Consider the following 72,089-nt stretch of genomic DNA (forward strand, 5'->3'; position numbering starts at 1 on the left):
ATGGGCTTTTGTAATTATCTGTCACTATTCAGCGGGTCAAGTCAACCAAGACCTTTCTGTGTAAATGAAAAAAAAAAATGGATATTGTGATATAGAAGATTTTGACCTCTAATCGCTTAAGAGGGTGCAAATATCTCGAAATATTGCCCATTCTTGGAATATAGATCTTCAGAAAGTAAGAGTTCCGTGGTAGTTGTGTAGGGTATCATATGGTCGTCCCCGCCCGACTATACTGCTCCGCTCACTGGTTTTGTGTGTATTTTCGAGTCGATTTATAGGTGAAGGGAATCTGGATAAGTAATTAGGAGGGCTGTACTGAATATTGGGAATATTCGGAAAATATGTCAGTGTAAGAAAGAGGTACTGTTGATCTCTAATCGGCCAAAAGAGTGCAAATATCTCGAAATATTGCACAGGCTCGAAATAAACACCCGCAGAAAGATGGAGTTCCGTGGTAGTTGTGTAGGGTATCGTATGGTCGGCCCCGTCCGAATATATTACTGCACTCACTGGTTTTTTATGTTTTTAGGGTCGATCGATCACAACACAACCCACGGTGAAGAGGATCTGTACAAATAATTAGAAGGCCTGTACTGAATATTAGTAATATTTTTTGGCCTCTAGTCGATCAAAAGGGTGCAAATATCACGAAATATTGCCCAAGCTCACAAAATTGAACAACAGAAAGTTAGATGTTCATGGAAGTTATGTAGGGTATCATATGATCGGCCCCGTCCGATTATACTGCCCCGCTCACTGGTTTAATTAAATCTTCAATGAAGACTTGAGAGCTTGGAATTTGTTTTTTAGACATTTTTTGAAGTTGAATTCAAGTTGTGGATTTTTTTTAAATTATTTTTTTTTTGATTCTTTTTAAAATTGAATTAAGGACTTCGATTTTTTAAACTCTTTAAATTTGAATTATTTTAATGTCATGATATTTGAAACTGTATATTTTGAATAGAAAAACGTTAACGATTTAAAAAAAATAATTTTGAAGAGCAAAAGCGTAAATCCACAAAAATATATTTTTACGAAGGATTTATCATTTAAAATTTTAAAGAATTTTCTCTTTGAATTAATATTTTTATTCTATTATTTGCCTATATAATTTGAAAAACGTACAGAGAATTTTTTTTTTAAAGGAACCCTCCCCATTCTCGATTTTTTATTTTTATGATTTTAAATGGGCTGGTAAATTAATACCGATGCTTGTTAAGGTTTGTAACTTTGCACATATATATTTGAAGATTTAAAAAGGAAAAAAAAAAATAATTGACAAAAAATTTTTGTTGTTTTTTTGTTGTTGTTTTTTGTGATCAAAGAAAAGTCCTTATTTTTGATGACGGACATGATAACTCCTCACTGGAACATCGGAATCCGAAAATTCCAACTGTGTTAGAAAGAGTACATGTCTGGCTCTCGTATGAACTAGGATTATTGACTTCGCACAACAATTAACAAAATGGCGGAAATTTGATTTTTTTGGAAAATCACCACAAACTGAGTTAAAAAAAAATAAGGCAGATTTTCACCGATTGGCCTTATCCTAGTTCATACGATAGCTACACACTCACAGAGAAACGTCCCAAAATTTTAAATCGATTGGGTTATTAGTTTTTGAGTTATCGTGCCCGCCATTCGCAAAAACGCTGTTTGGAGAAAAACGCGTTTAAAGCCCTCTTGCGGTCACTTGATGCTGACACAATATTTCGGCTATATCTTTACAAATTGTTGAAATTTTCACTTGAAAAATTATAGGGACATTCTTGAATTAGTGAGGTTCGAATTAAATCAAAATATAAAAATTAAATTTTTTGACACCGAGAATGGGGGGTCCCCTTAAAAGAAGCCAAGTCTTCAACACTAAAAACCACACCATATTTGTCTATGTCACCTATGTCAATTGCAATTTATATATTTACATGTATGCACACTGTATGGAGTTCGACCACTTGTGTTGATCACCCCACAAATTTTGCCGATAGTAAACCGTACAAAAATTTAATTCTTTAAAATACAATAAATTATTTTATAAAATTAAAAAGAAACGTTTTGAATTCTATATATTTGTTTTACATTAGGCATTTTAATATTTGTTCTATATTAAGTTAATTTGCTATTTTTATTTTTTGTACTCATTATTATTTTTTTTATAAAAAAATTTCACTTTTCCATTCACTTTTACACCTTCTTCAATTTATTTCCCCTCTTTTGCTTTCATTTCAATATTTTTCAATTTATAAAGAAAATAAAATATCCACTCTTCACTTCCCGCCAAAGAAATAATTTCAATTAATTTATACACTCTACGAAGTTCAGCTCCCGCTCGCTGGCCCCACTTACTTGTTGTGAAAACAGCTAAAAACGTTCTGAATTCAAATCGTATTTTTTCCACTTATAAATATAACGCTTTTTTCGGAACGCTTCGTCTTCGCTGTTCGCCTAAGCTACCGGCATTTACTATATCCATACGATTTGTTATTGTAGTTTTTTTTTGTTGTGGTTGTTGTTCGTACAAATGCGTCGCAGTCGTACGATCATTGCATGTGTTCGTGTGTGTGTGTTTGTGCAAGTTCGGCAGACTTTAGTTTCGATGATCGATGTCGTTATATTTGCACATTCAGAAAAGAAGAGCTTTTTCTGTTGAAGTGTATTTCAGTGATGGGAAATTGTGGAGAAGAGTACTAAATATTGGAGGGGTACTAAAAACTGTACCGTAGGAATGGAATTTATGTAATTTCAGATTAAAACGATTAAGGGCCTCGATTTTTAAATACATTATTTGAGGTAAAGAAAAGCCTAGTATTTTTGGATGGATTTTTGGTCCATCTAAAATGATTTAAAAAAAATCTAAGACTAAACATAGGTGTGTTTTTTTAAAAAAATATGTTTCAAGGTCGAAATATAGGAGTGGATTTTTTAAAAATATGTTTTTCTAAGCCAAAGAAAAGCGTGGATTTTTATACCCTACACAACTATGTTGCCAGGATATTATAGCTTTGTGCAGCCCCAAGAGTTTGTAACGTCGCGAAATATTGGTCCTAGACCCAACATTAAGTATACCGATCGTCATATATCGACTAGCTGAGTCGATCTATACACGTGTGTCCGTCCGTCTGTCCATTCAAATTTGTAAACACGATACAGGCCACAATTATGGACCAATATTCACGAAATTTTGCCTGTAGGATGGGTTCTGGCCAATAAGTATACCGATCGTCATATCTCGACTAGCTAAGTCGATCTAGACATGTGTGTCGGTCCGTCTCTCCATTATAATTTGTAAACACGATACAGGTCACAGTTATGGACCAAATTTCACGAAATTTTGCATGTAGGATGGGTTCTGGCCAATGAAGACCCCTATTGGACCCCGATTGGTTAATATTTAGGGGGTGAAATGGACCATATACATAGTTTTTGTCGGTTTTTCTGGTCGCTCCAGAGGCCGCAATTATGACCCAAACATCGCGATTTTTAACTTGGAGAAAAAACCAGTCACATGTTAAAAACCAGTAAGGAAAGTAGTAAAGTCGGACGGGGCCGACTATATGATACCCTTCACCACTTTGGGTACATTCAACAGATGGAATCCTAACAGACGTCACATTTTGGAACGACCATTAACAAAAAATTAAACATGTCATTCTGCAACCTATACCAAATTTTAGTCAGTTGAGTTGCTTCTGACAATGGGACAAATTTATGGAAATAAATTTAAAGCAAAATATCGAAATCTAAATTTATTTCATCGAATCTTGTCACATGTTAGGTTACACTTACTTCAGTATGTTTTGTGCATTCGGACACATTTTGAGTTCTTCATATACTTATAAATCCAAATTTCGTGCATATCGAAGGATACATAGGGACATTGGTGCATCATTTACATAAAATCAGACGAAAATATATATGGGAGCTATATTTAAATTTGAACCGATTTTCATTAGCACACATTATCATATACGTAATTCAGTACGCTATGCTAAATTTCGTGCAAATCGAAAGATATATAGGGAAATTGGTGCACCATTTACATAAAATCGGACAAATATATATATATATATATATATATATGGGAGCTATATTTAAGTTCGAACCGATTTTCATGAAATTTAACACACATTTTTCAAGACTTAATTCAGTACTCTATGCCAATTTTCGTGCAAATCGAATGATATATAGGGACTTTGGTGCACCATTTACATAAAATCGGTCGAAAATATGTATGGGAGCTATATCTAAATCTCAACCAATTTTTACGAAATTTAACACACATCGTTCCAGACTAAATTCAGTACGCTGTGCCAAATTTCGTGCAAATCGCAGGATATATAGCGACTTCGGTGCACTATTTACCTAAAGTCGGACGGAAATATATATGGGAGCTATATCTAAATCTGAACCGATTTTCACGAAATTTAACACACATCATTCTAGACTTAATCCAGTACGCTGTGCCAAATTTCGTGCAAATCGAAGGATATATAGCGACTTCAGTGCACTATTTACCTAAAGTCGGAGAATATATATATGGGAGCTATATCTAAATCTGAACCGATTTTTACGAAATTTAACACACATCGTTCCAGACTAAATTCAGTGCGCTGTGCCAAATTTTGTGCAAATCGAAGTATATATAGGGACTTTAATGCACCACTTACATAAAATCGGACGAAAATATATATGGAAGCTATATCTAAATCTGAACCGATTTTTCCCAATTTCAATAGGGTTCGTCCTTGGGCCAAATAAGTGAGCTACATCAAATTTCATCCAAATCGGATCATAAATGCGACCCGTACTTTGTTCACAAAAATACATGGACAGACAGACAGACGGACATGCGATCGACTCAGGAAGACGGACATGCGATCGACTCAGGAAGTGATTCTATGCATATTCTCAAAAGGAAGCAAGTTTCTATCTCGTTTCCTTTTGCCTGTTACAAACATGGCGTGGATTTTTTAAGGTCCTAGACAAAGGCGTGGAATTTTTAAAGTCCTAGACAAAAGCATGGATTTTTTAAGGTCCTAGACAAAGGCGTGAATTTTTTGAGATCCTAGACATAGGCGTAATTTTTTTAAAAATATTTTTTAAGGTCTAGAGTAAAGCGTGGTTTAAAAAAATAGTGTCTAGAAGTTTTTTAAATATTTCTTAAGGTCTAAACATAGGCGTGCATTCTTTAAAAATATTTTGTCAATGTTCTTTGTAATGATGTGGTTGATTTTAAAATTCAGAAATTCGTGAATTTTGTTAAACAATATTTTTCAAAATAAGTACATTTTAGTACAATTTCCCAATAATTGTGTACCCTAACTGTCTAACTCTCTCATCCCGCTGCAATGCAGGCTGAGTAGAGCTTTCATTTTGTCGCTGATTGGTAATGACAGCGATTACACATTTGTTGTGTCGTCTGCTACCAGGTCCGCACATCAACGAGGTGATACATTTCGTAGCAATTGTGCGAAACCGCACGAAATAAGTCTCCATGCACGTTCGACGATCAGTGATCGCGTATAATCTAAGATTTGTTTGAGTTTAAAGTTCACAACGCTATGATGGGGGGAAATTTTGATTTAGTACGTTTGTGAATTGTCAATAAATCAATATTTGTTGCAATGCCTCGAACCGCTTGACCGCTTGTGCTGCAATCTTTGTAGCGGCTGCTTTCCGAATCTATTGATTGTAGCTATTAGATATAGAGTGTGATAATTATTGTTGCTGTTTTGTTGTGTGTGTTTTTATTGGAAATTTTTTATTTGATTGAGTTATTCTAATAATTCTGAGGAGGAAATTTTGAGATTTGTAGTTTTTTTTTTAACAGAAAGGTATTGAGATAATCGAATAAATTTGTTAGGAGATTATTGCTAGTAAAATGAAATAATCCCAAAATGGATTAAACAAATTTCGAATTGAAATCGCTTGCAACAGAATCAAAGATAGCACTTTAAAAAAAAAAAAAAAATAGAGAGTCCTATTTATACCCTACACAACTATGTTGTCAGGGTATTGTGCAGCACCAAAAGTTTGTAACGCCGCGAAATATTGGACCTAGATCCACCTTTAAGTATACCGAACATCATATCTTGACTAGCTGAGTCGATCTAGACATGTGTGTTCTATACAGGCCACAGTTATGGACCAATCTTCACGAAATTTTGCATGCAGGATGGGTTCTGGCCAATGAAGACCCCTATTGTTTTTGGTAAAGATCGGTTAATATTTAGGGGATGAAATGGACCAAAAAACATTGCAAATTTTTACAAGGACAAGGGGATTTGATGTTTTGTTTTGATAAACATCGGTCAATATTTAGCGGTTCAAATGGACCCTTACTTTTGTGTAAAAAAAATACAAAATTTGTATTCTATGGCATATATATTTACTCCTGAAGGATATAGACCAGAGAAGTTGATAGTATATCCAAGAGGAGTGGTTGAACTTTTAATTGATACCAAGTATATTGTCGTATATACTCGGATGCGGGACTTACACTTAAATATTTATAGGTACTTACGTATTCATATATTATTTAGTACCCCCACACTAGAGGGCGGAAATATTGCGCTGATCGCTTTGAAATTTTTCATGCGGACCCAGGTATGGTCAAGGACGACGTCTATAATTTTCGGTGATGATCAGATAACAATATTGGGATAAAGTGGAACGATAACTAATTTTTTATTTTTTTTCGAGTCGACTGAAAGCCGAACATCACAACACAACTCACGGTAAAGGGAATCTGGACAAGTAATTAAAAGGGTTGTACTGAATATTAGTAATATTTGTTGACCTCTAGTCGGTCAAGAGGGTGCAAATATCGCGAAATATTGCCCATGCGCAGAATATAGAACCACAGAAAGTTAGATTTTCGTAGAAGTTGTGTAGGATATCACATGATCGGAACCGTCCAATTATACTACTTCGCCCAATGGTTTTAACTTTTGTTTAATTAAAAATATATTCAGTAAATATGATATTGACACCTCTACGAGTTGTGGATGCCGTTAGGCGCCCAGGGGCTACGGAGTGATATAAAGGCTTTTATCATGGTATATATAATGCGGATGACCTACCAAGTATTATTAGTGAGGAGACTCGAGAGTTACCGACAATTTACAGGATAGGGTAGATGCAGGGGACGTATTGATAAAGGATAACTCTAGGGGGTTACTAATGGGTAAATTACGAGAGGAGGCATATTATGGAGGAGGTAGACAGCCTAGGTACCCAAAGGGTTGCGTGCAACTCGATGGAGTGAGAGTGAGTTGTTGACATCTTGCGAGAGCTCCTAGCGAGTTAATAGCGTTGAGAATCACTAGTTACGGACACATCACAGAATCTAAAAATCCCGATGTGCCAAGGGGTCCCAATGGTTGTGAATTTTCAAAGGTTATAAATATTGCGGTCTATACTGAAGTCCTGTTAATACATGTTTCATATTCATAAGGTATTTTTAATTTATTTCCTTACAGAATTTTATAAGACTCCAAAAATGCAATAATCTTATCTTATCACCCTGCCTGCCTGCCTTACAGACTGACTGACTGACCGAGTACTTGAGTTCCTAACCCCCTATCCATCACCAACCATCGTGTGTGTTCAATTTACCAACTTTATCTTGCGATGAAAAACTTTCGAAGGCTATAAACATAAGTTAGTTATATTTTCAATACGAATACGATAATCCATTTCAGATAGAACTAAAAATCGGACAAAGTATAAGTGGAACACTTATAAATCAAACATTGAACAGTATCAATGTTTTTTTTTTCAGTTTTATTTCATTAATATTTTATTTAACAATCGGAATCAGTAGGTGTTAAACTATATTAAGTGGGGAAGATTAGGGGGCATTTTTGCATATGATTTTGTTTTAAAATTTAACCCATTAAGGGATGTATTTAAAAAAAAAAATACACGCCTGTTTAGAGGACCAAGTTTTGTTATAGCCCCCATATAATCGGAAGATACGGTTATATAAGGGTTATATAAAAACATGGACCCAGGGACCCCATTTTCCATACCAGAATTTGTATTGATATAAAAACCATCTGAGCCAAATTTTGACCGCTTTAGTCTAGTGGTTCGCCAGTTAATGAGTTTATACCCAATTTTTGGGTAAATACTCAAAATAGGGGTACCTTTGTATGGGGGCTACCAGTAAACGTGGACCTACATACATAATTTGGTACCCAAAAAGAACACTCTGTGCAAAATTACAGCCAATTTGGTTGTAAAACGTGTCTAATAGAAAAAAATTCCTTAAATCGGGAGATACGGTTATATGGGGTATGTATCAAGGCTTGGACCCAGGGACCCCATTTTGGATTTGACATTAAAAACATAAATGCAAAATTTGGGCCGCCTATGCCAAGTGGTTCGACAGTTAATAAGTTTATGTCTAATTTTTGGGTAAAAACTCGGGTATTTACCCAAGTATTTACCCACGTCATTAAAGTATCGTAAAACTATCCATTCTAAATCGATTTGATAACAGAAACTCGGAAATAGGGTGTAAGATGTTGTATCACCAATTCAATATAGTAAATACCCAAATAAATACCCGCAAATGGGTATTTACCCACCACTTGGGTATTTACCCGGTAAATACGCGGTAAATACCATCTCTACTTATTCTTTGGCCCGATCCCCTTCTTCATGAAAAGATTATCGGTGTTTATGCCATAATTGGGGCCTCTGGAGCGACCAGAAAATCAGACAAAAATAAAGTTTTTGGTCCATTTCATACCCTTTAAATATTAAGCGACCTTTACCAAAAACAATAGGGGTCTTCATTGGCCAGAATCCATGCTACATGCAAAATTTCGCGAAGATTGGTCCATAACTGTGGCCTGTATCGTGTTTAGAAATTATAATGGACAGACGGACGGACGGACACACATGTCTAAATCGACTCAGCTAGTCGAGATATGACGATCGGTATACTTAACGGTGGGTCTAGGACCAATATTTCGCGGTGTTACAAACTCTTGGGTCTGCACAAAGCTATAATACCCTCACAACATAGTTGTGTAGGGTATAAAAATCCACGCCTGCTAAGAGGACCCTTAAAATATTTTTAAACCAGTGAGCGGAGCAGTAAAGTCGGACGGGGCCGACCATACAATACCCTACACAACTACCACGGAAATCTAACTTTCTGCGGATATTTATTTATTCTTATTCTTTGGCCCGATCCCCTTCTCCATAAAAAATTTCGCGAGATTAGGGTCATAATTGTGGCCTCTAACGCGACCAGTAAAAAATGACAAAAACAAAGGTCCATTTCATCTCCTAAATATTAGCCGATCTTTACCAAAAACAATAGGGATCCTCATTGGCCAGAACCCATCCTACATGCAAAATTTCGGGAAGTTTGGTCCATAACTGTGGTCTGTATCGTGTTTACAAACTATAATGGACAAACGGACGGACGGACACACATGTCCAGATCGACTCAGCTAGTCGAGATATGACGATCGGTATACTTAAAGGTGAGTCTACAAAATCTTGGGGCTGCACAAAGCTATAATACCCCGACAACATAGTTGTGTAGGGTATAAAAATCCACGCCTGCTAAGATTACCCTTAAAATATTTTTAAACCAGTGAGCGGAGCAGTAAAGTCGGACGGGGCCGACCATACAATACCCTACACAACTACCACGGAAATCTAACTTTCTGCGGATATTTATTTATTCTTATTCTTTGGCCCGATCCCCTTCTCCATAAAAAATTTCGCGAGATTAGGGTCATAATTTTGGCCTCTAGGGCGACCAGTAAAAAATGAGAAAAACAATGGCCCATTTCATCTCCTAAATATTAGCCGATCTGTACCAAAAACAATAGGGATCCTCATTGGCCAGAACCCATCTTACATGCAAAATTTCGGGAAGTTTGGTCCATAACTGTGGCCTGTATCGTGTTTACAAACTATAATGGACAAACGGACGGACGGACACACATGTCCAGATCTACTCAGCTAGTCGAGATATGACGATCGGTATACTTAAAGGTGAGTCTACAAACTCTTGGGGCTGCACAAAGCTATAATACCCCGACAACATAGTTGTGTAGGGTATAAAAATCCACATCTGTTTAGAGGACCACAAAAAATATTTTTAAAAGATCCGAGCCTTTGTGAAGGGCCTTATAATTTTGTTGTTTCTTGAAAAAACTATTTTTAAAACCAAGTGTTCTTTGTTTATGTACCTTTTGCCATTTATTATTAATATTTTACTCAAATTGTTTATAATATAAATTGTTATAGCTATGGAACCCCTACTACCAATTAAATAACATTTTTTTTTTATTTAAAGACCAACTCTCTCTGTGTGTGTTTGGTGGTGATTTTTGTCGGTTTGCTTAGGCATATTTGGGAGCATACTTCTCGTAGACCTTGACATAGGCTTCCTTGGCAGCTTCTTGGCTCATACCCTTGTGAGAGTTCCAGGCTTCCCACATGGCTTTCTTTTTCAAATCCAAGGCACCGGGCTTGTCGATGTTGACATCACCGACGGTGGCTTGCTTGAAGAGACCGTAGAATTCCAAGAATTCGGAATCGCTGGGCTTCTTGGAGAAGTTTTTGGCCAATTCACAAGCTTCTTCGAACTGAAAGAGAAAGATTTAATTTCAATAAAAAATTTTCTGTAAATATTTTTTTTTCAATTTTCAAATACTTACGGATACCATTTTGCTGAGTATTAGGGATTTTTTGTTGAAGTTATTACTTGGATAACCGAAAAACAAATGATATCTTAGCCTATAACTAAATTTGCTTTTATAGTGATTTAGGGTTTAAGAGAAAATACTTTATCAGTTATCTCCAATACTGAGATATAATTTAATTATTTTTATTTTTTTATCAATTTCTTTCATTAGATATTCAAAATGGTTTTAGGAAAATTTTTAGGGGGTAGCTTTATTATCTATTGAGCTGCCTTATCTCTATTAGAACATAATTGATATTATTTAACAATGGGACAGTTGGTCGCCATATATCTTTTATTTTTTGCATGGGCTAAAATGAGAGATTTCATATAAAAATATTTGAAAATAAATTTGTAAAATCTATACCACAGTTGATTGTTGAAAACATATTTAAAAAAATCCAACATTTTGATGTATTTGGAAAAAAAGTTTGTAAAATTCACGTATGTTGGTTGTTATAAAATATGTTTATACCTTCACCACACTGTGGTACAGGGTATTATGTCTTTGTGCATATGTTTGTAACAGGCAAAAGGAGACGAGATAGACACATGGTTCCTTTTGAGAATATGCATAGAATCACATTTTAAGTCGATTTATGCATGTCCGTCCGTCCGCCCGTCCGACCTGTCCATGTTAAATTGTAAACAAAGTACAGGTCGCAATCATGATCCGATTTGGATGAAATTTGGCACAGGTCACTTAATTGGTCCAAGGACGAACCCTATTGAAATTGGGAAAAATCGGTTCATATTTAGATATAGCTCCCATATATATCTTCGTCCGATTTAAGGTAAATGGTGTACCAAAGTCCCCATACATCTTTTGATTTGCCTGAAAGTTGGCATAGCGAAATGGATATGGTCTAGAATGATGTGTGTTAAGTTTCCTGAAAATCGGTTCAGATTTAGATATAGCTCCCATATATAGTTTCGTCCGATTTAAGGTAAATGGTGCACCAAAGTCCTTATATATCTTTTGATTTGCACGAAATTTGGCATAGCGTAATGAATTAGTTCTGAAATGATGTGTGTTAAGTTTCCTGAAAATCGGTTCAGATTTAGATATAGCTCCCATACATATATTCGTCCGATTTAAGGTAAATGGTGTACCAAAGTCCCCATATATCTTTTGATTTGCCTGAAAATTGGCATAGTGAAATGGATTAGGTCTAGAGTGTTGTGTGTTAAGTTTTCTGAAAATCGGTTGAGATTTAGATATAGCTCACATATATTTTTTCGTCCGATTTCAGGTAAATAGTCCACTAAAGTCCCTTGAAATCTTTTGATTTGCACGAATTTTGGCGTAGCGTACTGAATTAAGTCTAGAATGATTTGTGCAAAGTTTCGTGAAAATCGGTTCAGATTTAGATATAGCTCCCATATATATTTTCCTCCGATTTAGAGTAATTGGTGCACCAAAGACCCTATATATTTTTCGATTTGCACGAATTTTGCCATAGCGTACTGAATTAAGTTTAGAATGATGATGTAGCTCCCATATATATTTTAGTCCGATTTTATGTAATTGGTGGAATATATCAGGGTATCATATAGTCCGTCCAGTCCAACTTTACTACTTTCCTTACTGGTTTTAATTATGCCTGTCATGCAGCAAATTAGCGATATGGTCTCTGTTTATTAAATCATTTCGTTTTATTACTAATAATTCAAAGCATACTTTTAGGCATTATACATTAAAACTACATTAGATGGGTTATCAACTTTTTTTAATTAAAACTAAATTTAACACACACGAACCAATTTTTTTGTTATCAATTTTATTTATTTTTTTCCCCAATATTCAATTTTGAAATTGTTACCAACGGCGATGATTAATTTTTAAAATTATTATGATTAGTTATTTTTCTGGTTGCAATTTTTCCAATGAATTGCATAATTTATACATTTCTTAGTCATAAAATGACACATACAGAATGTGAGTCAAAATCAGCTGAACGGGGTGAATCATATTATACCCTACACAACTACCACGAAAATATATCTTTCGGCGGTTAAATATTCTGAGCCTTGGAAATATTTCAGTTCTACTTTCTAACCCTGGCATTTTTTCCAAATTTTGCTTTCCCGAGGTGCATATTTAGGACATAAAATAACAATTTGGTCACTTCAGGTTTTGGTTAATTTGACCCTCGGAATATTGACCAATCATCACCTAAACAGCCGTTCAAATTTTGTAAATCATACATAAGTCTGGGTCCTTTTGATCCGCTAAATGTTGACGGATCTTCATCAAAACAGCTATTTGAAACAAAAAAAGATAAAATATTTTCGAAATTCACATTAATCATTTTTTTACCAAAATCGTAATGCTAATTATTCGATCCGTATGAATTGTACTAAAATCCATAGAATTTCCATATAACCATTACGTATAAGTGCTGGCACAACTCATACGCCACATGATGACTGGGACAGGTTTAGTCTAACACAAATAATTTTTAAGATATTTATTAGAGTATTAAAATAATGTTCTGAGTTATTTTTCGTATATACCCAGTAGAAAGTGTATTGCAGACAACATTAACGTATCGTGTAAGACAATCGTAAAGACAACGATGTGAGATCTTTGCCGAAGTTTTCACACACGTGTCGCAGTATTCATGCAAGACAACTTGGGCGACAGGGTAAGTAATACTGTCGTTGACGACAACTTCGGCGACTAGAATCCCTATCTTTCGTTAACGACTGATTCACTTACCCGGTCGTTTGAACAGTCGTTGATGACTAAATACCTGTTGTCATCAATTTTTTCATCAATCGTACCCCATTTAAAATTCAAATAAAAATATACATTTTTTTACCCTACGCAACTATGTTGTCAGGGTATTATAGCTTTGTGCAGACCCAAGAGTTTGTAACGCCGCGAAGTATTGGTCCTAGCCCCACCTTTAAGTATATCGACCATCATATCTCGACTAGCTGAGTCGATCAAGATCATGTGTGCCCGCCCGTCCGTCTGTCTATTATAATTTGTAAACACGATACAGGCCACAGTTATGGACCAATCTTAATGAAACTTTGCATGTAGGATTGTTTCTACCGAATGAAGACACCTATTTTGGTAATGATAGGTTAATATTTAGGGGATGAAATGGACCAAATACGCAATTTTTGTCAGTTTTTCTGGTCGCTCCAGAGGCAGCAATTATGGGGCAAACATCTTTTTAATATAAAGAAGGGGATTGGGCCAAAGAATAAGCATGACTGTTTTAATAAAGATCCGTCAATATTTAGCGGGTCAAATGGACCCTGACTTTTATGTGAAAAATGACAATTTGTATTCTATAGCTTAAATATTTACTCCTGAAGGACTTAGAACCGAGAAGTTGATAGTATATCCAAGAGAAGTGGTTGACCTTTAAATTGATACTTATGTACTCGGGTGTGGGAGTTACATTTAAATATCTACAGGTGCTTACGTACTCAGATATTATTTAGTAACACATTACCACACTAGAGGCGGAAATACAGCGCGGATTGCTTTGAAATTTTGCATGAGGATCCAGGTATGGTCAAGGATAACGCCTATAATTTTCGGTGATGATCAGATAATAATATTGGGATGAGGTGGACCGAAAACTTAATTTTTTTGTGTTTTTTCTAGTCAATATATAGGCCACAATTGAAAGTCGAACATCATAACACAACCCAAGGTGAAGGGAATCTGGACAAGTAATTAGAAGGGATTTACTGAATATTAGTAATATTTGTTGACCTCCAGTCGGTCAAGAGGGTACAAATATTACGAAATATTGCCCAAGCTCAGAATGTAGTACCACTGAAAGTTAGATTTTCATGGAAGTTGTGTAGGGTATCATATGGTCGGCCCCGTCCGACTATACTGCTCCGCTCACCGGTTTTGTTTTGTTATTATATTGCGAGAATAACGACATTTTCGACGACATATCGTGTTTAGTTATTAGGACAATTCCATCAATTTCGTTCACGAAATTGTCAAGCATGAGAGTATTTTCTACTGGGTATATACTAAGATCCACATACATTTTTCAATATGATTTTTCGACAGATCACATGTGATTCTTGTCATGCTTTTTATGGCTTAATTTGTATATAAAAACTAAATTGCCGTATTTTGGACGAAGAACTTATGCGGTTCATGAAAACACAAAAAATAAGTTTTCGGTCCACTACATCCCAAAATTATTATCTGATCATCACCGAAAATTATAGGCGTTGTCCTTGACCATAACTGGAACCTCATGGAATATTTCAAAGCGATCAGCACTATATTTCCGTCCTCCAGTATGGTAATGGGTTACTAAATGATTTCTGAACACGGAAGAACTTTTCAATATTTGCGTGTAACTCCCACATCCGAGTACATACGAATATATAATTGGTATCAATTTAAAGGTCAACCACTTGGATCAGGAGTAAATATATACGCTATAGATTACAAATGTTGTCAATTTTCAAAAAATAAAATAGTTGAAAATATGCACCGCTATTATATTTTGTTTTCCGTCACGGAAAAAATCGTCACTTTTTATTTTGAATCATTGCGTATACGAGCTGTCGACACTTGTATGTACATTGGACACTTAATTTACATTTCCATAGACAAAAAATCAACGGAATAAAAATAATTAAGGAATTTATGTTTGCCACCATTCCCATGGACAAAATCATGTGAACTGAGATTTTCAAAAAAAAAAAAAAAAAAAAAAAAAAAAAAAAAAAAAAAAATCCTGAGTTATTGTAAATCAGTTTTATAATCGACGAATCGAAGGAATATAGAAACCATTGGACCTTTGATTAATTATCCATTTTTTATGAAAACTCTAAAATTATAGCATTTAATGTTACATTCCTTCTTTGTTTTTCTCAAAACCACACCTGAATTGTGAATCATTATCATTGGGCGTACGTGCTACAAATTTCATGGAATCAATGTAGAGTTCAGGTTTCTAAAAAATCAAACGCAAAATAGACAACAGATACCCTATACAACGACTACTGAACTCTAACTTTCTGTGGATCTATATCAGTGGTGGGCCTAATTATATTGAGAGTAAGTGTGGGTGAGCTTAATTGAAAATTCATTATTAAAAACGACTGATAAAAACAGAGAAAATAGAATGTTTGTTTAAGCGTCCTCGCTCAGTTACGGTATCGTGTATGACTGAGCATGGCTGATTTATATTCTGTTTCTGTCCATTTATATTATAATATATATATATATATATATATAATATTATTATTTACCCCCATCCGAGAATGTACAAAAATATAATTGGTACCAATTTAAATGCCACTCATCTTGGTAATAGTGTCAACTTCGCAGGTCTATGAAAGTCGGAAGAAAGTTCATCCGCAATAGAATGCAAATGTTGTCATTATTCACACAGAAGTCGGTGTCCATTTGACCCGCTAAATATTGACAGATTATCATGAAAATCATCCCATTCTTCGTTTAATATTTCGAGATATTCGCTCTTTTAGAGCGACAAGCAGAAACAACCAAAGTAAAACAATAGGGGTATTCTTTAGGCCGAACCGAATCTACATGCAAAATTTCTTGACGATAACTGCGTTTTCAAATTATATTGGACAGACAAACGGAAACACGTTGAAATATGACGATGGGATTACCAAAAGGTCTAGAATATTTTTTTAACGGCATTAAAAACTCTTGAAGCCATACAAAGCGTTTTTTTATGCTTTTGAATAGAATCCAATTATTTACACTCAAAGTTTAAATACGTTTTTAATGAATTTTGCAGATCATTCCACCCATATAATTTATATTTCGTAATTACGTATACGTGCTGTTGTAACTCATACGTCACATATGTATAGAATATTTCTCAAAGGGGTAACGTCTGATTTTGACTACATAAATATTTTCAGGAGTATTTATTTTTTTATAGAAAAATATGTCTGTCTGTATTGACAGATTTTTATTTATAAGATTATTTTTATAAAATACGTGAATAACATTTTCAATAGACTAATCTGAGGAGTGTTTATTAAAAAATGTATTAAACACTTCATAATTCAATCCATTCATCATTGCGTATAAAGAAATCCTCAAAATTGTTCATTTATAAAAATCCTTTTCTAAAGTAAGGAGTCCTTAACACTTTCTCCCGACATTGTTTACTTTAATGAAATGTCACTTTAGATCAAAAGTTTCATTTCAGCTTAGTGTATACCTGCTGTCAAAACTCATACGTCCCAAAGTTTTCTAGGGCCAATACATTATTTTCTATTAATTTCTATTATATTTATATTTCATACTTTTTCTAAAAGACATTTGAAATCGGCAGTCAGATTTCTATCGAAAAAATACTCCTGGATTTCTGAGGACTAAGTTTTCTATGTAAAACTAGCACACCCAGTAAACTTTTTGTCGCCATTCGATGACAGTCAACACTTACCATCATTGCGTATACGTACTGTCATCAATTATGCAGTCGTTTCTGCAAATTTGTCTTGATTTCTTATATAAATAAAGGAGACAGTGAGGTCGGATTCCTATCTACAAATGTTTATAAAAAATAAATATTCATATATTTAAATTTGTTCTATACAAAACCAATCTGAATACAAATTTTTATATTAAAAATTTCATGTTATAATATGTTATAAACATGATGTTCTTAATCTTTGGATATTGGTCACTAAATATAATTGTTTTAAATAAAACTTAATTTTTTTCCTTCAGTTTTTCATTGTTTTATTGATGAACACACAAAAAAACATATTTTTAACTATCCAAGAGAAACAAAAAATAAATTAATAAAGAACAACCTAAGATGAAACCCTATCTATCTACGCCAAACCCACGATTTATTCGTATTTGGGAGCATATTTGTGATAGACTTCAATGTATTTAGCCTTGGCATCTTCGGCGCTCATGCCAGCTTTTTCCTTCCAGGAGTTCCACATGGCCTTGCGGACGGCATCTTCGGGTTCATCGGTGTTGCAATCGCCAACGGTGGCTTGCTTGTAGTAACCGTAGAATTCCAAGAAATCTTCTTGGGTTGGCTTTTTGGTGAAGGCCTTGGCTTTTTCAACGATTTCTTCGAACTGCAATGGAGGGAAAATATCAAAAATTATTATTTTTGATTTAATTTTTATATTTTAGTTTATTGAAACTTACGGTCAACATGTTGTTTAGGTTTTGCTTGTTTACTGTTTACTGATTTAGCAACAAATAATACTGTTCCAAACTAAATCACCGATTTATATATGAATTTGATTAGACATGGGTTTGTTGTTGTTTCGATTATTTGTGCATTTGCGAAAAAAAAATGTTTATCATTTAAGGCAAATCTTATCTCACTGCACTTAGAAAGTTAGATAGTGTTTCACGGTTGGGTGAGAAGTTACCAAAGGCCAAGGGAGGGGGTTTTACTTTCCAATAAACATAATATTAGTAATACATCATGTTATCTATTTCGGTGGCAGTTTACGTTATTGTTGTTGTTGCTATGTAGGCATTACTCAGTAATTCACCTGAAATAATAAAAATATATATTGAATATATTTTTGCTGTGTGATTTCCCCCACGAATTAAACCAAATATGGTTTGATTATGGCAAAGGTTTGATAGTTTAGTCATTCTATGGTATAATGTTAATACGAAAATTGTGGCCTAAAAGAAATAGTTTTATGTGATAGTTTAAAATAATTCGTTTTTAAATACTTAATATTATTTTTGTTAATATATTAAATATTTAATAAAAATATATATGGCGTATAAGTTATGACAGAACGTATACGCTCTGAACATTACGAAAACTAATAATACATTTCAAAATTCTTGAATCTGGCTTAAATTAATATTTTCATTTCATTATTTATATCAATAAAATTGAAAGTTATACATCCAAAGTTACTGAATTCCAGTATGCCGTATAAGTGCTGTCAAAACGCACACGCCTCCCGTTTACTTTGGTCAGTGGAGTATTTTCTACTATTTTTTTAATTTTTATATTTTTTCATATATATAATTTTTTTTTTTTGATTTTTTAATGGATTTGAAATCATATTTCTATTGATAAAAATTAATCAACAACAAATTATTCAGAAGCAGACATTTGATTCTTGTTTATAGTGATCCTGCGTAACATTCTATAATGCAAGGACTGATTCGGAAGGATTATTGTTTATTAATCGTCGAATTGATTTTTGTTTGTGGAAAAAGTAATGAGTCCTTAACACTTTTTCCCGAAAGTGTTTACTTCAATGAAGCAGGCAATTCTAGACCAAAAGTTTCATTCCGCCATTGCGTATACGTGCTGTCAAAACTCATACGTCTCACTGATTTCTAGGGCAAATACATTATTTTCTATTAATTATACCCTACACAACTATGTTGTCAGGGTATTATAGCTTTGTGCAGCCCCAAAGTTTGTAACGCCGCGAAATGTTGGTCCTAGACTCTTAGACCTTTAAGTATACCGATCGTCATATTTCGACTAGCTGAGTCGATCTACACATGTGTGTCCATCCTTCCGTCCGTCTGTCCATTATAATTTGTAAACACGATACAGGCCACAGTTATGGACCAATCTTCACGAAATTTTGCATGAAGGATGGGATCTGGCCAATGAAGACCCCCATTGTAGAGATCGGTTAGTATTTAGGGCATGAAATGGACCAAAAACTTTTTTGTCTGATTTTCTGGTCGCTACAGAGGCCTCAATTATGAACCAAACATCGCGAATTTTTACATGAAGAAGGGGATCGGGCCAAAGAATAAGCATGCCTGTTTTGATAAAAATCGGTCAATATTTCGAGGGTCAAATAAGCCCTGACTTTTGTGTGGAAAATTACAAAATTTGTATTCTATGGCGTATTTATTTACTCCTGAAGGACATAGATCCGAGAAGTTGATAGTACATGCAAAAGGAGCTGTTGACCTTTAAATTAATACCAATTATATTGTCGTATGTATTCGGATGTAGGAGTTGCACTTAAATATTTACAGGTGCTTACGTATTCATATATATTATTTAGTAAGCCATTAACATTAGAGGGCTGAAATGTAGTGCTGATCACGTTGAAAAGTGTTTAAGAGGTTCCAGTTATGGTCAAGGACAACATCTATAATTTTCGGTGATGATCAAATAATAATTTTAGAATTAAATGGATCGAATACTATATTTTTTGTGTTTTTTCGAGTCGGCCTGTAGGCCACAATTATAAGCCAAGCATCACAACATAAACCACGGTGAAGGGAATCCGGAAAAGTAATTAAAATGTGTGTACTGAATATTGGGAATATTCGGAAAATATGTCAGTGAAAGGAAGAGGTGCTGTTGATCTCTAATCGGTCTCTAATCACGAAATATTGCCCAGGCTCGAAATAAACATCCGCAGAAAGTTAGAGTTCCGTGGTAATTGTGTAGGGTATCGTATGGTCGATCTCTTCTCTCTATAGAAGAGATCCTGCGTTCAATGTTTCTTTATAAAAAAATTGTGTATCACAAGGACAGGTTGGTAAGGACTGATTTTCACTTTAGCAATGGTAGTATTTTCTACTATTTTTATTAGTATGGATTAATTTTTTTTTCAAATTCTAACTTAAATGCTTAAGATGAATCACTATTTTACGTACGTATACGTGCTGTCGTAAGTCATACGCACCACTGTTTTCTAGGGCAAATACGTTATTTATTTATTATTTTTTTTCTAAAAGAAATTTGTAATCTGGAGACAGGTTTTTATCGAAAAAAATGCTCGGAATAAAATTACTGAGAATTTATTGGATTTTGTTAATAAGAAATAAATTTTGAGTACTAATTTGATCGATTATTCATATTAAGCTAATACGAGAAATATTAAAACGGAACTTCAGAGTTAAGGAAAAATGCTGAACAATCCGGAACTGAATCCTGAGGACTAAATATTGGTTATAAAAATCCTTACCGAAATGCTTATGATGAATCACTTCTTATTTCAATTCCTTGTTATTCCACACCTAAGAATGGGAAATCCATTAGTGCGTACACTTGCTATCGTTAGTCATACGTTCTACTATTTTCACGAGAAAAAAGGGTGATTGCTACAAATTTTTGTACAATTTGTCATTCTGTTTGCAAGAACTCGAAATATTCGTCGGAGAACCCATGATGATCAAGATGTTCTTGATCAGAATAAAATTGCCGATTTAGCCATGTTCCCCATTCCTTTTACTGATATATCGATAGAGATTGCAATATGTAAGTTAAAGCTTTGAAATTTTGTGCAAAAAGTGCCACTACTTCTAGGATGTTTCATATTACAAATGGGATAGATCGGTACACGTTTTTTGTATAGCGTCTATAAAAAGGTTACGCTCTGTTTTCGATATTAGTAAGTTTTAGCCATATTTCTTCACTGATGCGGCTATAATTTGGTTCTTAGAGGATGAAACACATGTTTGTAGAAATGTTCCGCTATAGGTAATTATACTCTACACAACTATGTTGTCAGGGTATTATAGCTTTGTGCAGCCCCAAGAGTTTGTAACGCCGCGAAATATTGGTGCTAGACCCACCTTTAAGTATACCGATCGTCATATCTCGAATAGCTGAGTCGATCTAGACATGTATGTCCGTCCGTCCATTATTATTTGTAAACACGATACAGGCCACAATTATGGACCAATCTTCACCAAATTTTGCATGGAGCATAGGTTCGGCCCAATGAAAGCCCATATTGTTTTTGGTAAAGATCGGTTAATATTTAAGAGATGAAATGGACCAAATACTTAATTTTTGTCGCTTTTTCTGGTCGCTCCAGAGGCCGCATTTATGGTCCGAACATCGTGAAATTTTACATGGAGAAGAGGATCGTGCCAAAGAATAAGCATGCCTGTTTTGATAAAGATCGGTCAATATGTAGCGGGTCAAATGGATCCTGACTTTTGTATGAAAAATTGGGGCGTATATACTTGCTCCGGAAGGACATATATCCGAGAAGTTGATAGTATAGCCAAGAGGAGTTGTTGACCTTCAAATTGATTTCAAACTTAAGGCTTCATGTACTCTGATGTGGGAGTTATACGTAATTAGGTAAAGGTGACTATGCGCATAATATTACTATTACTCCATTGGAGGACGGAAATGTCGCGCTGATAGCTTTGAAATTGTACATAAACTTCCGATTATGGTCAAGGACGACGCCTATAGTTTTCGGTGAAGTTGAGATTTCATTCAGGGGATGCAATGAACCAAAATCTTTTATTTTGTCAGATTTTCTAGTCGCTCTAGAGGCAATTATTATATGCAGAACATCACATATTTTACGAGGTGAAGGTGATTTGACCAAATACTTAGAGCGGATGTTTAGATGATGATCGGTCAATATTACGAGGGTAAAATCAACCAAAACCTAAAGTGACAATTTTTTTAAGGCGTAAAAATTCACTTCAAGAAAAAAAAATTGGAAAATATGCCATGGTTAGAAAGTGGAACTGTTGACCTAAAATCGGTCAAGAGGGTGCAAATATTTCGAAATATAGCCCAGGCTCAGAATATAGAACCGCAGAAAGTTTTATTTTTGTGGTAGTTGTGTAGGGCATCATATGGTCGGCCCCGTCCTACTATACTGCTCCGCTCACTGGTTTCAACATAATTTACTGTAATTTTGAGAGCGATAAAAATGTTTCAAAAAAAGTATAAGTCCTTGTTTTGAAAGTAGTAGTAGAGAAATTTCAATTGAATTATCTGTTCCATAAAATTACGAAGAGTATGAGTTATGACAATACGTATACGCAATGATGGCACAGTAATTCTGAATAGAGAAGTCAATTTAAATTTAAAATTATTTTGATCGGCATATATATTTTGTACAGAAAATAATTTGAAAACGTATAAAGGCCCCTTTATAAATTTAAAAATATATACATACGTACCTGCCTTAGCCAGCAATGGGTCATTAAATATATAATTTAAGTTATATTTTTGTTGTTGTCGCCAATGCGATAAACAGCAATACCAATTTATTTATATATTATATATTCACTGTATTAAAATATACATAGGCATTCTGATAATATTCGAACATTGTCATAACTGCCACTGATTAATTTTTGCAATGTTTTTGCAAAATGTCCCTCCCCGTGATTGTTTATCAGAGCATTTCAAACGTCCGTCCGTCCGTCTGTCCATTATAATTTGTAAACACGATACAGGCCACAGTTATGAACCAATCTTCACGAAATTTTGCATGTAGGATGGGTTCGGCCCAATGAAAACCCATATTGTTTTTGGTAAAGATCGCTTAATATTTAGGGGATGAAATGGCCAAATACTTAATTTTCGTCGGCTTTTTTGCTCCCTCCAGAGGCCGCAATTATGGCCCAAACATCTCAAATTTTTACACGGAGAAGGGGATTGGGCCAAAGAATAAACATGCCTGTTTTGACAAAGATCCGTCAATATTTAGTGGGTCACATGGACCCTGACTTGTGTGTGAAAAATTATAAAATTTGTATTCTATGGCGAATAAATTTACTCCTGCAGGACATAGAGTCGAGAAGTTGAAAATATATCCAAGAAGAGTGGTTTGCCTTTCAATTCATAACAATTATATTGCCGCAAGTACTCGGATGTGGGAGTTACACGTAAATATTTACTGGTGCTTACGTATTCAGATATTATTTAATAAACCACTACAACACTAGACGACGGAAATAAAGTGCTGATCGCTTTAAAAATTTCCATGAGATTCCAGTTGTGATCAAGGACAACGCCGTTAAATTTTCCCTGATGATCAGGTAATAATTTTGGGATAAAGTGGACACGGTGAAGGGAACCTGGACAAGTAATTAGAAGGGCTGTACGGAATATTAGTAATATTCGGAATATATGTCAGTGTAACGAGGAGGTGCTGTTGACCTCTAATTGGGCAAGAAGGTGCAAATATCACGAAATATTGCCCAGGCTTGGAATAAACATCCGCAGAAAGTTAGAGTTCCGTGATAGTTGTGTAGGGTATCGTATGGTCGGTCCCTTCTGACTATACTGCTCCGCTCATTGGTTGAATATATGTTTGTCAATTGAAAAATATTTTTCAAAAATCCACACTTGATTGGAACATTGAAAAAACATTTTTAAACCAGTAAGGAAAGTAGTAAAATCGGACCGGATTTTCCTTCCTTCACCACGTTGGGTATATTCTACATACGTATCCTAACAGATGTCACCTCTTCGAAAAAACATTGTCTTGGAATTGAACAAACTTTGGTGCACCATTTCTACTAAATCGAACGAAAATAGAATGAAAGTACTCTCCATTAGCTTTCCATAGGTACCCATGTTGTCCCGGCAGAATTGTCCTGGAAGGAGCAGTGGACAAAATAATTATCCTTGCCCCAGGACTCCGCCAGTTTTTGTTAAATACCCCCAACTCTGGCGGAATTTTTTAATAATTTTATTAGCCAGAAAGAAAGTACTCTCAATTAGCTTTCCGATGATACCCATGTTGCCCCGGCAGAATTGTCCTGGAAGGAGCAGTGGGCAAAATAATTATCCTTGCCCCAGGACTTCGCCAGTTTTTGTTAAATACCCCCAACTCGGGCGGAATTTTTTAATAATTTTATTAGCTAGGATAAAAGTACTGTCCATTAGCTTTCCGATGATACCCAAGTTGTCCCTGCAGAATTGTCCTGGAAGGAGCAGTGCAAATCGAAAGATATATAGGGACTTTGGTTCACCATTTACATTAAATCGGACACAAATTTATATGTGGGAGCTATATTTAAATCTGGAGCGATTTTCACGAAACTTATTACTTATTACTTGTATTTTAGCTCAATTCAGTTCCAAATTTCGTGCATATCGAATGATATTTAGAGAATTTGGCACACCATTTACCTTAAATCGAACAAAAATATATATGGGAGCTATATGTAAATCTGAACCGATTTTCACGAAACTTGACACACATCATTCTAGACCTAATTCAGTACGCCATGCCAAATTTCGTGCAAATCGAAAGGTATATGGGGACTTTGAAGCACCATTTACCTTAAATCGGAGGAAATTATATATGGGAGCTATATCTAAATCTGAGCCGATTTTTCTCAATTTCAATAGGATTCGTCCTTGGGCCAAATAAACTTGATTGAAACCTTGAAAAAATATTTTTTAAAAGATCCACGCCTTTTAAATGGACCTTGAAAAAATATTTTTAAAAGATCCACGCCTTTTTAATGGACCTTGAAAAAATATTTTTAAAAATCCGCGCCTTTTTTAAGAATCTTGGAAAAATAATTTTTTTTTTTAAAATTCAAATTCACGTTCTTTTAGTAACTTTTTTTTCTTCAAAATTACTAATTTATTTTCTCGAATAAACGGATTTGCATAAGCACTACCCTTATCTAAAGAAATACAATTTTGAATTAATTTATTTTTTTATCTCCCAGATTTCATTGAGGGCCTTATCGGAACTATTGAACTGTTATCTTTCGAACACACGTGAGTAGTTGCAATAAGAAAATAAATCCGCCATCAACTATCTCACACACTTTTCAATAGAGCACCAATTATAGTGACGAAATTTTTTCGTTATCAGTTTGATTTTTAATTAAATAAAATGTTTTTCTTAAGCAAGTGTGGCAGGCAGGCGTAACAATTGGTCAAGAGAAGCAATTAACTATAAATAGTTTATGGCCACTTGAGAAAATTATCATTTCGCTTTCACCCTTACAACAGAGCAAGGTAATAAATTAAACACTTCAGAATCCGAAGATTTAGAAATCCACAATTTAAAATTTTTTAATTTGTATTCCCTAGAACCCCAAACCCCTTTACTCAATCAACATGGTTAGTTTCGAAGAAGCCTGTGAATTGGCCAAAAACTTCTCCAAGAAGCCCAGCGATTCCGAATTCTTGGAATTCTACGGTCTCTTCAAGCAAGCCACCGTCGGCGATGTCAACATCGACAAGCCCGGTGCCTTGGATTTGAAAAAGAAAGCCATGTGGGAAGCCTGGAACTCTCACAAGGGTATGAGCCAAGAAGCTGCCAAGGAAGCCTATGTCAAGGTCTACGAGAAGTATGCTCCCAAATATGCCTAAGAAGGGCAACTAAACAAAAAATTAAACAGTCACAGCAGTCGCATAAGAATCATGGTTAAGGAATTACTCATTTAAGCGGATGACCATAAAGAAATAGAATAAACCAATATTTAATTTTATTAACAACAAATTTTACAAAGGGTTTTTATTTATTTTTCGTTGAGTGTTTCATATTATTTTTGTGCGCCTTAATGTATGCTTTAGAAATTGGCTTCTGATTGGGGCATTGCAATGACGGCCGCTATCAAAGGTTTGGTCTGCTGCGTTTTGGTTATCATTACTCGTATGTGTGAGTTCTCAGGTGTCAATGTGTGTGGTGGTAATTTATCATTTGGATCCAAAACGGCCACGATTTCAAAATCGATTTTGAGTGGGACACCGGGTAAAATGCTGGGGAGCTGGAATCAAGAAGAGAAAGGAGAAGAGGCAATAAATTTTAAATTTAAAAAAAAAATTTTTTCAAGGTGGATCAAGCTGTGGATTTTTTTAAATATTAATTTCAAAGGCTATCAAAGACCTGGATTTTTTTAAATACTATCCAAGGCCTGGATTTTTATAACCTTCATCACTCTGTGGTACAGGGTATTATGTCTTTGTGCATATGTTTGTAACAGACAAATGGAATCGAGATAGACACATGGTTCATTTTGAGAATATGCATAAAATCACTTTCTAAGTCGATTTATATATGTCCGTCCGTCTGTCTGTCCATGTTAAATTGTAAACAAAGTACAGGTCGCGAATTGGACGAAAATTGGCATAGGTCACTTATTTGGCCCAAAGACACTTTTGAAATTGGGAAAAATCGCTTCAGATTTAGACATAGCTCCCATATATATATGCGGCAAAAAAACTTCAAATACCGGGGCATATAAAAACTTGAACCGATATAGAAAATACTCTGCCCAAATGGGTTTTAAATCTACAGAACCCCAAATGCAAAATTATAACCACTTTGGTGAAGAAATCCGGCTTAAACTTCCAAAATGCCGAAAATGAAGCGGGTTTGTATACCCATCATCACACTGTGGTACAGGGTATTATGTCTTTGTACATATGTTTGTAACATGCAAAAATAATAGAGATAGACCCATGGTTTCTTTTGAGAATAGGCATCTCATATATATATTTATGCATGTCCGATGTTAATGTAAATTGTAAACAAAGTATAGGTCGCATTTATGATCCGAATTGGACGAAAATTGGCATAGGTCACTTATTTGGCCCAAGAACGAATCCTATTGAAATTGCAAAAAAATCGGTTCAGATTTAAATATAGCTCCCATATATATTTTCGTCCGATTTAATGTAAATGTTGCACCAAAGTCCCTACATATCATTCGATTTGCACAAAATTTTGCATTAGGTCTAGAATGATGTGTGTTAAGTTTCCCGAAAATCGGTTCAGATTTAGATATAGATCCCATACATATTTTCGTCCGATTTAAAGTAAATGTTGCACCAAAGTCCCTATATACCATTCGATTTGCACGAAATTTTGCATAGCGTAGTAAATGAAGTCTAGAATGATGTGTGTTAAGTTTCGTGAAAATCGGTTCAGATTTAGATATAGCTCCCATATATATTTTCGTCCGATTTAATGTAAATGGTGTACCAAAGTCCCTATATATCTTCCGATTTGCACGAAATTTGGCATTGCGTAAGGAATTAGTTCTAGAATGATGTGTGTTAAGTTTCCCGAAAATCGGTTCAGATTTAGATATAGCTGCCATATATATTTTCGTCCGATTTTATGTAAATGGTGTATCAGAGTCCCTATATATCTTTCGATTTGCACGAAATTTGGCATAGCGTACTGAATGAAGTCTAGAATGATGTGTGTTAAGTTTCGTGAAAATCGGTTCAGATTTAGATATAGCTCTCATATATATATTTTCGTCCGATTTAATGTAAATGGTGTATCAGAGTCCCTATAACTTTCGATTTGCACGAAATTTGGCACAGCATCCTAAGTTGAGTCTAGAATGATGAGTGGTAAGTTTCCTGAAAATCGGTTCAGATTTAGATATAGCTCCCATATATATGTTCGACCGATTTAATGTAAATGGTGTATCAAAGTCCCTATATATCCTTCGATTTGCACGAAATTTTGCACAGCCTAATGATGTAGGTCTAGAATGATGTGTGTTAAGTTTCGTGAAAATCGGTTCAGATTTAGATATACCTCTCATATATATATATTCGTCCGATTTAATGTAAATGATGTACCAAAGTCCCTATATATCTTTAGATTTGCATGAAATTTTGCATAGCGTACCTAATTTAGTCTATATATATATTTTCCTTCGATTTTATGTAAATTGTGCGCTAAAGACCCAAAGTTTGTGCGATTGCCACACAATTTTGTACAATGAACTGTAGTTAATATAAATTTATTTCTGGCAAGTCTCGTTGAAATCGGTTCATATTTAGATATAGCTTATACATATATATTTTCATCCGATTTTACACAAAATTTTGCACAACGTACTGAAGTTAGTATAACCTAGAAGTTAGATGTAATTCGGCTCCACACTCCCCAGGTGGGTCCAATTGACACAACATATTGCACAACGTACTGAAGTTACTATAACATAACGTGTGGCAAGATTTGTTAAAATCGGTTCAGATTTAGATATAGCTCCTATATATAGTTTCGTCCGAATTTAAATAAATGGTGCACAAAAGACCCAAAGTTAGGCCGTTTTATACAAAAGTTTGCACAGCGTAGTGAAATCAATATTGCCTAACATTTGTCACGTTTTGTAGGAATCGGTCCTTTCCATACTGGGTTTAATATTTTTTCAAGGTGGATATAAGGCGTGGATTTTATTAAAATATTTTTTTAAAGTTCAAATTTTTTGTCGTGGATTTTTTAAAAAAATATTTCAAGGGTATATTCAAGGTCCTCCATAAAGGCGTGGAATTTATAAAAATATTTTTTAAGGTCCTCCATAAAGGCGTGGATTTTGTAAAAATATTTTTAAAGGTCCTCCATAAAGGCATGGATTTTGTAAAAATATTTTTTAAGGTCCTCCATAAAGGCGTGTATTTTGTAAAAATATTTCTAAGGTCCTCCATAAAGGCGTGGATTTTGTAAAAAATATTTTTTTTCATAAAGGGTGGTAAAAATATAAGGTCCAAGGCGTGGATTTTTTTAAAATATTTTTTTAAAGTTCAAAATTTTTGTCGTGGATTTTTTATAAAAAATATTTCAAGGGTATATTCAAGGTCCTCCATAAAGGCGTGGATTTTGTAAAAATATTTTTTAAGGTCCTCCATAAAGGCGTGGATTTTGTAAAAATATTTTTTAAGGTCCTCCATAAAGGCGTGGATTTTGTAAAAATATTTTTTAAGGTCCTCCATAAAGGCGTGGATTTTGTAAAAATATTTTTTAAGGTCCTCCATAAAGGCGTGGATTTTGTAAAAATAGTTTTTTTGTAATTTCAATTCGATAGATGCTTACCTTTGCCACCGATTTTTGTATGGTATAATGCCTGCGATTCGCATGCAGCAGCACCATTAAATTCGAGGCCATTTTATAGGTGGACAAATTCTGTATGGTCAAGTATAAACGAAAAACGGGACCAACACCACACACCTCAGCCGATAATTTGACAGGAGCATGAGTAATATCTCCAGAAATGGTGCGTTCCGAAGAATTCAAAGCATCCACTGTGGCTCGGGCTGCTGTATGCCTCAAACGCCATAATTCCACCTGGAAACTGCCATAGGTTGCTGGAAAATTAAAAAAAATGACAATAAAATGTATGTATAGGTATTAATATGTCGATTTTTTACCCTTTGCATTCTGTTTCTCTCTGGCCACCTGTTCCACAAAAATCGAGCTCTTTTTGGGTTTTTCCAAAACCGAAGAATGCACCATATCGTTGGCGTTGAGAAATCCCCGCCCAGCCACATTTTGACTGGGTTCAAAGGTGGCTGTCCTTTTCAGAATTTTGATAATCAAATCTCCCTCCAGGGTGGTCAAACACAAAACATGTTCCTCCAAACCCAAATACCCGAAGACCATCGAACTGACGGTGCCTTCAATTTGAAATTCATCCACCAGATATTTTTGCATATAGAATTGCACCAGACCCCCTTCGAGGGCCACACAGATTAGCGACAATCCCAAATGATTTAAATTTATCATTGTCATGCATATGGGCTGTTCCGCCAACGGCACCATATACAGCTGCTTGCCTTTTTTCGAATAACAAACCAATTTCTTATCCATTGATGAGACAACAATTGTTTGATCTATGGGGAGAAGGACTAGGCCGGTTAGGGGATAACTTAGCTTAAAGATTTCTTGACCCTCAGTGGCTGTTTTGCGTAGCAAATAAACGGAGCCATAACGGGTGGCAATGGCAATGCAGAAATCCGTTTCAAAGCAACCGTTCACAGCCAACATACTTGGGGTAATGTCAGGACATGCCATAACCCGATACAAGACACCAAAACTTTGCGGCTCCACAATAATAATTTCACCCATATCTGTGGCAATGACCAAATGCGAGGGTGGCTGGGAATCTCCGCTTGAGACTCGGGCCAAACATTTGAGTGCCACAACATTGGAATAGCGTATGAGTGAACCTTCGGCTTGTTGGCGTATGAAGTCCTATGGAGAAAGAAAGAGGGAAGAGGAATGGAATTATGGAATCTTAAAAAGCTCACAAAATTATTTTTTATTGTTTATTTTAATTAATAAATAGTATTATACATATAGTCCATTATTTATTTATTTTTATTTATTTTATATTATTTATTTTCTGAACCGTTTTACTCGAAACTTAGCACACACCTTTCTAGGCTTAATTCAGTAGGTATATATGTACTTTGGTGCACCATTTACCTTAAATCGGACGGAAATATATGTGGGAGCTATATCTAAATCGGAACCGATTTCTACGAAACTTAACACACATCAATCTAGACTTAATTTAGTACGCTATGCCAAATTTCGTGCAAATCGAAAGTTATATAGGTACTTTGGTGCACCATTTACCTTAAATCGGACGAAAATACATATGGGACCTATATCTAAATCTGAAGCGATTTTCACGAAACTTAACACACATCACTATAGACTTAATCTAGTACCCTATGCCAAATTTCGAGCAAATCGACATTGGTGCATTATTCACCTAAAATCGGACGAAAATATATATGGGAGCTATATCTAAATCTGAACCAATTTATACGAAACTTAACACACATCACTCTAGACTTAATTTAGTACCCCATGCAAAATTTCGAGAAAATCGAAGGATATATAGGGACGTTGGTGCCCTATTTGCCTAAAATCGGCCGAAAATATATATGGGTGCTATATCTAAATCAGAACCAATTTTCATCAAATTTAGCACACATCGTTCTAGACTTTATTCAGTACGCTATGCAAAATTTCGTGCAAATTGATGGATACATAGGGTCTTTCGTGCATTATTCACTTTAAATCGGACGAAAATATATATAGGAGTATATATCTGTATCTCAACCGATTTTCCCGAAACTCACTATTAATCATTCTATGTTCAATTCAGTACGCTATGCCAATTTTCGTGCAAATCGAAGAATATATAGGGACTTTGGTGCACCATTTACGTAAAATCGGACGAAAATATATATAGGAGCTATATCTGTATCTCAACCGATTTTCCCGAAACTCACTATTAATCATTCTATGTCCAATTCAGTACGCTATGCCAATTTTCGTGCAAATCGAAGAATATATAGGGATTTTGGTGCACCATTTACGTAAAATCGGACGAAAATATATATGGGAGCTATATCCAAATCTGAACCGATTTTCAAGAAATTTAACTTACATATTTCTAGATTTAATTCAGTACGCTATGCCAATTTTTGTGCAAATCGAAGAATATATAGGGACTTTGGTGCTCTATTTACCTAAAATCGGTCGAAAATATATATGGGAGCTATATCTAAATCTGAATAAATTTTTCCCAATTTCAATAGGGTCCGACCTTGGGCCAAATAAATGAGCTGTGCTAAATTGCATTCAATTCGGATCATAAATGCGACCAGTACTTTGTTTACAATTTAACATGGACAGACATACGGGCGGACATGCATAAATCGGCTTAAAAAGTAATTCTATGCATATTCTCAAAAGGAACCCTGTGTCTATCTCGTTTCCTTTTTCCTGAAGGTTATGAAAATATTTCAAAAAAAAAAAAATCCCTCGAAATAAAAATATATTTTTTTAATTCTACTCACATTCATTTCCGGTGGCAGAAGATTCAACAAATGCTGAGACTTCCTTGTCAACTTGGGACGCTCCAAGGTCTTCAATTGTTCAATAAGAGCCTCCTGTTCATCCACTCCCACCAAATTGAGTTTACGCCATATGTCCCTCTCTTCGTCCAATACCGGCAGCTCAGGCAGGGTATATTTGAAATAGGGTTTAATGTGACGATAAAATAATACCGCTTCGGCAATGGCCACAGCAACAACTAAAACCAGATTTTTTTGTCATAAAAAAATCTCAATTTATTAAAAATTCATTCCCCACTTACTTGGCGTTTTGGGTTCCGAATCATCGATGTACAAACTAACAATAGCCGATGGTATACCCTTCAGTTCATGTTCCGATTCCAAATCTATGCCACGGAATACTTTCAGTGTGGCCCTTGGTGGTTCTTCATCAATGGCTATGTCGGTGGCAATAAGACGAACATAATTATCGGATTTTATGTCACTCACGGTGACACAGGATGGTAGGGTATTTAATTTTGGTTGCTCATTGTCGACAACCTGGAGCCAATTTCCCGGGGAAACCATTTTTTGGCAGGTTTTTGCTTTTTTGTTCGTATTGTTTTTGCCTTTCCTTTGCTGAGCTATTCCTTGTGTACAATAAACACTGTTTTACTACCGCCTTGGGAAAATGTTGTTGCCAAGGCAACATGTTGTCGGGTGGGCATTAGGGTTGTCCTTAAATGAAGGCAGGGTTGTATTTTTTGGAAAAAAAAAATAATAATAATAAAATATAAATAAAAAATATAGACAAGTAAACAAGTATTTAAAAAAAATTCCACGCCAATGTCAGACCCTGAATGTCTGAAAAAATATTTTAAAAAGATCCGCGCTTATATTTTTTAAAAATCTATCCCTACCACTATGAGCGAAAAAAAAAATAAAAATCTATACCTACGTCTATATCTCAAAAAATATTTTTTTTTAAATCCCCGCCTATGTCTAACTTTTAAAAAATATTTTTTTTTTAATCAGGGCAATGCTTTTCCTTTTGCGCTTGCCTACTATGTCTGACCCTTAAAAAAATATTAAAAAACCAGTGAGCGGAGCAGTATAGTCGGACGGGGCCGACCATATGATACCCTACACAACTACCACGAAAAGCACACTTTCGGCGGTTCTATATTCTGAGCCTGGGCAATATTTCGTGATATTTGCACCCTTTTTACCGATTATAGATCAACAACTCCTCTTTCTAAGTCTTGCATATTTTCCAAACTATTTTTCTTAAAGTCAATTTTTACGCTATAAAATAAAAAATTGGTCACTTTAGGTTTTGGTTGATTTGACCCTCGGAAAATTGGCCGATTATCATATAAACAGCCACTCTAAGTATTTGGTCAGATCCCCTTCACCTTGTAAAATATGTGATGTTCTGCATATAATAATTGCCTCTAGAGCGACTAGAAAATTTGACATAATTAAAGTTTTCGGTTCACTGCACCCCCTGAATGAAATCTCAACTTCACCGAAAACTATAGGCGTCATCCTTGACCATAATCGGAAATTCATGTACAATTTCAAAGCTATCAGCGCGACATTTCCGTCCTGTAATGGAGTAATAGTAATAATATGCACATAGTCACCTTTACTTAATTACGTATAACTCCCGCATCGGAGTGCATACAGCCATATAATTTGTATCAATTTGAAGGTCAATAACTCATCTTGGACATACTATCAACATCTCGAGTATATGTCCTTCAGGAGCAAGTATATACGCCCCAGAATAAAAATGTTGTAATTTTTCACACAAAAGTCAGGGACCATTTGACCCGCTAAATATTGACCGATCTTTATCAAAACAGGCATGCTTATTCTTAGGCCCGATCCCCTTCTCCATGTAAAATTTCACGATGTTCGGACCATAACTGCGGCCTCTGGAGCCACCAGAAAAACCGACAAAAATTTAATATTTGGTCCATTTCATCCCCTAAATATTAACCGATCTTTACAATAGGGGTCTTCATTGGTCATAACCCATCTTACATGCAAAATTTCGTGAAGTTTGGTCCATAACTGTGGCCTGTGTCGTCTTTACAAATTATAATGGACAGACGGACGGACGGACGGACACACATGTCTAGATCGACTCAGCTATTTGGGATATGACGATCGGTATACTTAAAGGTGGGTCTAGGACCAATATTTCGCGGCGTTACAAACTTTTGGGGCTGCACAAAGCTATAATACCCTGACAACATAGTTGTGTAGGGTATAATGACAACATAGTTGTGTAGGGTATAAAAATCACATCTATATTCTTCGATTTTTTTAATTAACGTGGAAAATTAAAAAAATTGTCTGATACTGTTTTGGTATTCCCTTCGCATTTATTTAATTTTAGAAATGTACAGATATCCACTGACCCTTCGCCGGTAATTAACATATTTTCAAAAACCAATAAAACCCAAATAATCAAAAAATCGATTCTCTTGATTAACTAAAAGAAAAAAACTTATCCATAACCAATATTGCCGGATGGTATATTTTGCTAGCCAAACATTACAAATTGCCTTAAACTACAAGTGAAATACCAACAAATTCCGGTTAAGTGAAAGCTAAGCTATTTCATCTCCACTAACAACGGGGAGTTAAATTCACCGATCAAACAACGGCAGCATCACCGGCAAGAATCATGGATCTCTCTCACTCGCCAAACTCTAGCCATAATCATAAATGTAAATATTTGCAAGCAATAGCAACAACAACAACAACAGGTCCATAGCCGAACCCAGCTAGCAGCACACTTGTTCCATACACACAAATCTGTAAACAAAAACAAAAAAAATAATATTAATTTTCAGCCTCAGCCATACCGAAAAATCTAGGTTAGCTATTAGCTTGGCCGACTCACAACATTGCCAATTTGCCTAGGAAGTTAAGTCGATTGTTGTTGTTTTTGGGCTTTTGGCAAGTAATTGCAAATAATTAAATGTAAATATTTTGAAAACAATATGTATGTATGTAAATATCATAGGGGTTTTCATTATTTTATTCCAAAAATATTTTGGCGTGGATTTTTCAAATATTTCGCCATATTTGCACCCTATTGACCGACTAGAGGTCAACAAATATTACTAATATTCAGTACAACCCTTCTAATTATTTGTCCAGATTCCTTCACCGTGGGTTATGTTGTGATGTTCGACTTTCGACTCGAAAAAAAAAATACAAAAAATTAAGTTTTCGTTCCACCAATATCCCAATATTATTATCTGATCATCGTCGAAAATTATAGGCGTGGTCCTTGACGATACGTGGGTCCTTATGGAAAATTTCAAAGCGATTAGAGCTATATTTCTGCCCTCTAGTGTGGTAATGGGTTACTAAATAATATACGAATACGTATGCACCTGTAAATATTTAAGTGTCTCTCCCACATCAGAGTAGTGGGTGACCTTTAAATTGATAATTAGTATCAATTTAAAAGTCAACCACTACTCCCGGATATACTATCAACTTCTCGGAACTATGTCCTTGAGGGGCAAATATATACGCCATAGAATACAACTTTTGCAATTTTTCATACAAAAGTCAGGGTCCATTTGACCAGCTAAATATTGATCGATCTTTCCTTGGCCCGATCCCCTTCACGATGTTCGGGCCCTTAATGCGGTCTCTGGAGCAACCAGAAAAACGTACAAAAATTAAGTATTTGGTCCATTTCATCCCCTAAATATTAACCGACCTTTACAGAAAACAATAGGGCTCTTCATTGAGCAGAACCCATTCTACGTGCAAAATTTCGTGAAGATTGGTCCATAACTGTGGCCTGTATCGGGTTTACAAATTATAATGGACAGACGGACGGACGGATGGCCGGACATATATGTCTAGATTGACTCAGCTAGTCTAGATGTGACGATCGGTGTACTTAAAGTTGGGTCTAGGACCAATATTTCGCGGCGTTACAAACTCTTGGGCCTGCACAAAGCTATAATACTCTGACAACATAGTTGTGTAGGGTATACAAATCCACGCCTATAGGTAGACCATAAAAAATAATTTAAAATCAGTTAGGAAAGTAGTAAAGTCCGACGGGGCAGACTATACGATACCTTTCACCACTTTGGGTATATTCAACAGATGAATCCTTACAGACGTCATATTTTTAAAGGACCAGTAAAATGAAATTTGATCCATAAACATGTCATTCTGCAACCGATACTAAATTTTTCATTTGGTTAGATATAGAAGCTATATCTAAATCTGAACCGATTTTCGGGAAACTCAACACACATCATTCTAGGCCTAATTCAGTACGCTATGCAAAATTTTCGTGCAAATCGGATGATATATAGGGACTTTGGTATACCATTTACATTAAATCGGACGAAAATATATATCGGAGCTATATCTAAATCCGAATTGATTTTCAGGAAACTTAACTCACAAGATTCTAGAACTAATTCATTACGCTATGCCAAATTTCGGGCAAATCAAAAGATATATAGGGTCTTCGGTACACCCTACATGCCACATTTCGTGCAAATCGAAAGATATTAATGGACTTTGGTGCACCATTTACATTAAATCGGACGAAAATATATATGGGAGCTATATCTAAATCTGAACCGATTTTTCCCAATTTCCTTAGGCCAAACAAATGAGCTGTACCAAATTTCAACCAATTCGAACCATAAATGCGACCTGTAATTTGTTTACAATTTAACATGGACCGACAGACGGACGGACATGCATGAATCGACTTAAAAAATTGATTCCATGCATATTCTCAAAAGGAACCATGTGTCTATACCGTCTCCTTTCGCCTGTTACAAACATATGCACAAAGACATAATACCCTGTACCACAGAAAATCGCGATGTTTGGACCATAATTGCGGTCTCTGGAGCGACCAGAAAAATTTACAAAAATTTAATATTTGGTCCATTTCATCCCCTAAATATCATTCGATCTTTACCAGAAACAATGGAGGTCTTCATTGGCCAGAACCCATCCTACATGCAAAATTTCGTGAAGATTGGTCCATAACTGTGGCCTGTATCGTGTTTACAAATTATAATGGACAGACGGACACACATGTCTAGATCGAATCAGCTGGTCGATATATGACGATCGGTATACTTAAAGGCGTTACAAACTCTTGGGGCTGCACAAAGCTATAATACCCTGACAACATAGTTGTGTAGGGTATACAAATAATTTTTTTTTTTTTTTTGTAAAAACTATAATAATAATAATTTTTGTTAAATTTAATTTTTTTAATTAACATCAATCCAAACGTGTATTTTTTTTTAAGCTTATGTCAATAACCTGTGAAGTGACCCAGTTATCTCCCACACTACAAAAACCTTAAATTCATCTCTCTCTCTCTCTGCGTTAAACAATAAAAATCCAAAACATATTGCCCAGAGAGTTTCTTAAACGATTTGTTCGGACTGACTGACTCACAATTGAAATGTGCTAAAAATGTGCTGATCAAATATTTTCATCACGTTTGAATTGACAGTGAATTATCACGGAATATCTTGAATTACCTTAACTGGGCCATTTACATACAAGAGTTTCAGTATTTTTTTACCACACCTAATAAAACTTCCTCCATGGCCTGGAATTGACGGACGAATTGGCGCTGCTGAGTCTAGACACGCAACTTAACCTACAAACAAAATTCAATAATAATTGGTATTGTTGTTATTTCCGCACTCTTACCAAAAAACCACACTTGCACACACACTCCAGGAAGGCGGTAGCCTTATGACCACCATCAACAACAATTATTACTGTGTGCAAAATTTTTTGGTCAAAACAAAGAAATTCATTGAACAAAAAACAAAACCCAAACCGAAATTGAACAGATAGTTCAGTTCAACTGATCTGCAAAAATTATTGAACGGGTTTAATTGTCTTTAAGCCAAACATAGCAATTGGGTTATTTGCAATATTCAGAGGGGGAAGGGAAGCAGTACCACAATTCATTTCAATTTGATCACATTTTTGTGGTTGGTGTTGCTCTGTGGCGAACTTGTAAACTGCTCGCCATGAGTCACCATCTTTGGTATGCCTTTGGTTTGGTTTCTCGTCACTGACCATCGACCGGTTTTATTCGCTGAAAATGATTAGTCAAGTGACTAAAAAAAATGAAAATGTCTTGTTTTTGGTTTTCTTCCTCAAGATGATGGGGGATATCATTACAACAAATTGCAGAGAATTTCCCCCAGGGCAATCTTGGCATCGCCATCATCACACTTACCATTTTTATGGCCAACAACCTGTTCTTAGCCATGGATGGCCGGTTGGCTGGCTACATCGATGTTTTCTTTGGTAAACAGGAAGTTTGAAAAATTTTGTTTTGACAAAAATTTCACTATTTCCGGTTGTCTCCTTTTTTCCGATACCTCCAAAGCTGCTATTAACTATGATTCGATATATGGTAAATTGTCTAGTTTGAGTTGTACAGGTTTCACACATCAATGTTAGATGCTATACAGCATGCAAAAGTGTCATGAGGAATTTCGGAATGTCAGAATCTCAGAGCAGGAAATAAACCCAGTAAACATACAGGATAAAATATACACGCCTACGGATAGACTATAAAAATAGTTTTAAAAATATCCACGATTAAAATATACAATGAAATTTTGTTTTTCAATAGATAAGCCAAGAAAAATATCCTTTAAGGTATCCACGCCTATAAATAGGCCAAGAAAAATATCCTTTAATGTATCCACGCCTATAAATAGGCCAAGAAAATATCTTTTAAAATATCCACGCCTACAAATAGGCCAAGAAAAATATCTTTTAAAATATCCACGCCTATAAATAGGCCAAGAAAAATATCCTTTAAGGTATCCACGCCTATAAATAGGCCAAGAAAAATATCCTTTAAGGTATCCACGCCTATAAATAGGCCAACAAAAATATCTTTTAAAATATCCAAGCCTATAAATAGGCCAAGAAAAATATATTTTAAAATATCCACGCCTATAAATAGGCCAAGAAAAATATCCTTTAAAGTATCCACGCCTATAAATAGACCAAGAAAAATATCCTTTAAAGTATCCACGCCTATAACTAGACCAAGAAAAATATCCTTTAAAGTATCCATGCCTATAACTAGACCAAGAAAAATATCCTTTAAAGTATCCACGCCTATAAATAGGCCAAGAAAAATATCCTTTAAAGTATCCACGCCTATAAATAGACCAAGAAAAATATCTTTTAAAATATCCACGCCTATAAATAGGCCAAGAAAAATATCTTTTAAAATATCCACGCCTATAAATAGGCCAAGAAAAAAATCCTTTAAAGTATCCACGCCTATAAATAGACCAAGAAAAATATCCTTTAAAGTATCCACGCCTATAACTAGACCAAGAAAAATATCCTTTAAAGTATCCATGCCTATAACTAGACCAAGAAAAATATCCTTTAAAGTATCCACGCCTATAAATAGGCCAAGAAAAATATCCTTTAAAGTATCCACGCCTTTTGTGGACCCCTAAAAATATCCTTTAAAGTATCCACGCCTTTAACTAGACCAAGAAAAATATCCTTTAAAGTATCCACGCCTATAAATCCTTTAAAGTATCCACGCCTTTTGTGGACCCCTAAAAATATCCTTTAAAGTATCCACGCCTATAAATAGGCCAAGAAAAATATCTTTTAAAATATCCACGCCTATAAATAGGCCAAGAAAACTATCTTTTAAAATATCCACGCCTATAAATAGGCCAAGAAAAATATCTTTTAAAATATCCACGCCTATAAATAGGCCAAGAAAAATATCCTTTAAAGTATCCACGCCTATAAATAGGCCAAGAAAAATATCCTTTAAAGTATTCACGCCTATAAATAGACCAAGAAAAATATCCTTTAAAGTATCCACGCCTATAAATAGGCCAAGAAAAATATCTTTTAAAATATCCACGCCTATAAATAGGCCAAGAAAAATATCCTTTAAAGTATCCACGCCTATAAATAGACCAAGAAAAATATCCTTTAAAGTATCCACGCCTATAAATAGGCTAAGAAAAATATCCTTTAAAGTATCCACGCCTATAAATAGGCCAAGAAAAATATCATTTAAAGTATCCACGCCTATAAATAGGCTAAGAAAAATATTCTTTAAAGTATCCACGCCTATAAATAGGCCAAGAAAAAAATCATTTAAAGTATCCACACCTATAAATAGGCCAAGAAAAATATCCTTTAAGGTATCCACGCCTTTAAATAGGCCAAGAAAAATATCCTTTAAGGTATCCACGCCTATAAATAGGCCAAGAAAAATATGTTTTAAAATATCCACGCCTATAAATAGGCCAAGAAAAATATTTTTTAAAATATCCACGCCTATAAATGGGCCAAGAAAAATATTTAAAAAAAATCAACTATATCTAAATATGAACCGATTTCAACCAAACTTGACATACATCAATCGAGACCTAATTAAATACTCTGTGCAAAATGTTGTCTCAATCGGACCAATATTGGGAGTTTGGTGCACCATTTACCTAAAATCGGACGAAACTATATATAGGAGCTATATCTAAATCTGCACCGATTTTCTCCAATGTCAATAGGGTTCGTCCTTGGGCCAAATAAGTGACATGACATTTCATCCAAATCGGATCATAAATTCTACCTATACTTTGTTCACAAAAATACATGGACGGACGGAAGACGGACATGCATAAATCGACTCAGAACGTGAATCTATGCATATTCTCAAAAGGAACCATGGGTCAATCTCGATTCCTTTTGCCTGTTACAAACATATACACAAAGACATAATACCCTGTACCACAGTGTGGTGAAATCGGTTCCGATTTAGATATAGCTCCCATATATATTTTTAGTGCACCAAAGCACCTGTATATCTTTCGATTTGCACGAAATTTGGCATAGCGTAATGTATTAGGTATAGAATGATGTGTGTTAAGTTTCCTGAATATCGGTTCAGATTTCGATATAGCTCCCATATATATTTTCGTCCGTTTTTGTGTAAATGCAATAAATTAAGTCTATAGTGATGTGGGTTAAGTTTTGTAAAAATTGGTTCAGATTTAGATATAGCTCCCATATATATTTTCGACCGATTTATTGTAAATGGTGTACCAAAATCCCTATATATCTTTCGATTAGGACGAAATGTAGCATAGCGTGCTGAATTTAGTGCAGAATGATGTGTGTTAAATTTCTTGAAAATCGGTTCAGATTTAGATATAGCTTCCATAAATATTTTCGTCCGATTTTAGGTAAACAGTGCACCAAAGTCCCTTTATATCCATCATTTTGCACGAAATTTTACATAGCGTAAGTCTAGAATGATGAGTGGTAAGTTTCGGGAAAATCGGTTCAGATTTCGATATAGCTCTCATATATATTTTCGTCAGTTTTTGTGTAAATGATTAAGCAAAGTCGCTATATAACCTTCAATTTGCACCAAATTTGGCAACCGCGTGCTGAATCAAGTCTAGAACGATGTGTGTTAAGTTTCGTGAAAATCGGTTCAGATTTAGATATAGCTGCCATATTGTAGATTTAGATATATATTTAGATATAGCCACGCCTATATATATATATATCATATCGCGCCTAGTAAAAAACTATGAATCATATTTTTAACCAGTGAGCGGAGCAGTATAGTTGGACGGTGCCGACCATACGATACCATACACAATTACCACGGAACTCTAACTTTCTGCGAATGTTTATTTCGAGTCGAGAATGTTTATTTCGTGAAATTTGCACCCTCTTGACCGATTAGAGATCAACCTCTTCTTTTCACTGCCATATTTTTCGAATATTACTAATATTCAGTACAGCCCTTCTAATTACTTGCCCAGGTTCCCTTCACCGTGGGTTGTGTTGTTCGGCTTTTGGCGTATAGATCGACTAAAAAGAAACACTTCATCCCAAATTTTTACGTACAAATTATAGGCGTTGTCCCTGACCATAACTGGAACCTCTTGGCGCTATATATTCCGACCTCCAGTGTGGTAATGGGTTACTAAATAATATCTGAATACGTTAGTGCCTGTAAATATTTACGTGTAAGTCCCACATCCGAGCACATACGAAAATATAGTTGGTGTCAATTTAAAGATCAACCACTCCTCTTGGATATACTGTTAACTGCTCGGGTCTACATCGATCAGGAGTAAATATATACGTCATAGAATACATTTTTTTTTTAATTTTTTACACAAAAGTCAGGGTCCATTTGACCCGCTAAATAATGACCGATCTTTATCAAAACATGCGTGTTTATTCTTTGGCCCGATCCCCTTCACCGTGTAAAAATTCGCGATGTTCGGACCATAATTGCGGACTATGGAGCGACCAGAGAAAAACGACAAAAATTATGTATTTGGTTCATTTCATACCCTAAACATTAACCGACCCGAAAAAAAACAATAGGGGTCTTCATTGGCCAGAACTCCATAACTGTGGCCTGTATCGTGTTTACAAATTATAATGGACAGACTGACAGACGACTCAGCTAATCGAGATATGATGATCGGTATACTTAAAGGTGAGTCTGGGACCAATATTTCGCGGTGATACAAACGCTTGGGCCTGCACAAAGCTATAATACCCTGACAGCATAGTTGTGTAGGGTATAAAAAATGCACGTCAATTGATAGACATTTGTTGACATTTTCTACCTATTTGTATGCAAGGAAAAAATATTATTTTAACAATTGACTTTGATGACTACACCCACCATCTGTCACATGGTTTGCTGGGTTCATTGTCATACAATCTATTAATTACGGCACTTACCAATGACATGTTCTTCACATATTGATACATGTTTCTTCGTCTCCATTATATCAAAAAATTCTCTTAAATGATTCCTCAGCTTTTACAACAACAAAAAGACCCATATCTGGTATTTTCGCAAAAAAAAGATAATTACAGCTTCTAAAATGTTGCTTTTAGTGCTACACATCATTCAAATTGTAAATGAAACGAAAAATATGGTCTGCACATTTTCTTTGGATGTATTAGAAGGTGTTTCTTGTCTGATCTAGTTTCTTCATTGTAGACAATTTTGTTTGGGTAATTTTGTTTTCGATGCAAGAAAATTAGTTTCATTTTCTATTGAGGCCATTTACAAGGCTGGCTGCACTTTCTACTTGTTTTCCAATTTTCGTTTTCTAAGGGGGTCGTTATTTTGAATGTGGTACGATTTAACTGATTTTTTGTGGTAATGAAAATCATGAAATCATGGATTCTTTTTAATAAAATAATAATAAATATTTATACCCTACACAACTATTTTGTCAGGGTATTATAGCTTTGTGCAGCCCCAAAAGTTTGTAACGCCGCGAAATATTGGTCCTAGACCCACCTTTAAGTATACCGATCGTCATATCTCGACTAGCTGAGTCGATCTAGACATGTGTGTCCGTCCGTCTGTCCATTATAATTTGTAAACACGATACAGGCCACAGTTATGGACCAATCTTCACGAAATTTTGCATGTAGGATGGGTTCTGGCCAATGAAGACCCCCATTGTTTTTGATAAAGATCGGTTAATATTTAGGGGATGAAATAGACCAAATACTAATTTTTTGTTGGTTTTTCTGGTCGCTCCAGAGGCCGCAGTTATGGTCCGAACATCGTGAAATTTTACATGGAGAAGGGGATCGGGCCTAAGAATAACCATGCCTGCTTTGATAAAGATCGGTCAATATTTAGCAGGTCAAATGGACCCTGGCTTTTGTGTGAAAAATTACAAATTTTTTATTCTGGGGCGTATATACTTGCTCCTGAAGGACATATACTAGAGATGTCGGTAGTATGTCCAAGATGAGTTGTTGACCTTCAAATTGATACCAATTATATGGCTGTATGTACTCCGAGTTATACGTAATTAATTAAAGGTGACTATGTGCATATTATTACTATTACTCCATTAGAGGACGGAAATCTCGCGCTGATCGCTTTGAAATTGTACATGAAGTTCCGATTATGTTCAAGGACGACGCTTATAAATTTCGGTGAAGTTGAGATTTCATTCAGGGCGTACAATGAGCCGAAAACTTTAATTTTGCCAGATTTTCTAGTCGCTCTAGAGGCAATTATTATATACAGAACATCACATATTTTACAAGGTGAAGGTGATCTGACCAAATACTTAGAGCGGTTGTTTAGATGATGATCGGTCAATTTTCCGAGTGTCAAATCAACCAAAACCTAAAGTGACCAATTTTTTATTGTATGGCGTAAAAATTCACTTCAAGAAAAAACATTTTGGAAAATATGCAAGACTTAGAAAGAGGAGTTGTTGATCTATAATCGGTAAAAAGGGTGCAAATATCACGAAATATTGCCCAGGCTTTTCGCAGTAGTTGTGTAGGGTATCATATGGTCGGCCCCGTCCGACTATACTGCTCCGCTCACTGGTTTTTTAATATTTTTTGCCAATTTTTAATTTTTTTTGGATTTTGTTTCAATTTATTAAGGGATTACAAACAAGCAAAGGAAAAAATATATTGTCAAGGACAAGAATCAGACATGGATTTGTTTTCAAAATATTTTTAAGGACTATAAATCAACCGGATTTTTTCATATATTTTTTAAGGATATTTTTTCTGGGACTACAAATATTCAAAAAATTTTTAAAAAATTTAATATTTTTCAATCTCCATCAAGCAGTAGGCCTATTCTGTAACTTTTAACAACATTCGATATTGTTTAAATTTCCTTTGTTATTGTAAAAATAATAAAACAAACAAATGAAATTGTTGTAAAATAGACTATATCGAATGTTGTTAAAAAGTTACAGAATATAGGGGCAGGTGTGGATTTTTAATAGCATTTTTCAGGCGTGAATTTTTTTAAATATATTATTTAATTATACCCTTCACCACTCTGTGTTACAGGGTATTATGTCTTTGTGCATATGTTTGTATCAGGCAAAAGGAAACGAGATAGACACAGGGGGTTTTTTTGAGAATATCCATAGAATCACTTTCTAAGTCGATTTATGCATGTCCGCCTGTCTGTATGTCCATGTTAAATTGTAAACAAAGTACAGGTCGTATTTATAATCCGAATTGGATGAAATTTGGCACAGCTCATTTGTATGTAAGGTGAAGAGTATCATATAGCCGGCCCAGTTCGACTTTACTACTTTCCTTACTGGTTTAAAATATATTGCTTAATTTTTATACTCTACACAACTATGTTGTAAGGGTATTATAGCTTTGTGTAGCCCCAAAATTTTGTAACGCAGCGAAGTATTGGTCCTAGACCCACCTTTAAGTATACCGATCGTCATATCTCAACTAGCTGAGTCGATCTAGACATGTATGTCCGCCCGTCCGTCCGTCCGTCTGCCCGTTATAATTTGTAAACACGATACAGGCCACAGCTATGGATCAATCTTCACGAAATTTTGCATGTAGAATGGCTCTGGCCAATGAAGACCACTATTGTTTTTGGTAAAGATCAGTTAATATTTAGGGGATGAAATGGACCAAATACTAAATTTTTTTCTTTTTTTCTGGTCGCTCCAGAGACCGCAATTTTGGCCCAAACATCGCGAATTTTCACAAGGAGAAGGTAATCGGGCCAGAGAATAAGCATGCCGGTTTTGATAAAGATCGGTCAATATTTAGCGGGTCAAATGGACCTTGACTTTTGTGTGAAAAATCACAAAATGTGTATTCTATAACGCCTATAATTTTCGGAGATGATCAGATAATAATATTGGGATGAAGTGGAGGGAAGACTTAATTGTATGTGTTTTTTTCCGAGTCGATCTATAGTCCACAGTTGAAAGCCAAACATCACAATACGACCCACGGTGAAGGGAATCGAGGAAAGTAATTAAAAGAGCTATACTGAATATGAGTAATATTTGTTGACCTATAGTCGGTCAATAGAGTCAATATTGCCCAGACTCAGAATAAAGAACCGCAGAATGTTAGATTTTCGTGGTAGTTGTGTAGGGTATCATATGGTCGGCCCGTCCGACTATACTGCTCCGCTCACTGGCTTAAAAAATATTATTGTACACTGAGGGGATTTTTTTTAATATTTTTAATGACTAAAGATTGTCGTGTTTTTTTTTAATATTTTTTTTTAAGTCTACAATTTGGCTTGGAGTTTTTTTTAATTTTTGTTGAACTTGAATTTTATTGGTCCCACTGTTTCATATTTTATAAGAATTTACTTAATACTGCGCTTCAATAAATATAAATGTAAACATAAGGAAACTAGATAAGCTAAATGAGAATGAAATATGAGAGAATATTTTCCTACCAAAAGCTTTTGATCAGTATCGGACCAAAATGAGACACACACACACACCTTTTGCAACAGGTAAACAGAGAGCCAACTCTCCGATAGGGTGCACAGAAACAAAACGTTTTCCAGTAGAGAAAAAAAAAATACAAAAACGAAAAACTTTCAAAAGCATTTCACACTTTTCCAACTGAATGAACGGACGACAATTGTCGTCACCACCACCATTATCTATGTGTGTGTTTGTGTATCTCCTTGTTAACAATCGTTAATCCGTCGTTGTAATTTCATTTGTAAGTGAGGAAATAATTGTTGAATGGCGGTTAGTTGCAATTGCCAATCATCCAGCCAGCCACGCTACCTGCAGCTGTTGTGAGCGGTGCATTCGCCTTGTGCCACAATGCCTGCATTGAAGTTCGCTTTCAGATTGCAACTGCAATCGCAAAATATAGTTGCATGTTATCGTTGTTCGCGTCGTAGTATTGGAATTACTGGCTACATCAGCCATTTGTAGGTTTATGGGTTGCTCAACAGTGCAGCAGCCCTGCCACCCGTCATCATAGTTCCAACATATTCAGATCTCGTTGCTGGTTTTCTTTGGAGTTCAACATACAATAAGCATGAATTGTGGGATAAGTCAAGATGCTAGTAATTGTTGAAGTATGTTTTTTATGTTGTAACTTTAATACTCTGTGGCTGTGTGTGGTTCATTCTTGACGAGGCATAGTGATTATTACAGAATTGCACTGTACTACAAAAAATCGAGGACTTTAAAAAATCCACGCCTCTGTCGAGGACTTTAAAAAATCCACGCCTCTGTCGAGGACTTTAAAAAATCCACGCCTCTGTCGAGGACTTTAAAAAATCCACGCCTCTGTCGAGGACTTTAAAAAATCCACGCCTCTGTCGAGGACTTTAAAAAATCCACGCCTCTGTCGAGGACTTTAAAAAATCCACGCCTCTGTCGAGGACTTTAAAAAATCCACGCCTCTGTCGAGGACTTTAAAAAATCCACGCCTCTGTCGAGGACTTTAAAAAATCCACGCCTCTGTCGAGGACTTTAAAAAATCCACGCCTCTGTCGAGGACTTTAAAAAATCCACGCCTCTGTCGAGGACTTTAAAAAATCCACGCCTCTGTCGAGGACTTTAAAAAATCCACGCCTCTGTCGAGGACTTTAAAAAATCCACGCCTCTGTCGAGGACTTTAAAAAATCCACGCCTCTGTCGAGGACTTTAAAAAATCCACGCCTCTGTCGAGGACTTTAAAAAATCCACGCCTCTGTCGAGGACTTTAAAAAATCCACGCCTCTGTCGAGGACTTTAAAAAATCCACGCCTCTGTCGAGGACTTTAAAAAATCCACGCCTCTGTCGAGGACTTTAAAAAATCCACGCCTCTGTCGAGGACTTTAAAAAATCCACGCCTCTGTCGAGGACTTTAAAAAATCCACGCCTCTGTCGAGGACTTTAAAAAATCCACGCCTCTATCGAGGACTTTAAAAAATCCACGCCTCTGTCGAGGACTTTAAAAAATCCACGCCTCTGTCGAGGACTTTAAAAAATCCACGCCTCTGTCGAGGACTTTAAAAAATCCACGCCTCTGTCGAGGACTTTAAAAAATCCACGCCTCTGTCGAGGACTTTAAAAAATCCACGCCTCTGTCGAGAACTTTAAAAAATCCACGCCTCTGTCGAGAACTTTAAAAAATCCACGCCTCTCTCGAGAACTTTAAAAAACCCACGCCTCTGTCGAGAACTTTAAAAAACCCACGCCTCTGTCGAGAACTTTAAAAAATCCACGCCTCTGTCGAGGACTTTAAAAAATCCACGCCTCTGTCGAGGACTTTAAAAAATCCACGCCTCTGTCGAGAACTTTAAAAAATCCACGCCTCTATCGAGGACTTTAAAAAATCCACGCCTCTATCGAGGACTTTAAAAAATCCACGCCTCTATCGAGGACTTTAAAAAATCCACGCCTCTGTTGAGGACTTTAAAAAATCCACGCCTCTGTTGAGGACTTTAAAAAATCCACGCCTCTATCGAGGACTTTAAAAAATCCACGCCTCTATCGAGGACTTTAAAAAATCCACGCCTCTATCGAGGACTTTAAAAAATCCACGCCTTTGTCGAGGACTTTAAAAAATCCACGCCTCTATCGAGGACTTTAAAAAATCCACGCCTCTGTCGAGGACTTTAAAAAATCCACGCCTCTGTCGTGGACTTTAAAAAATCCACGCCTCTGTCGTGGACTTTAAAAAATCCACGCCTCTGTCGTGGACTTTAAAAAATCCACGCCTCTGTCGAGGACTTTAAAAAATCCACGCCTCTGTCGAGGACTTTAAAAAATCCACGCCTCTGTCGAGGACTTTAAAAAATCCACGCCTCTGTCGAGGACTTTAAAAAATCCACGCCTCTGTCGAGAACTTTAAAAAATCCACGCCTCTGTCGAGAACTTTAAAAAATCCACGCCTCTGTCGAGAACTTTAAAAAATCCACGCCTCTGTCGAGAACTTTAAAAAATCCACGCCTCTGTCGAGAACTTTAAAAAATCCACGCCTCTGTCGAGAACTTTAAAAAATCCACGCCTCTGTCGAGAACTTTAAAAAATCCACGCCTCTGTCGAGGACTTTAAAAAATCCACGCCTCTGTCGAGGACTTTAAAAAATCCACGCCTCTGTCGAGGACTTTAAAAAATCCACGCCTCTGTCGAGGACTTTAAAAAATCCACGCCTCTGTCGAGGACTTTAAAAAATCCACGCCTCTGTCGAGAACTTTAAAAAATCCACGCCTCTGTCGAGAACTTTAAAAAATCCACGCCTCTCTCGAGAACTTTAAAAAACCCACGCCTCTGTCGAGAACTTTAAAAAATCCACGCCTCTGTCGAGGACTTTAAAAAATCCACGCCTCTGTCGAGGACTTTAAAAAATCCACGCCTCTGTCGAGGACTTTAAAAAATCCACGCCTCTGTCGAGAACTTTAAAAAATCCACGCCTCTATCGAGGACTTTAAAAAATCCACGCCTCTATCGAGGACTTTAAAAAATCCACGCCTCTGTTGAGGACTTTAAAAAATCCACGCCTCTATCGAGGACTTTAAAAAATCCACGCCTCTATCGAGGACTTTAAAAAATCCACGCCTCTATCGAGGACTTTAAAAAATCCACGCCTTTGTCGAGGACTTTAAAAAATCCACGCCTCTATCGAGGACTTTAAAAAATCCACGCCTCTGTCGAGGACTTTAAAAAATCCACGCCTATTTGTAGCTCTTGTAGGACAATGTAAGGCAGTGTGTATCTTCAATTGTGGTCCAATTGTGTGGAGTGGGCCACACAGATCTCGATGCCTTATTTACCGTTTTGTTACGGTGTGTCCCTTCTCCGTTTCTTTGCCCAAAGATCTTTGGGCTTTTGTGCTCTTACTTTTATGGGTTTTCTTTAAAGTTTATCCGTCGTCCGTCGTTGTTATTCGTTTTCATTGTTGTCTATAGCCAAGCATTGACGCTAATACTGCTGGCGGCGCTGTCACTGCCAGCCTCTTACTTGGCTGAATGAAACGGACGGACACACTGACTGACTGCCTGTATGTTTCATTATTTGTTTTCTGTTTGCCTCGCATATTTATCGATGATCGTTGTTGTTGCTGCTGCTGCTGCCTTTCATTGTTGTTTCTGTTTGTGTGCTTACTTACTTACGACTATGGACATAATGATGTTATTCGTTGTTGTATTTTTGTTGTTGTAGTACTTTTTTGTTGTATTATTTCTTTGAAAAAAAGTGCTTAAACTTTTTTCCCCCAGTCTCAAAGTGAACGCGTTCGCGTAAAGTTCCACCAGCGTATTTACTTCGAAGCGTGCGTCTTGTTCGGTGTATGGATAGCTAGTAATTATGTCGTCGTTGATCGAAGGGTCATAATTGACCCCCCCTCCCGAAGTAAAAATCTATCAGCCGGTTATTTTTGTAGATTATGATTTATCGTAGATTAAACCAAAATTATGTGTGTGTGTGTGTGTGTGTGATTTTTATATATGGAAATTGTTTGGCAGTGAGAATTTTTTTGTTAATGAGAGTTGAGAATTTGTTTTACGAAAGAAAGAAAAAAAGCTTTTATGAAAGTAAATATCAAATCGAAGTGGTTAATTGATTAAAAAGCATGCACATGTATACGTAAAGGGTGAAATAAGAAACAAAAGAAATTTGGAAATTTTAGTTGGGAAAAATATTGAAAGATTACTAAATAAAAAATATTAAAAACTGCAATTAAAAAAAAAAATAAAAATACTTAAAAGTGTATAACAGCAAATGCAAAACATAATTCAAAAAGGAAAAATATAGAAATTGAGACGTTTTCGAAAAAATATATATCTGTACTAAATTAAATATTAAAAAAATGCTAAAAAATATTAAATAAAAAATAGAAATTATATTATTATAAATAATAATAAAACAATACTATCTTATCAAAAAAGCAAAGAAACAGGAAATAACATCGATAAAAAATTGTGTCACCATTAAAAAAATCTCTTAAAATATAGTTAAACAAATGTAATATTATAAACAAAAATAAATACTAATTAACTAGTAAAATAAAAAAAATAAAATGCTCAAAATCTCGTTTTTTTAATAAAAATTATTACACATAAAATAGTGAGAAAAAAATTTATAATATAAAACTAGATTAAAATAAATTATAAAAAAATTTTTATTTTAATTTAAAAAACTGTAATTTTAACAAAAAGAAAAAAACTATCATTGCTCTCAGAACCACCACAACAGATATGGTGATTAATTCTTCTTCATCATTGTTGCTGTATATAGAAATAAATATTTTTTTCTTAACCACAAAGTTAATAAAAACCAGCAAGGAAAGTAGTGAAGTCGGACGGGATCGACTATATGACACCCTTCACCACTATGGGTATATTAAACAGGACTATTAAAAATATGTGATATATATATCTAAATGTGAATCAATTTAGATCAATGAAAGCTATGTCCAAATATGAACCGATTTCAATGCAAATTGCCACAGGTTAGGTTATACTAATTTCAGTACGTTTTGTTCCTATCATCCATACATTGGTTCCTTGGTGTGTCATTTACTTAAAATCAATCGATAATATATATGGGAGCCAGGGACGTACACAGTAAATTTATTTTTGCAACAGCGATTTTTTTTTCATTTTGTACTACCGGGTCTCCCCCCGAAATGAAATCCTGTGTACGTTGCTGAAGGGAACTATATCTAAATCTCAATTGATTTTCACGAAACTTGGCACACAACATTCTGGACTAAAGTCAGTACGCTATGCAATATAAGAACATTTGTACATTATTTACAATTAATCGGACGAATATATATATATATATATATATATATAAATATGGACCGATTTTCATGAAACTTGGCAGACAAAATTCTACTCTCAATTCAGTACGTAATGCCAAATTTCGAGCAAATCGAAAAATATATAGGGACTTTGGTACACCATTTACATTAAATCGGACAAAAATATATATGGGAGCTATATCTAGATCTGAACCGGTTTTCCCGAAACTTGGCAGACTCCTTCCAGGCTCAATTCAGTACGCTATGGCAAATTTCGTGCAAATCGACAGATATATAGCGACTTTGGTGCACCTTTTACATTAAATCGGACGAAAATATAAATGGGAGCTATATCTAAATCTGGACCGATTTTCATGAAATTTGGCAGACAAAATTCTACTCTCAATTCAGTACGCTATGCCAAATTTCGTGCAAATCGAAAGATATATAGGGAGTTTGGTGCACCATTTACATAAAATCGGACAAAGATATATATGGGAGCTATATCTAGATCTGAACCGGTTTTCCCGAAACTTGGCAGACATCATTCCTGACTCAATTCAGTACGCTATGGCAAATTTCGTGCAAATCGAAAGATTTATAGGGACTTTGGTGCACCTTTTACATTAAATCGGACGAAACTATATATGGGAGCTATATCTAAATCCGAACCGGTTTTCCCGAAACTTGGTGGACATCATTCCAGGCTCAATTCAGTACGCTATGGCAAATTTCGTGCAAATCGAAATATATATAGGGAGTTTAGTGCACCATTTACATAAAATCGGGCGTAAATATATATGGGATCTATATCTAAATCTGAACTGATTTACACGAAATTTAGCACACATCGTTCTAGGCTTATTTCAGTACGCTATGCCAAATCTCGTGCAAATCGAAATATATTTAGGGACTTTTTTGCACCATTTACCTTAAATCGGGCGAAAATATATGTGGGAGCTATATCTAAATCTGAACCGATTTTCTAGAAACTTAGCACACATCATTCTAGGCTTAATTTAGTACGCTGTGCCAAATTTTGTGCAAATGGAATAACATTTAGAGACTTTGGTACACCATTCGGGCGAAAATATATGGGAGCTATATCTAAATCGATTTTCCCAATTTCCTTAGACTAAATAAATGAGCTGTGCCAAATTTCATCCAATTCGGATTATAAATGCGACCTGTACTTTGTTTACAATTTATCACCAACAGACGGACGGACGGACGGACATGCATAAATCGACTTAGAAAGTGATTCTATGCATATTCTCAAAAGGAACCATGTGTGTATCTCGTTTCCTTTTGCCTGTTACAAACATATGCACAAAGACATAATGACCTGCACCACAGTGTCGTGAAGGGTATAAAAATATATTTTCTTTCCATGGGCAAAGATAAAAAAATTTTATGAAAGAAATACAGCAATTTTGGTTGAAAAACGTAACAAAATTAACAAAATATCGCAATTTGAGAGGTACCCTTGTATGAGGACTACCCGTGTCCAGGCTTGTGGCCTGCCCTTAATGATATTTAAAAAATAATTATGAAATTTCGCATCACCCTAATATACAAGTAATAAATGGATTTATTTTTCTTTAAACAAATACTTATTTGGTATTGAGTCAGTGGAATGTATTTTTTTCTTGAGAATGTTTCGACCAAACGATGATTATTATAATAAATGATAGTAGAATTCCCTAACTGCTAAAATTATTTTTATTTTCAAAACAATTTAGAAAAGAAAACCATAATCATCAGCATAAAGAAAATTTGAAATATTTTTAGAAAACAAACAATTTTTTTTAATATAATATTTCGTTAAAGAAATCGCGTAGTGAAATGAATCCGCGGTTCAAATGAAAAACCACTGATTTTTAAAGCAGTGGGTTTATGAAACCCCCAACGAGTAAGAGAGAGAGAGAGAGAGAGAGAGATAATGAGAGAGAGGGTCATCATAAAACTATTAGTAATCTTATCAAATTTCAATTCCAGTGAAATATTTTATTTTGTATTTTTTTTTTGCTTTGGTTATGACGTTTAAAAAAATTAGTCATCACTGTTGTGGTTCAGATCACAGAGAACAGGGAGACAAAAATAAAAAAATATATATAATTTATAATAAAAAATAAATTAAAAATGTTTTTATAATAGCTTGACCAATGCAAAATATTTCATGGTATTTTTTTCAGCATCATAAGAAGTTTGCTGATATTTGAAAAAAAGGTTCAAAGCTGGCCTTAATGGCTGGCCATGGCTTGAAATAATAATAATAAAAAATAAAAACAACAAACCAAAAAAGAAAGTGCACAAACAAAGGTGGACAATTTTTATGTCGACTTAATATTCAAAAACAACGAAAGAATTATCTGTGAACAAAAACAACAACAAAAGTTTTATAATAGTTTTATAAAAAAAAAAACAAAACAAAAAATATAATAACTTCAAAGAAAGGTGTGCCCTAATGAAATATTTTAATTAAAAGTGCTAACAAATTCAATTTTGTTGTTGTGCTTTATGTTGGCGAGCATTAGAAATCATAAAACCGTATCAACAAAAAAAAAATTATTAATTTTTTTATTTAAAAATAAAAATTATAAAATTTTAAAAGTGTGTAAAAAAACCCATAAACAATTTTTGTTCAGAGGTCTAAAAAAATAATAATAAGTACTATTTATAATAAGTGAGTTGGAAAAATAAAATTTAATAACAACAACAACAACAATAAAATTCAAAATCCAAAAGTGTGTGAAAAAAAATTCTTATTGCTGTTTTTGTTCGAGAATGGTTTTTTTGTTTTTTTTTGCTGTAATATTTAAATAAAACAACAACAACAAAATGTAAGTCAACGTTATTTTTATTGTTTTGATTTTTCCTTTGTTTATTTATATTTATAATTTTATTGTCTAAACATTTCATAATTCTAATAGACTCTATATCCCACATATTTTTATTATTTTGCATAAACAAAGAAATAAAATAAACAAAAGATGATAAGTAGTCATTGGAAATAAAGAAAAAATATTTAAATTTTCATAAAAGAATATTGGATATTTATATGAAAAAAATACGACTCAGTTCCGACCTTGCAAAATATGTTTTCACAAGTTTAAGATTGTGTTCCGACCTTGAAAAAATATTTTTGAAATATTGTTTTCTTTTTTATTTCCATCCTGAACGCTTTGAAAAATAGTAGTAAAATTTATGTAATAAATCATTTTTTTTCTAAATTCTATGTTTTCGTTTATTTTTTGATTTTTTAAGTCCCACGCCAAGCCTCGGTTGAGATTTTTAAAAAAATATTAATAAAAAATTCAGGCCTTTGTTGAGTTTATGAAAAATATTAAAAAAAATCTAAAACTTTGAAGAGGTTCAGCCATTCACCGAGCCCTGAAAAATAGTTAAAAAATCAGATCTTTATTGAAGCTATGGAAACATACTTAAAAAAACAACGGTTCTGATGAGATTTGGAAAACAATTTTATTTTAATTAAAGCTTTTATAAAGGTCTTCATACTTACTTAGTTGGCTTGTGACATAACTTTCGTTCCATAAGCCGAGCTTAAAAAAGATTTCTAGGCGAGTCGGTCTTTTGCGCAGTTTTTCCAATTTGAAAGACCATATTCGGCAATGTTGTCGTCCACTTGGTCTTTCCATCTTATTGTTGGCCTTCTCCTTCTGCGTGAACCATCAGCTGGTTCGCTTTTATATGCCTTCTGGGCTGGGGCATCTTCATCCATTCTTACAACATGCCTTAGCCAACGTAGTCGCTGCAGCTCAATACGTCTAACAATGTCAATGTCCGAGAATAGCTAGGACAACTCATGGTTCATTCGATGGCGATATTCGCCGTCAACGCAGATCGGCCCATAGATCTTTCGGAGAATTTTTTTCTCTCAAACACTCCAAGAGCTGCCTCATCTGCTTGTGCAAGTAACCATGCTTCAGATCGATATAACAGCACGGGTAGTATCAGCGTGTTGTAGAGTGTGAGATTGGTCTAGCGCCTGTTGGTCATAACTATCATTCTCCGAATTTCAAAACTGATGTCATTCGTTCTGTTTATGGCGGTAGCAAGGTATATAAAATCTTTGACTAGCTGTAGTTCTCAAGTTTCACAGTTGGACCGAGTCTACTGCACGTCTTGCGCGTTGATACCATCAGCTTGGTCTTCTCGCCGTTTACTGCCAGACCCACTCAATTTGTTCAAAGGTAGCTGTTACCGCTCGCAATGTTCGACCTATTATATCGATGTCATCGGCGTAGGCGACTCATGTGTTGTTTAGTGTACAGAATGTCATTTCTGTTCACCTTTGCGTCTCAAATGACCTTTTCCAGCAGGATGTTAAAAAGATCCCACGACAAACAGTCACCTTGTCTGAATCCTCTTTCGTTATTGGTCCTTTCCGACTTTAACTGCTGAACTTGTGTCACTTAAAGTTATCCTGCATAGCGGTATTAATTTTGCAGTAATGCCGAACACAGGCATGGCTTTAAACACCTCTGAACGGATAGGGCTGTCGAATGCGGCTTTATAGTCGACGAATAGGTGGAATGTGTCGATGTGTTTTTCGTGGGTATTTTCCAGGATTTGGCTCAGAGTGAAAATCTGGTCAATGGTGTATTTGACAGGTCTGAAGCCGCATTGGTATGGTCCAAAAATGTCATTAACCATTGGCTTCAATCGTTCACACAGCACACTGGATAGCACTTTATATGCGATGCGAAGAAGGCTAATTCGTCTATAGTTGGCACCTTTTTTTGTTCACGGGACACAGGATGCCGAGGTTCCAATCATTGCATGCATTCCTCTAGCCAAATTGTATTAATCAGCTAGTGCATGCTCCTGACCAGCGTCTGACCACCAGTCGTGATTAGTTCGGCTAGGTGGTATACACTCTATACCATCATCTCTTATTGGTTCTGGGGTATCTTCTTCACCGCCACTATTTGATACCAGAAGCTTTTGAAAATGCTCCTTCATGATCCTTCCTGTCTGTATCTGTCACCAGGTTACCTTCTTCATCTCCACAGGAGGATGTGCCTGCACCAAAGCCTTCGGTTTGGTGTTTTACTCGTTGGTAATATTTCCGGACTTCATTCTGACTCCTGTACATCTCGATTTGGTTACGCTTATGTTTTTCAAGGTCTTATTTTTTCTGAAAATACGTTTCTCCTCTCTCCTTTTCAGGGGATAGTTCTCCATCGACTTACGTGTTGCGCGGAGAACCCTGATGTCCGCAGTGTTGCCCTATACGCTTCGTTTTTCATATCAATAGCATTACGACACTCCTGATCAGCAACGTACACAGGATTTCATTTCGGGGGGGCCCGGTAGTACAAAATGAAAAAATTCGCTGTTGCAAACATAAATTTACTGTGAAAAAAATTCATTTCGGGGGAGGCCCGGGCCCCCAGGGCCGCCCCCTGCGTACGTCCCTGCTCCTGATCGTACCACCGATTTCTTGATGGTGGTCTTTGGTACCCAAGTGTTGCTTTTGCTGCAGTTTGCAGGGAGTGGTCAATTCTCTGCCACTGTGCTTCTATATTATTATCGGGACAAGGGGGGCATTCGTCAAGCAGTGGGCTAAGTTGAGCGGAGTAGGCTTTTGCTATCTGGTGTGTTTGCAGCTTTTCAACGTAAAATTTCCGTGTTACATTAGATCGCACCTTTGCTGCTACATTAAGACGGGTGTGTACCTTGGCTGCCACAAGGTAATGGTCTGAATCGATATTCGCTCCCCGGATCGATCGGACGTCTAAAACACTGGATGAATATCTTTCATCTATTACAACATGATCGATTTGATTTCTCGTTGTTCGATCGGGAGAAATCTAAGTGGTCTTGTGTACATCGAGATGCTTGCATTTGGTGCTGCTAACTACCATGTTTTTTGCTGCCGCGAGGTCAATCAACCTCATGCCGTTGTCTGATGTTTCTTCATGGAGGCTGAATTTTCCCTTCCGATTTTTGCATTAAAATCTCCTAGCAGAATTTTAATGTCATGGCCAGGGCAACGGGAATATGCTGTTTCTGGCGCTCGTAAAATATGTCTTTGGTGTGGTCATCTTTATCTTCGGTCGGAACGTGGGCGCAAATAAGACTGATGTAGAAGAACTTCGCTTTTATGCGGTTTATAGCAATTCGCTCATCTACTGGAATGAATTTGGAGACGAGGTCTTTTATTCTCCTGTTAACCATAAATCCGCAGCCAAATTCACGTTTCGTTTCATGGCAGTTATAATACAGGGCGTAATCATCTGATTTACTTACGCCAGTCCCTTTCCATCGCATTTCCGGCAAGGTAATGATATCGGCTTTGTACTTCTTGAGTACATCCACTAAAACGAACACTGCGCCTGTTCTGTACAACGTGCGCACACTCCAAGTGCAGATTCGCAGATCGTGGTCCTTTATACGTTTGCGGGGGTCGTCAACATTAGGTGGGTTTGGTTTTCTTTTTCTTTGCTTTTTCATAGTAATTTCGGTTTTACGAGTGTGGGCAACTAACCCGAAGCCTCAACCCATTTTTTATAGTTCTTATGGGTGAACTCGCGGCACATATTAGCTCTCTATTTTATCGGGTGAAGAAAATAGGTATACCAGGTAGCACCACGGGGAGGTCAGTGTCCACAATTGAGATGAAAGAGGGACCAAGATAAGCCTGGACTTCGCCATGTTAAAGCCAATCAGATCCGTTGCTTGGTATCCCCTACGCCACCCAGAGGTCTTCATAAATATATTTAAAAACCCCCAGGCCTTTATTGGCACCCTGAAAAATATTTTAAACAAATGAAAACCATTGCCTTTATTAAGGCTGTATTTTTAAAAAATCTAAGAAACCTGGATACAATATTTTTAAAGACTCCAGGTCTTTACTGAGGCCCTGAATAATATTTTTAAACAACTTCACGCCCATTTTGGGATTTCAAAAATTCTTCTATCTATTATACTTGAGAAATTAATATTTATAAAAAATCTCATATTATTTTTATTTTTTTTTAATAGATAACAACTATTTTTTTATTTATATTTATTCAAATATATTGGCTTCCGATATTATCTTTCGCCAGAATAAAAAATTATTTTTTGTGCAAACAAAGTTGTTCTCCTATGTATGTACGAGTGTGTTTAGGTCTGCTTCCTATCCAACTACAATTATTGATATGCCATAACCTTCACATTTTTCGAATAGAAACTAGGTTTCAATAGCAACAAAAACAACAACAAAAGGTTAAGATTTCTGGTATCAGATAACACAATTCGAAATATCCAATGGAGTGCACTTTCAATGTTAAGTTTTTGAAAAGCAATTATTCTATTAATTATGATTTATTATTTTGAACAAAAAAGAACAGTAGAAAATAGGGGGAATATAAGTAAGAGGAAGTAGGGAGTCTTGGAATTCGAATATTTATGTTTCAAAATAATTGAAGAAAACTCAAAACTTAAATTTTCACAGATGTACCACAAACATGTTTTCAATCAATTTCCATTTCCATCAGTTACTTTAACAATGCCCTTACATAGGAAGTTTGCTATCGTAATTTATTTTTTTTATTTAAACTGAAATTAAAGTACTTACCCAATGATAGCTACCCTGCAAGTTCTTGTTCAAAATATTGCACCCATAAATTTATATATAGATTTGTTTTCCGTGGAAAATCATAATTTATTCATGATCTTTTCTTACAAAATAATGCCTCGCCATATCACGGCAATTATGAAATGTAATGGAATATCGACATTAATGAATCATCCATCCATCCACCGATCATAAGTGCAGTAGCAGTCGTCCCTAAGTACTACTGGCCTGGCACCGAATATCTCAAGTAGTTGTGTCAGTTATGTTTGATGATAGTGTTCCCATGGCTACTGCAGTGTCTTATCATTCGGCGGACACACTCCCTTCCTGAATGTAATTGGAGAAAACAGCAAAGATGAAAAAAAAAGAAAATATGTAATATGTCTTTTCGAATGATAAGAAAACAATATTTTCTGTCATATTAGGGGAATGCATTCAAAATTGTTTAATTTTCTTAAAATACATTTTTTGATTTTTAGAAATACTTTTTTTTATTTAATATCAAAGACGTAGATATTTATACCCTTCACCACACTGTGGTACAGGGTATTATGTCTTTGTGTATATGTTTGTAACAGGCAAAAGGAAACGAGATAGACACATGGTTCCTTTTGAGATTATGCATAGCATCACTTTTTAAGTCGATTTATGCATGTCCGTCTGTCCATGTTAAATTGTAAACAATGTACAGGTCGCATTTATGATCCGAATTGGATGAATTTGGCATAGGTCACTTATTTGGTCCAAGGACGAACCCTATTGAAATTGGGAAAAATCGGTTTAAATTTAGATATAGCTCGCATAGCGTAAAGTATTAAGTCTAGAAAGATGTGTGTTAAGTTTCGTGAAAATCGGTTCAGATTTAGATATAGCTTCCATATATATTTTCGATTTAAGGTAAATGGTGTACCAAAGTCCCTTAATATCTTTCGATTTGTACGAAATTTGGCACAGCGTAATGAATTAGATCTAGAATAATGTGTTTTAAGTTTTCTGAAATCGGTTCAGATTTTCTATATCTGACCAAATGAAAATTTAGTATCGGTTGCAGAATGATATGTTTGGGGATCCAATTTCATTTTACTGGTCCTTTAAAAATGCGACCCAAAGTGGTGGAGTCCGATTTTACTACTTTCCTTACAGGTTTTAAAATATTTTTATAGACTATCATTAGGTGTTCATTTATTAAAAATATTTTAGAGTGGATTCTAGATTTTTATACCCTACACAACTATGTTGCCAGGGTATTATAGTTTTCTGCAGCCCCAAGAGTTTGTAACGTCACGAAATATTGGTCCTAGACCCACCTTTAAGTATACGGATCGTCATATCTCAACTAGCTGATTCGATCTAGACATGTGTGTCTGTCCGCCCGTCTGTCCATTATAATTTTTAAACACGATACAAGCTACATTTATGGACCAATCTTCACGAAATTTTGCATGTAGTATGGGTTCTGGCCAATGAAGACCGCTATTGTTTTTGGTAAAGATCGGTTAATATTTTGGGGATGAAATGGACCAAAAACTTTATTTTTGTCTGATTTTCTGGTAGCTCCAGAGGCCGCAATTTTGGCCCAAACATCGCGAAATTTTACATGGAGAAGGGGATCAGGCCATGGAATAAGCATGCCTGTTTCGGTAAAGATCGACCATTATTTAGCGGGTCTAATGGGCCCTGATTTTATATGAAAATTACAAAATTTGTATTCTATGCCGTATGTATTTACGCCTGAAGGGCATATACCCTAGATGTTGATAGTATGTCCAAGAGGAGCGGTTGGCCTTTAAATTAATTTTTATTCTATGCCGTATGTATTTACGCCTGAAGGGCATATACCCTAGATGTTGATAGTATGTCCAAGAGGAGCGGTTGGCCTTTAAATTAATACAAATTGTATTATCGTATGTACTCGGATGTGGGAGTTAACCTTAAATATTTACAGGTGCTTACCCACTCATATATTATTTAGTAACCCATTATCACTCTAAAGGGCGGAAATATAGCGCTGATCGTTTTAAAGTTTTCCAAGAAGTTCCAAGGTTCCAAGAGGTTTTTATACTCTTCACCACACTGTGGTACAGGGCAGCAACGTACACAGGATTTCATTTCGGGGGGTCCCGTAGTACAAAATGAAAAAATTCGCTGTTGCAAACATAAATTTACTGTGAAAATTCATTAGTGCACAATTTACTTAAAATCGGACGAAAATATATATAGGAGGTGTACACATCATTCTAGACTTAATTCAATACGCTATGCCAAAAATAGTGCAAATCGAATGATTTTCAGAGACTTTGGTCCACCATTTATCTGAAATCGGACGAAACCAAGTATGGAAGCTATATCTAAATTTGAACCGATTTTCACGAAACTTAGCAAATGTCATTCTAGACTATGCCATTTGCTAAATTTCGTGAAAATCGACTCTAAACTTGCCAAAATGTATTGAAATTTAGCATAGGATCCAGAAATACATAAAAATCACATATTTAAGTTCGTTCAATTTCATGTCAAAATTCCTTCCAAAAAGCGACGTCAAGGGGGTGCAACTATCTCCATATATTGCCCAAGCTCGGAATAAAAGTTCGCAGAATGTTAGAGATCCGTGGTAGTCGTGTAGGGAATCGTATGGTCGGCCCCATCTGACTATACTGCTTCGCTCACTGGTTTAACATTTTTTTCATGAACTAATATAGGCGTGGATTTTTTAAATTTTTTATTTTATTCAAGGTCCCTTAGACAGGCGTGAATTTTTTAAAATTATTTTTTCAAAGTCCTTCAGGTTCTGTTCTCAAGGCCCCTTTCCTTTTTCTCCAGAAAACAAAATTAAGACACAATTTCACTTTCATCTGACACACATCAAACGTCATAAATTTCTCCATAGGACGTTTGTTTTTTTTTTTATATTAAAAAAAAGCAACGCACACATACATCCATCTTTTCTTTAATGTATTTTTCATGACTTGCGTGTCTTAGTGATGACAATAAAGTAACAATTGTTTTAAATTCGAAATTTTGTGCGGGTATCACAATTTTCACATCGCTGCTCATGTTGCAATTTTCACAATTCAGGTCTACAAAAAAACGTTGAATTTTTTTCTCAAGATTTTAGCCAATTCAAAACAGTCGTTGTCAACAGAAAATAATGATGACAATGGCTTGGAATCAAAACTATGTTAGAGACACGATTTTGTTGTCAGCAAAAGCACGCAAAATTGTTATTGTTGTTGTTGCTACTGTTGTCTATTATCAACATCACAATCATGGCTTTTGCGATTCAAACTCAAGCTACAATTCAAATGGTGTGGGAATGTTTTCTGAGTGTGTGTTATGATTTTAGTTTGAAAAAAACAAAAATACAAAACATTACACCAAATTACATATATACATAACCGTGTATGTATGTACATATATGTGCAGCATGCAACAGTTTAATTAACAAATTCAGTTCCTAATTTGGAAATGTTCGCAGTTTAAAATAATAGTCTAAGGAAATAATTATGACTGCGAGAGTCTATGAAAAACTATTTTCAAACCAGTGAGCGGAGCAGTATAGTCAGACGGGGCCGACCATATGATACCCTAAAAAACTTCCACGAACATCTAATTTTCAATGGTGGCTTGGCCAATATTTCTCGATATTTTCACCCTCTTGACCGTCTAGATGTCAACAAATATTTGCAATATTCAATAGACGGGGGCGGTACTTCTCCAGACTCCCTTTACCTTGGGTTATGTTGTGATGTTGGGCTTTCAATTGTAGGCTATAGATCGCCTCGAAAAAACACATAAAATTAAGTTTTCGGTCCACTTCATCCCAATATTGTTATGTGATCATCACCGAAAATTATAGGCGTTGTCCTTAACCATACCTGGATTCTCATGGAAAATTTCAAAACGATTAGGGCAATATTTGCGCCCTCTAGTGTAGTAATGGCTTACTAAATAATATCTGAATTCGTAAGCACCTGTAAATATTTAAGTGTAACTCCCACATCCGATTACATACGACAATATAATTGGTATCAATTTAAATATACTATCAACTATCAACTCTTGAATATACTATCAACTTCTCGGCCCTAAGTCCTTCAGGAGTAAATATATACGCTATGTACAGCGTACTGTGTGAAAGACTGAAGCCAATGGTCAATGACATTATTGGACCATATCAGTGTGGCTTCAGACCTGGCAAATCCACCATCGACCAAATTTTCACTCTGCGCCAAATCCTGGAAAAAAACCACGAAAAATACATCGACACATTCTACCTATTCGTCGACTATAAAGCCGCATTCGACTGCCCTATCCGTTCAGAGGTGTATAAAGCCATGTCTGCGTTTGGCATTCCTGCAAAATTAATTCGGCTATGCAGGATAACTTTAACAGGCACAAGATCAGCAGTTAAAGTCGTAAAGGACCTCTCGGAGCCCTTTAATACCGAACAAGGATTCAGACAAGGTGGTAGTTTGTCGTGTGACCTTTTTAACATCCTGATGGAAACGGTCATACAAGAGGCAAAAGTGAACAGAAATGACACTCTGTACACCAAACAATACATGTTACTCGCCTACGCCAATGACATCGACATAATGGGCCGAACATTGAGAGCGGTAACAGCCACCTTTGAACAAATTGAGATGGAGTCTGCCCAAGTGGGTCTGGCAGTAAACGGCGAGAAGACCAAGCTGATGGTATCAACGCGCAAGACGTCCAGTAGACTCGAACCAACTGTGGAACTTGAGAACTACAGCTTCGAGGTAGTCATAGATTTTATATACCTTAGTACCGCCATAAACAAAACGAATGACATCAGTTTTGAAATTCGGAGAAGGATAGTAATGGCCAAGCGATGCTACTTTGGTCTGAGCAAACAACTCAAAAGCAAGGCCATCTTCCGCCAGACCAAACTCACACTCTACAAAACGCTGATACTACCCGCTCTGTTATACAGGTCTGAAGCATGGGTATTTACGCAAGCAGATGAGGCAGCTCTTGGAGTGTTTGAGAGAAAAATTCTCCGAAAGATCTATGGGCCGATCTGCGTTGACGGTGAATATCACCGTCGAATGAACCATGAGTTGTACCAGCTATTCTTGGACATCGACATTGTTAGACGTATTGAGCTGCAGCGACTACGTTGGCTAGGTCATGTTGTGAGAATGGATGAAGATGTCCCAGCCCAGAAGGCATATAAAAGTGAACCAACTGATGGTTCACGTAGAAGGGGAAGACCAAGAATACGTTGGAAAGATCAAGTCAAAGACAATATCGCCGAAAATGGTCTTTCCATAATTGCGGCCTGTGGATTGATTGATTGAAGGTGGGTCTAGGACCAATATTTCGCGGCGTTACAAGCTCTTGGGGCTGCAAAATGCTATAATATCCTGACCATATAGTTGTGTAGGGTATACAAATTCACGACAGATTTTAATGCTTGAAAAATATTTTTAAAAAATCCACTCTTATAAAAATTTAAAAAAAATCCGCCCTCGTACTTGCTTTCTAAAATTGTTTAAAAAATCCGCACTTTTTGATGGTATTTTTTTAAACACAACGTTAAAAAATCGTTTCCTTGCTATAATCCTTAAAAATTTATTAGATATTAAAAACTTACTTATTTTCGACCCACCCCAATAAATAATATGTTTATTATTTACACGAAAAAATGTCACAACATTCGCCATTGATCTCTTCAATTCAAGTCAATGTTTTCATTATGGTTTGTTGGCATTTCCTGGTTTTATTATCACATTTCTGTCCATTCGTAGTGTTGAAAACAAAGTCCAGACACTCAATATCGACATTTTCAAAATTTTCAACCACCACCAAGAACAACAAAATTTCAGAGTCATCACCTTGATATTTTGCCTTCTGATTTTTCTAAATTAAAAAACAAATTTTTTGATTAAAGTTTGTTGTTGATTTCAAGTCATTGGCTTTGCTACAACAACATTTTTTTGTCTAGGATTTTAGTTTTGAAATGAGACATATTTTATGTTTTTTTGTTTGTTTTGTATGTTCATGATCGGTTGTTGGCTTATACCCAATTTGGAAGAAAAAACAATGTCAGTTTTTTTTGTTGCCAATTCTGCGTCATTCAAGTGTTTTTTTTTTTTTTTGATTTGGCTTTGTTGTTGGTAATGCGAACACGTTTACACATCATAAACTAGATTTTTATGAAACCTCACGAAACATAAAAAAACTAAAAGTGCAAAAAATCGGGACGACCATCACCCACCTTTGGGGATGAAATGTACCAAATACTTAATTTTTGTCGGTTTTTCTTGTCGCTACAGAGACCGATGTTATGGCACAAACATTGCGATTTTTAACAAGGAGAAGGGGATTAGTATTAGTATTTAGCGGGTCAAATGGACCGTGATTTTTGTGTGAAAAATGACTAAATTTGTATTCTATGGCGCAAATATTTACCCTTGGAGGACATAGACCCTTTAAAATGATACCAATTATATTGTCGTATGTACTCGGATGTGGGAGTTACACGTAAATATTTACAGGTACTTACGTATTCATATTATATTTAGTAACCCATTACCACACTAGAGTGCGGAAATATAGCGCTGATCGCTTTGAAATTTTCCATGAGGATCCAGGTATGGTCAAGGACAACGCCTATAATTTTCGATGATGATCAGATAATAATTTTGGGATGAAGTGGACCGAAAACATACTTTTTTGTGTTTTTTTTTCGAGTCAATCTATAGGCCACAATTGAAAGCCGAACATCGCAATACAACCGATGGTGAAGGGAATCTGGACAAGTAACTAGAAGAGCTGTAGTGAATATTATTAATATTTGTTGACCTCTAGTCGCCCAAGAGGGCGCATATCTCGACTAGCTGAGTCGATCTAGACATGTGTGTCTGTCCGTCTGTCAATTTTAATTTGTAAACACGAAATTTTGCATGTGGGTTGGGTTCTGGCCAATGAATACACCTATTGTTTTTGGTAAAGTTCGGTTGATGTTTAGAGGATGAAATAGACCAAAAACTTTATTTTTGTCTGATTTTCTGGTCGCTCCAGAGGCCGCAGTTATGACCCAAACAGCATCGGGTCAAAGAATAGGCATGACAGTTTTCATAAAGATCGATCAGTATTTAGCAGGTCAAATAGACCCCGACTTTTGTGTGAAAAATGACAAAATTTGTATTCTATGGCGTATATATTAAACCGTGTAGGACATAGATAGACCCAATAAGTTGATAATATATACAAGAGGAGTGGTTGACCTTTAAATTGATACCAATTATATTGTCGTATGTACTCGGATGTGGGAGTTACACGTAAGTATTTACAGGTGCTTACGTATTCAGACATTATTTAGTAACCCATTACCACACTAGAGGGCGGAAATATAGCGCTGATCGCTTTGAAATTTTCCATGAGGATCCAGGTATGGTCAAAGACAACGCCTATAATTTTCGGAGATGATCAGATAAAAGAGGCGTGGATTTTTTAAAATATTTTTTTTTCAAGGTTCCAAAGAGGCGTGGATTTTTTAAAATATTTTTTTTCAAGGTTCCAAAGAGGCGAGGATTTTTAAAATATGTTTTCAAGGTTCCAAATAGGCGTGGATTTTTTAAAATATTTTTTCAAGGTTCCAAAGAGGCGTGGATTTTTTAAAATATTTTTTTCAAGGTTCCAAAGAGGCGTGGATTTTTTAAAATATTTTTTTCAAGGTTCCAAACAATACTTTTTTAGGTATTGAAACATTTTTACTTTTTGTATCAGTGTATTGAAAATTGCATTTGCTGCAATATTGAAAATATTGCCAATAAATTGCAATGCTGTTTAATTCTGCATTTTTTTTTTGCAATCCATGACTAAAGCCCATTGTTCCACTCAGCTCATTTTTGTGTGGTGTTGCAGTTGCTGATGTTGATGTGGTTACTGTCAGTTTGTGGCACATTACCATAAAGCTATTAGCTGGCCGCCACCAAATTCCGCCACATCAACACATTTGCCTCATAGCCAAAATAAGAAGTTAGAAAAAAAAAACAACAGCAACAATGCAGATACTCTAATGATGCAATTCGCCATTACACATGAGGCAACAAAAACATCAACAACAATAACAACAACAAATAATGGCAATTATCTTTAAACTGCATCGGCAACTTAATTTATATGATCTTGATGTAGTTGCTGTCTGTTTTGTTTTGGTTGCTATTGATGTTGTCTTCCTCTACTTCGAAGTTTAGCTATTTTTTTTTTTTTTTTTTTTTGTTTGTGTGGCAACCTCATTTCTCAGTCAAGGAGTTGCAGTTTCGTTTTCATTCAATTTCGATTGTTGTTGTTTTTGTTGTGAGGAATTCACTTTTGTTTGTTGTTAAGATATTTATTGGACATGTCCATAACTGGGTGTAGCCACTATTCATGTATGGCCATATTAGTGATGGAGGCACATTGATAGACACAATGACTCCAAGATGGAATGGAATGACTGTCACTTTTGATATTCACCAGAGGTTTAGACAGCGACAGATGACAGCCTTTCGGATTTTTCTTTTTAATACATATTGCAATTGTATATTTTGCTTCTAATTAATGACGCACATTAATTGAAAATCCGATAAACATCAGTGGTATTTATGTATGCACATTTTTTATGTGACATTTACAATAAAATACAAAAATACAAACAAATATTGTACGGTCATAAATGACAATACAAAAAAATTAAAAAAAAAAAATTATTATTAAAAAAAAAAAAACAATATTTCAAAAAAATATTTTTAAACCAGTGAGTGGAGCAGTATAGTCGGATGGGGCCGACCATATCACACCCTACACAACTTCCACGAAAATCTAAATTTCTGTGGTTTCATATTCTGAGCTTGGGCAATATTTCGCGATACCCTCTTGACCGACTAGAGGTCATCAAATATTCAGTACAGCCCTTCAAATTACTTGTCCAGATTCCCTTCACCGTGGGTTGTGCTGTGAAGTTTTGCTTTCAATTTCAATTGTGGCCAAATCGACTTAAAAAAAATTCCAAAAAAATAAGTTTTCGGTCCATTTAATCCCAAAATTATTATCTGATCATCGCCGAAAATTATAGGCGTTGTCCTTTGCCATAAGTGGATCCGAGTACATACGATAATATAATTGGTATAAATTTAATGGTCAACCACTCCTCTTGGATGTGCTATCAACTTATGGGGCCTATGTCCTTCAGGGGTAAATATATACGCTATAGAATACAAATTTTGTCATTTTTCACAACAAAAGTCAGGGTCCATTTGACCTGCCAAATATTTGGCTCGATCCCCTTCTCCATGTAAAAACCAATAATGGAAGTAGTAAAGTCGGACTTGGCCGACTATATGATATCCTTCACCACTTTGGGTATATTGTACATATCGACGCCTCCGAACCATAGTATGCTAAGTCGACTTAGCATGTTTTATAGTTGTTTACGTTTTGTTTTACTACGGTCCTTAATTTAAATTCTCTGAAATTTTGGTAATCATCGGCCAATCCAAACCAAAGTTATAAGCAAAAATGTTCTTAGCATGGCACATAAGATTTAAGAAACTTCCATACTTCGAGAGCTTCTGCTGAAAAACTCACTTTTCAGACTTAGCAAACTATTCTTCGAAGACGTCGATATGTATCCTTACAATTCGAAATACATATGGAAGCTATGACAGCATCTGCATAAATTTCAAGAAAACCTAATAAAATTCGGACAAACATTAGGAGTTTGGTGCACCATTTATGTAAATCGGAAGAAAATATATATGGGAGCTATATCTAAATCTGAACTGATTTTCACGAAACTTAGCACACATCATTCTAGGCTGAATTCAGTACGCTGTGCCAAATTTCCTGCAAATTGAGATGTATTTTGGAACTTTGGTTCACCATTTACCTTAAATCGGACGAATATATATACGGGAACTATATCTAAATCTGAAGCGATTTTCACGAAATTTAGCACACATCTTTCTAGGCTTAATTCAGTTCGTTGTGCCAAATTTCGTGCAAATCGAAAGATATTTAGCGACTTTGCTGCACCATTCACCTTAAATCGGACGAACATATATATGGGGGCTACATCTAAATCTGAACCGATTTTCACGAAATTTAACACACATCTTTCTATACTTAATTTAGTAAGCTATGACAAATTTCGTGCAAATCGTAAGATATATAAGGACTTTGGTGTAATATTTACGAAAAATCGGACGAAAAAATATATGAGAGCTATATCTAAATCTGAACCGATTTTCACGAAATTTAGCACACATCTAGGCTTAATTCAGTACGCTGTGCCAAATTTCGTGCAAATCGAGATGTATTTACGAACTTTGGTGCACCATTTGCCTTAAATCGGACGAAAATATATATGGGAGCTATATCGAAATATGAACCGAATTTTCCCAATTTCAACAGGGTTCGTCCTTGAGCCAAATTAATGAGCTGTGCCAAATTTCATCAAATTCGAATAATAAATGCGACCTGTAATTTGTTTACAATTTAGCATGGACAGACAGACAGACGGACGAACGGACATGCATATATCGACTTAGAAAGTGATTCTATGCATATTCTCAAAAGGAACAATGTGTCTATCTCGTTTCCTTTTTGCTGTTACAAACATATGCACAAAGATATAATACCCTGTACCACAGTGTGGTGAAAATCAGACAAAAACCAGTAAGGAAAGTAGTAAAGTCGGACGGGGCCGACCATATGATACCCTTCACCACTATGGGTATATTAAACAGGACTATAACATAAAATTGGATAAAAAAAAAATGTGATATTTATCTAAATGTGAATCTACCTAGATCCATAAAGTATGTCAATCGACTTCAAACAAATATAAATAGGTCATCCGTTGGGCTATGTCTGCACTTCTAGAAAACGCAACTAATTCTATGCTCAATTTTGTAAGTTGTGCAAAATTTGATGTCAATCTGACTAACATGAGGAGTTTGATGCCCAATGTATTTGAAATCGGGCGAAAATATATATGGAAGCTCTATCCAAATATTGAGCGATGTCAAACAAACTTGTCACAGGATAGGTTATACTAATTTCAGAACGTTTTGTTCCTATTGGTTCCTTAGTACGTCAATTACTTAAAATCAATCTATAATAAAAGGGAGCTATATCTAAACCTGGACCGATTTTCACGAAACTTGGCAGACATCATTCTAGTCTCATTTAAGTAGGTTATGCCAAATTTCGTGCAAATCGAAGGATATATAGGAACTTTGATGGACCATTTACATCAAATCGGACGAAACTATATATGGGAGCTATATCTAAATCTGCACCGATTTTCTCCAAACTTGGCAGACATCACTCTAGGCTTAATTCAGTACGTTATGCCAAATTTCGTGCAAATCAAAAGATATATAGGGACTTTGGGCACCATTTACATGAAATCGGACGAAACTATATATGGGAGCTATATCTAAATCTGGACCGATTTTCACGAAACTTGGCAGACATCATTCTAAACCTAAATGATTAGGCTGTACCAAATTTCGTGCAAATCGAAAGATATATAGGGACCGTTTACATTAAATCGGTTAAATATATATATATATATATATATGGGAGCTATATCTAAATCTGAACCGATTTTTCCCAATTTCAATAGGGTTCGTCCTTGGGCCGAGTAAGTGACCTATGCTAAATTTCATCCAATTCGGATCATAAATGCGACCTGTACTTTGTTTACAATTTAACATGGACAGACAGACAGACGGACGGATAAACGGACATGCATAAATCGACTTAGAAAGTGATTCTATGCATATTCTCAAAAGGAACCATGTGTCTATCTCGTTTCTTTTTGCCTGTTACAAACATATGCACAAAGACATAATACCCTGTACCACAGTGTGGTGAAGGGTATAATAAAGTATTTTGTCCATTTCATCCCCAATATATTAACCGATCTTTACCAAAAACAATAGGGGTCATCATTGGCCAGAACCCATCCTACATGCAAAATTTCGGACGGAGGCACATGTCTATATCGACTCAGCAAGCCGAGATATGATATGATCGGTATACTTAAAGGTGGGTCTAGGACCAATATTTCGCGGCGTTACAAACTATTGGGGCTGCACAAAGCTATATTACCCTGACAACATAGTTGTGTAGAGTATAAAAATGAGTATTTGTTTAAAATTCGAATATTAAAACCAGTGAGCGGAGCAGTGTGGTCGGACGTGGCCGGTATGGACAATACTTCGTGGCATTTGCACCCTCTTGCCCGATTAGAGGTCAACAGCACCTCTTCCTTACAATGACATATTTTCCGAATATTACTAATATTCCGTACAGCCCTTTTAATTACTTCTCCATATTGTCTTCACCGTGGGTTGTATGGTGATGTTCGACTTATAACTGTGGCCTATAGACCGACTCGAAAAACACAAAAAATTAAGTTATCGGTCTACATCATCCCAAAATTATTATCTGGTCATCATGAAATTACAGGCGCTGTCCTCGACCATAACTTGGACCTCATGGAAATCGATCAGCGTTATATTTCCGCCCTCTAGTGTGGTAATGGGATACTAAATAATATCTGAATACGTAAGCACCTGTACAAACTTAAGTGTAACTCCCACATCCGAAAACGTACGACAATAGCATAGGTCAGCCACTTCTCTTGGATATACTATGTCCTTTAGGGTCTTTGTCCTTTAGGAGTAAATATATACGCCATAGAATACAAAGTTTGTCATTTTTCACACAAAAGTCAGGGTTCTTTTGATCCGCTAAATATTGACCGATCTTTATAAAAAAATTGGTATTTGGTCCATTTCATCCCCTAAATATTATCCAATCTTTACCAAAAACAATAGGGGCCTTCATTGGCTCGAACCCATCCTA

General features: G+C 35.6%; 4 protein-coding genes across 4 annotated transcripts; 1 reads left to right on the forward strand and 3 right to left on the reverse strand.

Moving 5' to 3' along the window:
- Positions 1–10,367: 10,367 nt before the first annotated feature.
- Positions 10,368–10,743, reverse strand: LOC133332691 (acyl-CoA-binding protein homolog). Its single transcript, XM_061541070.1, has 2 exons — positions 10,692–10,743; positions 10,368–10,619 (listed from the first exon to the last, which is right to left on the reverse strand). Exons 1-2 carry the CDS (start codon positions 10,698–10,700, stop codon positions 10,374–10,376), a joined length of 255 nt encoding a protein of 84 aa, XP_061397054.1. The 5' UTR covers positions 10,701–10,743; the 3' UTR covers positions 10,368–10,373.
- Positions 10,744–17,545: 6,802 nt separating this feature from the next.
- On the reverse strand, positions 17,546–17,927 carry LOC133332692 (acyl-CoA-binding protein). The gene is made up of 2 exons (XM_061541071.1): positions 17,868–17,927; positions 17,546–17,794 (listed from the first exon to the last, which is right to left on the reverse strand). The coding sequence occupies exons 1-2, from the start codon at positions 17,874–17,876 to the stop codon at positions 17,555–17,557; spliced, it is 249 nt and encodes an 82-aa protein (XP_061397055.1). The 5' UTR covers positions 17,877–17,927; the 3' UTR covers positions 17,546–17,554.
- Positions 17,928–25,498: 7,571 nt separating this feature from the next.
- LOC133332676 (acyl-CoA-binding protein homolog) lies at positions 25,499–25,779 on the forward strand. Its single transcript, XM_061541055.1, has one exon. It carries the CDS (start codon positions 25,522–25,524, stop codon positions 25,774–25,776), a length of 255 nt encoding a protein of 84 aa, XP_061397039.1. The 5' UTR covers positions 25,499–25,521; the 3' UTR covers positions 25,777–25,779.
- Positions 25,780–25,965: 186 nt separating this feature from the next.
- LOC133332689 (Bardet-Biedl syndrome 1 protein homolog) lies at positions 25,966–32,586 on the reverse strand. The gene is made up of 5 exons (XM_061541068.1): positions 32,322–32,586; positions 32,023–32,258; positions 29,578–30,400; positions 29,243–29,514; positions 25,966–26,174 (listed from the first exon to the last, which is right to left on the reverse strand). The coding sequence occupies exons 1-5, from the start codon at positions 32,584–32,586 to the stop codon at positions 25,977–25,979; spliced, it is 1,794 nt and encodes a 597-aa protein (XP_061397052.1). The 3' UTR covers positions 25,966–25,976.
- Positions 32,587–72,089: the final 39,503 nt, after the last annotated feature.

This window comes from Musca vetustissima, unplaced genomic scaffold (genome assembly GCF_032173495.1).
Source record: "Musca vetustissima isolate MV318-11 ecotype Yass unplaced genomic scaffold, APGP_CSIRO_Mvet_v1 utg4602, whole genome shotgun sequence".
NCBI lineage: Eukaryota > Metazoa > Arthropoda > Insecta > Diptera > Muscidae > Musca > Musca vetustissima.

Bases quoted from the DNA above. Each gene is read 5' to 3' on its own strand.
- LOC133332676 (XM_061541055.1), top strand. From the start codon at position 25,522: ATGGTTAGTTTCGAAGAAGCCTGTGAATTGGCCAAAAACTTCTCCAAG.
- LOC133332689 (XM_061541068.1), bottom strand. From the start codon at position 32,586: ATGGTTTCCCCGGGAAATTGGCTCCAGGTTGTCGACAATGAGCAACCA. The intron at 32,259-32,321 runs GTAAGTGGGGAA...ATCTGGTTTTAG, and splicing joins TTCGGAACCCAAAACGCCAA to TTGTTGCTGTGGCCATTGCC. The intron at 30,401-32,022 runs GTGAGTAGAATT...CTTTCTCCATAG, and splicing joins TTCTGCCACCGGAAATGAAT to GACTTCATACGCCAACAAGC.